Source organism: Diospyros lotus, chromosome 1 (genome assembly GCF_014633365.1).
Source record: "Diospyros lotus cultivar Yz01 chromosome 1, ASM1463336v1, whole genome shotgun sequence".
Classification (NCBI taxonomy): domain Eukaryota; kingdom Viridiplantae; phylum Streptophyta; class Magnoliopsida; order Ericales; family Ebenaceae; genus Diospyros; species Diospyros lotus.
This window is the reverse complement of record NC_068338.1, coordinates 36,058,099-36,130,187: the sequence shown is the minus strand read 5'-3', so window position 1 is coordinate 36,130,187 and position 72,089 is coordinate 36,058,099. Positions and strand designations below refer to the sequence as shown.

Genomic DNA, 72,089 nt, shown 5'->3' with positions numbered 1-72,089 from the left:
TTGAATTTAGCGGTGGTTCTAAAACCGCCGCTAAGTTCTTTTACACTAGCGACGATTTAAGAAATCGCCGCTAAATTCAATAGGTTTTAAATATTTAGCGGCAGTTTTGAAACCGCTACTAAAAATTATTAATCACCGAAAATAATATATTTTTGCGACGGTTTGTAAACCGCTGCAAAAAATATCACTTTGCAGCGGTTACTCCAGAGATTGCTGAAAACCGCCGCAAAAATCCTCTTGACGATCATATCAGTGGCGGTTTTTAAAACACTTTGCGGCGGTCAGAAATCGCCACAAAATTCAATTATAATCGCCGCTAAATTGCTTTTTTTTTGTAATGACAAAAGAACTTGATAATCAAGAAAATTTCTACTCGAAGGTATCAAAGAAATAGAAATGTTGTTCTCACAGGATCAGTGTGGAAAGCCATAGTCTTGTCCCCTTCGAGGTTGAACATTCAGAAAGAGCTTAAGTATTCCATCCAGAAAGTTGAAGATTGAAACGATAAATGACTATTGCACAACCCCACACACACTCTCTCTCTCTCAAACTATTACATTTTATGGTGCATGCATGTCCTAGAAGACAAGGACCATGGAAAAGTTACATTTTCCTAAAGTGTATCATGTCATGACCAGAACAAAACTTGCTTCAGGTTCTATATATTCTACATTCAAGATTCAGTTAGCTTATGGAAATTGAATATAAGCATAATTTACTGATGATGCTAGAATGCGCTTTGATCAATCATTGTGTACATGTTATGTATATGCAGATTGATGTTTAAATGCAAAAATGGATACCTAAATTGAATTGGACAAAAAGACTAAAGCAAACAATCAACGACTAAATTCTAGAGTTTATTATAATAAGAGACAAGACTAGTTCTATAATAAAATTATAACATATTTCCTACCAATTGATTATATTAAACAGATTTGGTCACTTGTTTATCAGATTTAAGAGACAGGACTAGTTCTTTCATCTTGATCATAAGCAATAAGCGCATACACAGATATGGAACTAATCCTACCAGCGCTGGTTCAATCCAATCACCAAGTCCAACAGATTGATAATTAAATGAACAGGATGAACTACGATGCTAATAACTCCAAAGCAGTTTTAGAAGTTAAGAGAAGGAGACAACTTGACACAAACAGCCCAAGAAAGTTGGCTACAACAGACGGAGAGAAAAGTTCTATTCTAGGAAAAAGAACAAGATTGTATGTTAAATTTTTCGGCCACCAAATTTTTAAATAGCCACAAAATTTACGAGATAGATATTTCAATAGAAGATTGGATATCCATTAAAATCAGTATGAATAATAGACAGTGTTTGTTACATGTTATTTTGGCTCAGTAAAGCACTTGAATTAAGAGAATCACTAATTTAAGAATCCACACGTTATTTTCAACAGTGTAAACAGAAAACACGCGCACACACACATACAGGATTCTAGGAATGTAACAACATAAAATAAAGTAGAGAAGAAGATTTACAGAAAATAGAAGAAGATTGCAAAATTGTAACAGCATACAATGAAGCAGAGAAGAAGATTTATAGAAAATAAGAGAAGATTGCAGAATTGTAACATCATACAATGAAGTAGAGAAGAAGATTTACGAAAAATAGAAGAAGATTGCAGAATTGTAACAGCATACAATGAAGTAGAGAAGAAGATTTATAGAAAATAAAAAAAGATTATGGCAGAGGCAACGATTAACAGCAAAGTTCTGTGGAAGCATGAAGATGAAAGGAAAATTAATAGTCTTCCTCTTCTACTTCTGTGGAAGGGTGAAGATGAATAATGAACAACAATTGAAAATAAAATAAAAGAAAATGAATGTGAAGAACGTTTCGGGGTAAGGTTTTATGCAAGGTTAGAATTGTAATTTAAGTTTATTTGTAAGATGTCAGATAAAATTATCTGTAAAAGCTAAGATAAGAGGTCACGTGATAGTTTTCTCAAAAATGGTCAGATAATTTTAGCAAACATGTTAGAAAGGACAAAAGCCATGAATGCTTCCCATATCTTGGCTTTTCGATCCTTTATCTTGGTTAACAAACGCCTTCTTAGTCAATTACTCGATCAGAATTGGGTAGGAGCCTCATCCACCAACCCAATTTTGAATATTTCTTTAAAAATAAAATATACAAATAATAGTAAAAGAGACTTTCTTAATTGTCACTAAATAATATAGTATATGGTTTATGTTTCTCCTTTTGGGTTTTGGGTTGGTTCCATCGGTGGGAATGATGAGAGGCGAGTTATCTTTGAATGACCTTGGGAATGGGTTGGAATTTCCAAGATTTCCCTCTTATTGGAGAAGTCAAACTTGAGAGAGTTGATTTTAATTATAAATTATTTTCTTTTATGAAAATGAACAATTTCATTACTCAGAAATAGAAAGAATTAACACAAAACAAGTTATGACATATCTCGAGCAAAACACACAAACAAAAACAAAAAACTAACATAAAGCTAACATCACTATAGGAAGCAACAAAAACTACTACCCAAACAATTTAAATATCTATCTTACAGACACAACCTACTGCTTCTTCTGCGCAAATATTAGGAAAGATTGATCTTCTTGTATTAGAGAATTGAACCTATTGGCTACTAGAGTATCATTCACCGTATCTTGGACATCACCAGAATTCAATGATTGGGCTCGAGGGGGAACACTCGATTGACCATGAGAAGGCTTCTCAAACAACTATTCGACAGGGGAGACTTATTCCTTGCATTCAACTTTAGAGGAACAGGAACTGAAGAGAAACTACCATTTACTAGCCCCTGGCTGGCAAGAGCAGCGTGGGACACAACTCTCTTGGGGATATTAACATGTTTAACTTTATTTGGTTAATTTATCAAAGAGTGACCAAAGACTTCACATTGCTTGCAAACAAACAAAAGCTATTGGTATTCAACCAAAAGTTTGGAGATTTTCGACTCTCTGAAAAGCATCAAGTCTTTGAATTAACTCAATATGACCTGGAAAGGAGAAAGAGATGTGAAACTTTATAAAAATTTTGGCAAAACCTAGTTGTAATCAATCTTCAATGATCGCATTTGCATGTATGTGGCAGCCAAGGGCACTCACAATGATAAATAAGCCGTTGCTAGTCCAACCTTCTAAAAGAATGCTATAAATTTTCACCCAAAAGGGAATAGATGAATGAGAATATTGATTAAGGAGCATACCTTGTACCCAAACCTTAAGAAATGGGAGGCATCCAGCAAATTACCAAGGAGCAGCTTCAAAGATATTTAACATCTGATCATGGGTCTCAAACCGAAAAAAATAGAAGCCTAAATGATTGCACATGACATCTTTAAAGCCATGTTGCTTTCAAATTTTCTTAACAATGTATTGAATAACATGAAAAGGAAGGCACGTTTAGATGAAATAACCAACTAAAGTACTAACCCAATATTGCTTACTTTTCTCAATAAGTGGCAGAAGGAAATTGATTAGCAAGTGGTATTTTATAACTATAAATTATTATAGTTATAATAATTACTAATAAATAAAAAAACAAAATAGTTAATAATCTAACTTGCCCACTAAATATAACATGACAAAACATTACTTTTCACCTAAGCACCTCAAGCTCCTAGTAGGAAAGAAAAAACCATCTATAAATAATAACAAGATTTGCCCAAAAATAGATAGGAAGACAAAGGAGAAAAGACGCTTTGATATTGTGTTTTTGTTATGTTGGGATGAGACGAAGCTCAACCCTAAACCAACCCTTTATAACGTAAATAAACAGATCGATTTCATACACGAATAAATGGACAGAATCATACACATAAACTTAAAACAAATCAAAAGCAAAGAACACAAACAATTTACCGTGGTTCACCCTTTAAAGAAGGTTATGTCCACATTGAGCTCCGGCAAAGAGAGTTCACTGCACTATAGAGGTAAAAACTGTTTACAGCCACCGATTACAAACAAAGAACACTCTCAGATCTCACTGTAATAAAAAACAATCTCTCAAAATTAAAACAGCCCCATAACCACAAGCTGAAGATCAGAGGCTTACACCTTAGAGAGAAAAACGAATAGAGCATCTATACAGGAAGAATAAATAGAGAGTGATCGAACAAACCCTAATTGATGCAGATAATTGGAAGCCGTCTCACTTACCATCCCGATGGGACTATAGTTGATATAAAGGATATTCAAGCCGTGCAGATTGTATCGTATAAAGGTGAAGCAGAGCATCGACAATCGAGGAAGAGGCAGGCTAAGAGACAAAGAGAAGCACGCCAAGAGAAACGACAAAGGCGATTGCCGTTTTGGCCCTCCACCCAGGGCCCAAAACACTTCCATTTTGGGCAGCCTTGGGGGTTGCCAAAAGACCCTCATGCCCTGCCAAAAATGCTGTCGTTTGAAGCTTCACTCAAATACAACAATCTCCACCTTGAAGCTTAATTTAATCATAAAGGGACAATCCTCTAACAGTGCAACAAGCTACAATCTATGCCATCATTACTCATGTTGGTTGTTCTTTCAACCAACTGTGACATGCAGTAAGCCCAAACAATGTTTGAACTTGACTGTAGTCACAATTTTTGTCCCCATATCAGCTGGGTTATTTTCTGTAGGGACCTTTTGAATAATTACATTTTCTTTGGCTACTTGGTCTCTTACAAAATGGTATTTAACATCTACGTGTTTGGTTCTTTTATGATATACAAGGTTCTTACACAAATGAATGGCACTCTGACTATTAGAAAATACTACAACTTTACCTTGTAACATATGAACTTCTTTCAGTAAACCCTAAAGCCAGATGGCTTCTTTGAAAGCATCAGTGACAGCCACATATTCTTCCTCAGTGGAAGACAGTGCAACCAAAGGCTGCAGCTGTGACTTCCAACTGATGCAATTACCTCCTAAGGTAAAGAAGAAAGCAGTTGTAGATTTTCGAGAGTCCCTGTCACCAGCAAAGTCAGAGTCCGCATATCCAACAAGATAAAAAACATCACATTTCCTTTTATAAATTAACCCAATATCAGTGAAGCCATTAATGTATCTTAACAAATACTTTAAAGCTTCCCAATGAATTTTACTAGGGTTAGACATAAATCTTCTGAGTAGAGAAATTGAAAATGCCAGATCAGGCCTGGTACTAATCATTGAGTACATAATGGTTCCAATGACATTAGCATATGCGATGTTTTCCATTTTAAGCATTTCAGAATCAAATATAGGACACTGTTTCTTTGATAAAATGAAGTGACCAGCTGTAATACCCCATGTTCGTATGAGAATGCCACGTAATTTTAATGAGTTTAGAATACCGAAAAATTGATTTTATAGCAATTTCAGGTACCGAATCAACTGCAGGGAATGCCTCGGAGTGAAATTGTCTAAAGAAAATTATATGGTCTCGACGAGCGTTCCGAGATAAGATTTATGGTATTAAAAGAAATCGGATCGGGAACAGTTTTCGGTACAGCTAAAATACAGTTGTCATTTAGGCTGTAAAACCGAATCGTTGTAGGAGGCTCCTGAAAAATCAACGGAACCCTAGGGGGGCTCCGGTTTTGCATAACGAACAACCCTTCAGTGGTTTGGAGATGAAACGATAGCCCGGTAAGGTCACTGGGGTAAGATCGTCCTTTTTAACTAAGAATTGGATTATTAATCTTGCGTTTTCAGTATTGTAACGCAAATAAATTCGATAATTTAGGGCATAGTTACAATTAGATAATTATTTAAGTGAAATAAAAATGAATTTTTAGAATTTTAAAATATAATTTTTATTATATATAAGATTATATATATGTATATAAACGTGTTGTGTGTGCTGTGCAACTGTAATGGCTTCGTGAAGCTTCTAAGCTTTAATGGCCAAGATTTTAGCCGTGAAATAAGGAGATTGTGGCAGCAAGAGTTAAGGATATCGCAGCAAGATTTGTGGAGATTTTCATATTAAATGATGTGCGTGGTGGGCAAGTTTGTAACAGTGATATTAAGGTGAAGCCACTGCCTATAAATTGGCAGTGATCGTGGCCGAGGGAGAAGCTGTGCGAGATCGAGAGTGGTAGAGAGCAAGGGAGAGATCGAGCTCGAGCTCGAGTTGGGCAATTCGAGAAAGAGAGAGAGATCTGGAAGAAGGTGGGTCGCGGCCATGGCAGCCGCGACAGTGAGCTGGTCGCGAAGTAGGGGAAGCTCGCGGTGGTGGCTCGGGGCAGCAACGACGGCTCGCGGCGGCGGGTGTGAAGCGGCCGATGGCGTCGGAGGTAACCGAAAACGGCCGAGAGGCGGTCGGAAGCGGCAACCCGCGGCCATGGCAGCCATGGCCGCGAGCTCACCAAGCTGGGCGCGAGGCAGAGAAGCTGCCGCGATGGCAGCTCGCGGTGGCAGGCGTCGGTGCGGCCGGTTCAGCGGCTAGGAGAGGCAGAAGCGGCTGGCGGCTGGCGACGAGGCTGGGATCGCGGCGGCGCGGCGACTGGCCGAGGCGCTGGTGCGCGCATGGCGGAAGGCTGTCTGTGCACAGGTGGGAAAAGCAAGAAGAAGAAGAAGAGAAGGAAGAAGAAGAAGAAGAAGAAGAAGAAGAAGAAAGGAGAAAAAAAAATAGAAGAGGGAGCAGGGGAGCGAGAGGTTGAAGAAGAAGGAAGGAAGAAATAAAAGAAAAAAAGGAAAAGAGAAAAAGAAAAGAAAAAGAAAAAGAAAAAGAAAGAAAAGGAAGAAAAAAAGAAAAGAAAATGGGAAAAATGTCAAAAAAAAATCCCAGAAAAATCTCAAAAGATAGGAAATTATATTTCGATAACATCCTAAAGATTTTGGCAAGAAAACGGCTCAGGCACGCTTTTCGAGATCAAGGCACACATACCGAGGAAGTCAGAGATGCTAAGTTAAGGTAAGTAAAATTTCCTAAAAATTCCAGAAATTTCAGAATATTATTTTATGAATTTTCGTAGTGAAAGATTCGAGGAAATATTTTAGAAATATTTAGTTTGGAATTATTGAGGAAAATTAGGAAGAAATAGAAAGAAAATTATAGAAAATGCCAGAAATTATGGAAAAATAAGTTTTAATGTTTATTTAAATAATTATGGTGATTAGGATACTTTGAGGCTTAAGTTGAAGAGACTCGTGTAAATTTTGAGGTTGGCACGCAAATCGAGGCAAGATACGAATATCGAGGTAGCCCGATAAGCTTGAGAAGGTAAGTGGTGCTTCCTCGAAAATGTTTTCATCATATTGACATGCCCTGATATGTATCCATCACGTAGACTGCATACATGACTATGAAATGCATAAATACACGTTGATATCATCGATCACACGCATATGAGGCCGTAGGGAGTACGAACTGGCGCCGCTGCCTTACCAAGGGTGCACCCATACACCCCGGCTTCGAAAGAGGTGGCCGCTAAAATGGTAGGTAGCATGAGGGGTGCAGTTGACACCTACGATGAAAGACATTGCATACACTCATAACATAGCATTATGTACCCTTACTTAGATGGTTCATCATCTAACTTGGGTTCGCCCCTGGAACATTCAACGTTCCAGTCGGGATTTGCAGAGATGATTTCGAGATTGGTGATATGTGGTGACGCGAGACGTCGAAAAGCGAGTAAATGTACCATGTTATGTTAGTAGTGTAACACCCGAGAATAATCTTGAGGATAAAAATGATATTTGATGAAGGGCATAATTGGAATTTTGGGAAAAATAAGACTATAGGGCACACTAACACAGCTTTGGACGACCGAATTAATCAGAGGGAGTACCTCGGACCCTAGATAGCCAAGGAAAATGGTATAGTATCGACGAGCAATTAAAATTATGATTTTTAGTGATGAAAAAAATGAGATCGGGAACAGTTTTTGGTACAGCAAAAATACAGCTGCCAATTAGGTCGTATTACCGAATTGCTGTAAACGACATCCAAAAAGTCAACGGAGAGTGTCAAGGACTAGTATTCGATGTATAGAACAACCCTTAAGTGATTTCAGGTTGAATCGAGTGGATTTGAGGTCAAATAAATCAATCGGGCCTAAGTGTAATTTTCTAAAAATGCCCGAGGGAGGTCAAAACGGTAAATTTTCAGAAATTTCAAGGGAGAAATGAGAAGTGCTAATCTTGAGGGTCTTATTGAGGATGTTAGAAAGATCAGGGGCTTGAGGATAAGGGCCAAAATGCAAAAGAGAAATTTCCAAGGACCAAAATGCAATTTTCAGAAAGTAGTACAAGCATGGCCGATTTGGCCATGGATTTGGCCGGAAAATCCGGCCGTTTGACAGCCTAGGATCGGCAGAGAGTGGCCTAGGCTAGTCTAGGAAGCGTGTGGGGAAAGATTTGGCCGAAAATTGGCCACGTAGGGGTCGAATTTTGGTTATAAATAGCCAAGGGTTTCGGCCGAATGTAAATCATCAAATCGCTCAAGTTTGAGAGCGAATCGAGGGAAACCAATAAGGGGCTTTCGATACTTGAGGGAAGAGGATCATTTCTGGAAATTTTGGGAATTTTTGGAGTGGTATAGGGGTGTTTTTGCATTTGGCCGAATGTATATATATATATATATCGAGTGAAGATGAAATCGGGTTGTAGAGTGATCGATCGAGCGATCTAATAAGGGGCTTTTGTTCGCAAGGTGATGGGTAAGTGATCTGGAAAGTTTCGTGCCAATCGGAGTTCGAATCGATGGTCAATTTGATTCGCCGGAGTTCGGTGGCGGGATAGCTTCGGCCGACTGTTTTTCGGCCAAATCGGAAGGCTTCCGGTGGTTTTTTCCGAGCAAGATTGGTACCATTGGGATCGACTAAGGGAGAGGAACAGCCTGGTGTCGTCGCTTCAATTTTCCGGTGTGCCGTCGCCGGAGAAGATGACCGGAGGTATTTTTCTGTTTTTTTTAATTCTGAAAATATATAAAATTCGATAAAAAATAGAATTAAAGGAATTAAAATTATGTAAAAATATCCAGAAATTCAAGAAAGATTAATAGTTTAATCTGGTGAATTTGTATCTTGGAAAGTTCTTCGGGAAATAATTATTTTTGATTTTTGAAAGAAAATGTAAATAGAAAATAAATAGGAGGAATTTTTAGAAAATTCTGAAAAAATTCCAGAAGTATAAGGAATTTATTTGATGAGTTTTGGTGATTTTTCTTGAAGTATATTCGAAGTAAATCGATGATAAATAAATTTTCTCAAGGAAAAGTAATTATGGAAATTTGAGAAAATAGGAGTAAAATGTGAAAAATTTCCAGAAAATCCCAGAGGCTTATAAATATTGTTTTATGAATTATTATGTAAAAATATTTGAGAAAATAGTCGTGTAGATATTTATTTTGGATTATTAGAAAAGAAAATGGGAGAAAAATAGGAAAATTGTGAGAAAAATTAAGGAAAATTATAATTGTTGGATAAATGTGATGATTAGGGTGCCTTGAGGGTTGAGACGAGGTGACTCATGCGAAGTTCGAAGAAGGCACGCAAATCGAGACAAGCACGCAAATCGAGGCAAACCGCGCTTTTCAAGAAGAATTCGAATTGCGCCCAAAGGTGAGTAGTTCTATCGAAAAACTCGTTTGTGGTTTATGAATGGTTATTGTGAGTGTTCGCCCCCAACTTTGTTTTGACTTGTGAGTGGTTTTACTCGAAAAGATTTTAAGCGGCATGTGAATGGTTTACTAGGAATGTTCATCCCTATGGCTTGGTTTGTTATGGTTGTCCAAACAATTATTTACACATGCATTGAATTTCGTACGGTAAATTGCATACATTGAGATGTTGATTTTATGCATGTTATGATTTTTCGGCATTGGCTTGTTTTGTGTCGTCCATGTGGGACGTGGGTTGGTAATTTGTGACGTAGCCCAGAGTGACGGCACTCGGGATGCGTACCTAGGATTAATGCTAGGTGACCCACTTGGGACGGGGCTGAGACGGACTTCACCCTACGGGACCCAAGTGGCGGGGCTGAGAGTGGACACCACCCCGGTTGTTGGCTCAAGTGGCGGGGCTGCGAGTGGACACCACCCCAGGTTCCTTTGAGCAATAGCATTAATGCCGAGGTGACGTCGATTCCGAGGATAGTGCTGATGTGGCACTCTTGGGGCTAGGGTTGCGTTGGGTTTTGGAATGCTTTTGAGTTGGAGCGTAAAACCTAACAATGACAACGGGGTGATTCCCGGGTTCATATGTCGAGGTTGTCTCTCTTAAGCATGATTGTTTTGCCAATGAGCCGAAGTGGTTGTGTCGCCTTTAGAGAGATTGCATTTTCCCCGATTAGGGTTAAGTGCTATGTGGGATTCTCTTAGGCTGGTGCATGTTGGGATTTACCGATTTTGTATATGATTTTTCATATCTGCATGAAAACGTTTTTGAACTCTCACTTAGATGATTCAGCATCTAATTTGGACTATGTCCCTGGAATATTCAAACGTTCCAGGTGGAAGCAGTGGCGCCAAGGGAAAGAATATCATCGAGATGTAGCGGCTATGTTTAGTTTTCGTAGGTTTTGTCCATGATTACGATGTTCAGAGGTTATGTAATATTTTGATATTTTCATGTGAAACATCGATCTGGTTATTGTAAAGGAATTGTCGGTTATATATCATTGAGGTTTCGATCTTGCTTCCGCTGATGTGATTGTTGATACCTGTCTTAGTTTATTATTAAATTTTGATATGCTAAGAAGGTACGATCGGGATTGACGAGAAATGATTGTGATGAAGGTATATGTATTGAGAGACTTATGTTGTGTGTTCGATGTTGAAAAAAAAAAAAAATATTCCCGAAATCTCGAGTTAACGCTCGTTGTGGGAAAACGGGGCGTTACAAGTAGTCTAAGAATTATGTACATTGTATTTATTGTCAGACGCTTATGAATTAACTTTGTAATGAGTGTCATGTCTAGTTATTATTATATGAGCAGGTTTGATTCAGCTTCCGCTTTGTATTTATTTCTAGTGTAGATATCTCGCACTAGATAAGGTCTTAGGGAATTTCGGGATAATGTAAAGATAAAAAAAAAAAAAAAACCAAATTTCCTAAGGCATAACACGCCCTGAAGAAGTGGGTTGTTACAGTTGGTATCAGAGCTTAAGATTTTTGGAAGCCCTAAGTGACTCTGATATAGTTGAAATCAGAGTTAAATCTTATTTGGAAATTAGGGAAGTGCAATTTGAAGACTTAAGAGGACCCGATATTGATAGAACCAGTTAGTAGGAACCCCAAGTGGAGGCTTAGGGAAAAGTGACAAGGGTTCGTAAGACGAAATTCCTATTTAGGAGATTCAGGGATTGTCGGTTAAAGGCTTAGAGGTTACTGAATTTCAGTGTTGAGTAGTGGAAGTGCAAGTTCTGGCTAAGGAAAGACTTGGTATTTAAGAGTGTCCATTTGTGACCCACCTCTCTTTCCTGGGAGCTTATCTGGTGTACTATTCACATACAAACACTATTCCAGTATACGATTGCTATTCTCGGTGAATAGTAAAAGCCTCATGGAAGCTAGTACAATGATCTAGCTATTGAAGTTAGAATCCGATAATATGATTCGGGTATAAGGTTGACTCGGTAATCATGATTATGGATCCGAGAGATTTAGAGACTGTTGATTTGAGGTCATTAGTCAAAATCATTATGAGAAATTATAGGATAACTGTGGTTATCGAATCATGGATGATTAGTCTGATGTGACATGGCCTAGCTAAAGAGTTAGGATCAAATGATAAATATTTTTCGAGGGTCATTTAGTGTCTTGGTAATGAGATGTAAAGATCAGAGATCCAACGGATTAGGAGGCCAAAGATGGTCAAATGATGGCGTATGAGTTGTGACAATTAATCAGTGATAGTGGTGCAACCGATGTGACTCGCAGAAAGGGGATAAGGAACTCTAGCAAGCGTAACGACACTATTGGTTCGATGTTCGTAGTGACAGATCTGGATCTAAGGACCCACGTGCAAATGGTTGAGGAATGGCTTGCGATAAGGTACGGGAAGCCCGTCGGTCGAAGCATCATGTCAGACTGCCTGGGAGACAATTAGATGATGAAAATCTAGGACAGCCCAGTAGGGTCTGTACCTTGTATGGAGTCTAAGTCCCAATGGTCTAGGATGCAATGTGTGCCACTAGCTATGATTAATCGAGGTCAGAAACCTAGGAAGTCAACCCGAAATAAAATTGAGTGTCATATTTAAAGAATTGTATCAGGGTTCGCAATCATCTTGGAAGTAAGTGACACAAAGAACAGTGCGAAGCTCAAGACGTAGAATACCTTGGTATCTAGTATGACAATAGGGTCATGAATGGTCGTGTGCCAGTAGTCAGCTGGATCTAAAGATCGAAATGTGAGAGTCAATGAAATTCTCAGTAAACGAGACTATGACCAGTTCAAGGCCTTGGCGATAAATAGTGAGATAGCAACATTGGTTCGAGTAAAGTTCGGGTATTAAAAAAAAAAATGAAAGAGTTTCTTAATAGGTCGTATCAACCGTAAAGGAATGATAAGGAGACCTGGTCATTAGAGGTTGTGATTACGGTTCGGTGTGCCAAGTGGGCTTAAGGATTCGAAAGTCTGTAAAAGAAGATTCGCAAATAAGTTATGCCTTGTGCATCAGTATGTGGACCTAAATCGTTATTTGAGCTTTAAAGTATCATTCGGTAAAGAGTTCTTGCAAGTTTAAGATTCAGTTGTTTTTAATTGGAACCAGGTAACGTGATCTGAATAGAGATCTTCAAAGATGAATCAATTTTAGATTTACAAGGAATTTCCTAAGGGATTGGAGTACCATGGGAGACATAGGTACTTACCCACTCCAGTTAGCGGGATGGTTATGAATAGATGTCTTTGAGAGTTTTGGCATACTTGAGAGAGACAAGTAATGGCAAATGTGCCAGGGTGTCAGATTACCGTATGAAATGTCGCGTTCTTAATAGATCAAAATTTATTGGAGATCTAGAATTTTTTATTATTGAAGAGTAAAGGTCTTGTTAGGATAGACGATTAGTCTAAGATAGCCCTGGTGGGCAAATCGAGGATGTGTAGTTGGGCGATGATTAAAATGATGTCAATGAGTAAAAAAAAAAAAAAAAATCCAGCGAAGATTGAAGTACCGTGGAAAACATAAGTACCCACCTGCTCTAGCTGACAGTATAGTTATGGATTGTCGTCTCGAAAATTGTGCAAAACTGAGATGTGGTTGAGAGAATCAAGTGATGGCAGATGTACCAGGATAATGGGTCACAGTAGGAAAAGTTACAGACCTAGATCGATTAGAAACCCGAGATTTTCAATTTTAGAAAATGAAACCCTCGTATGACTAATAAGTAGCCTGGTAGGCAAATTGAGAGATGTATAACTAGATAATCATTAAAGTGATGTTAGCAAGTTATGATTACAAGGAGCCTATTAATTTATTGTACAAGCACTTACTGTCAGTGAAAAGCCATAAGAAAAATGAAAAATACCATGAGATATTCTCGGAAGATTTAATAGGATTATTTCTTAATGATGAAATTGCCAATAAATAGCTTGAGGTTATTAGACACTTAGCTATAAGTGGCTTGATTGAGGACGTAAATTATCAAAGAAGTGATAATTAAGAGTCGATATCTTTACCTCAAATTTGATGAATTATAAAGAACTGCAAGAGGCTAGGATAATTACGATTGATGTGCGGTTGAGGAATGAGGCATTTCGAAAATCGGCAATAGAGTCATGATTAGATACCGTCTGCATTAAAGACGCTTTAGTGATTGTGTTTATCGAGGATATATTGGTGTACTCCTCAGATAGGGAAGACGCATGAGAAACATTGAGGATAATGTTAGGGAACGTCGCGATAGGTGAGACTTGCTTGCTAGGTCATAAGCCAATCGAGAAAGAAACGATGAGAGCACGAGGCTCTGTGAAGTCAAGGTCAAGGATTGAAAGTTCCAAAAAGTCAGATAACCCAGTAGGTTTTGAGAGATGAGCCAAATGTTTTGAGTAGAGGTTGGTTCAAGCAAAGGTCGGTAACTTGAGTATGTAGCTCTGAAAAAGGATCGAGCATGATTAAAGTTAGTTGACATAAAAAGAGTAATTTGAGGATTAAATGATTGATTTGATGATATAAAATGTTATTTGAGGATCACTTCGAAAAGTTCGAGGAGTTATTTAAGTTATGGGTATATGGATAAATAGGTATAAGTTTGGCGACCAAGTAACAAAGGAACAAGCATGCAAGGATATTAGTATTGCTAGACTTAAAAGACAACGTTAAATTTTGATCAAAGTTTTGGAGATAGATAGAATCTATTAACAAAGATTTCTTGAAGTTACATTACATGATTAGAAGATGATTGTAGTCAATTGTCAGAAACTTGAGGTTATATCAGGTGATGAATTCCTACGAGAATGAGAAAATAACAGTTATAAGAAATTTCGTATAAGGATCAAGCAATGATTAGGTTTGATATGACCTAAACTAAGGCATAACTAGTTTCAAGAATAGGTGATAATGTATAACTGTGATGTTTTTGGATCCAAGGGTTCGTGAAAACGTTTGATAACATAAAAAAAAAAAAAAAATTCTTTAAGGATCAGTGGATAAAAATTAAGATGTGTCGAGATCAGGGACTTTTGTACTAAGGTTGGGAAACTATCAAAGCATAATTGATTAGTATAAGAGAATTAATGTCGTGGAAAATCGGTAATTAGGAAAGTGTCGTGATATCGAATGGATGACTTAGTGAAAAGTAGATTGAAAATTGATGATATGAGAGTTGTAGGCTCATTATGATGATGTGAGTACCGACTTAGATAGGAGCTCGAGCGGAGATTCTTGGCCCAAGGACCGAGTTATGCGATTATGATTTTTGGAAAGTGAAATTCGAAAGGTATGCGTGGTTGCCAAGTGTACTGGTTGATGAGCATGGTTAGCACAAGGGTTTAGATTTTGATATGTGCATTGGCATTCACGAGTTTCGAGTAAGATTTTCTCTAGTTATTTGATCAGTCAAGTGTTGATTTTGATGATGAAATTTTGAGATTTAGAATATGTGGCAAATTTCGAGGACGAAATTTTTGTAAGGAGGGGAGAATGTAATACCCCATGTTCGTATGAGGATGCCACGTAATTTTGATGAGTTTAGAATACCGAAAAATTGATTTTATAGCAATTTCAGGTACCGAATCAACTGCAGGGAATGCCTCGGAGTGAAATTGTCTAAAGAAAATTATATGGTCTCGACGAGCGTTCCGAGATAAGATTTATGGTATTGAAAAAAATCAGATCGGGAACAGTTTTCGATACAGCTAAAATACAGTTGCCATTTAGGCTGTAAAACCGAATCGTTGTAGGAGGCTCCTGAAAAATCAACGAAACCCTAGGGGGGCTCCGGTTTTGCATAACGAACAACCCTTCAGTGGTTTGGGGATGAAACGACAGCCCGGTAAGGTCACTGGGGTAAAATCGTCCTTTTTAACTAAGAATTGGATTATTAATCTTGCGTTTTCAGTATTGTAATGCAAATAAATTCGATAATTTAGGGCATAGTTACAATTAGATAATTATTTAAGTGAAATGGAAATGAATTTTTAGAATTTTAAAATATAATTTTTATTATATATAAGATTATATTATATATAAGATTATATATATGTATATAAACGTGCTGTGTGTGCTGTGCAATTGTAATGGCTTTGCGAAGCTTCTAAGCTTTAATGGCCGAGATTTTAGCCTTGAAATAAGGAGATTGTGGCAGCAAGAGTTAAGGATATCGCAGCAAGATTTGTGGAGATTTTCATATTAAATGATGTGCGTGGTGGGCAAGTTTGTAACAGTGATATTAAGGTGAAGCCACTGCCTATAAATTGGCAGTGATCGTGGCCGAGGGAGAGGCTGTGCGAGATCGAGAGTGGTAGAGAGCAAGGGAGAGATCGAGCTCGAGCTCGAGTTGGGCAATTCGAGAGAGAAAGAGATCTAGAAGAAGGTGGGTCGCGGCCATGGCAGCCGCGACAGTGAGCTGGTCGCGAAGCAGGGGAAGCTCGCGGTGGTGGCTCGGGGCAGCAACGACGGCTCGCGGCGGCGGGTGTGAAGCGGCCGATGGCGTCGGAGGTAACCGACAACTGCCGAGAGGCGGTCGGAAGTGGCAACCCGCGGCCATGGCAGCCATGGCCGCGAGCTCACCAAGCTGGGCGCGAGGCAGAGAAGTTGCCGCGATGGCAGCTCGCGGTGGCAGGCGTCGGTGCGGCCGGTTCAGCGGCTGGGAGAGGCAGAAGCGGCTGGCGGCGAGGCTGGGATCGCGGCGGCGAGGCGACTGGCCGAGGCGCTGGTGCGCGCATGGCGGAAGGCAGTCTGTGCGCTGGTGGGAAGAGCAAGAAGAAGAAGAAGAAGAAGAAGAAGAGAAGGAAGAAGAAGAAGAAGAATAAGAAGAAGAAGAAGAAGAAAGGAGAAAAAAAAATAGAAGAGGGAGCGGTGCGCGGGAGCAGGGGAGCGAGAGGTTGAAGAAGAAGGAAGGAAGAAATAAAAGAAAAAAAGGAAAAGAGAAAAAGAAAAGAAAAAGAAAAAGAAAGAAAAGGAAGAAAAAAAGAAAAGAAAATGGGAAAAATGTCAAAAAAAAATCCCAGAAAAATCTCAAAAGATAGGAAATTATATTTCGATAACATCCTAAAGATTTTGGCGAGAAAACGGCTCAGGCACGCTTTTCGAGATTAAGGCACACATACTGAGGAAGTCAGAGATGCTAAGTTAAGGTAAGTAAAATTTCCTAGAAATTTCAGAATATTATTTTATGAATTTTTGTAGTGAAAGATTCGAGGAAATATTTTAGAAATATTTAGTTTGGAATTATTGAGGAAAATTAGGAAGAAATAGAAAGAAAATTATAGAAAATGCCAGAAATTATGGAAAAATAGGTTTTAATGTTTATTTAAATAATTATGGTGATTAGGATGCTTTGAGGCTGAAGTTGAAGAGACTCGTGCAAATTTTGAGGTTGGCACGCAAATTGAGGCAAGGTACGAATATCGAGGTAGCCCGATAAGCTTGAGAAGGTAAGTGGTACTTCCTCGAAAATGTTTTCATCATATTGACATGCCCTGATATGTATCCATCACGTAGACTACATACATGACTATGAAATGCATAAATACACGTTGATATCATCGATCACACGCATATGAAGCCGTAGGGAGTACGAACTGGCGCCGCTACCTTACCAAGGGTGCACCCATACACCCTAGCTTCGAAAGAGGTGGCCGCTAAAATGGTAGGTAGCATGAGAGGTGCAGTTGACACCTACGATGAAAGACATTGCATACACTCATAACATAGCATTATGTACCCTTACTTAGATAAGATGGTTCATCATCTAACTTGGGTTCGCCCCTGGAACATTCAACGCTCCAGTCGGGACTTGCAGAGATGATTCTGAGATTGGTGATATGTGGTGACGCGAGACGTCGAAAAGCGAGTAAATGTACCATGTTATGTTAGTAGTCTAAGAATTATGTACATTGTATTTATTGTCAGACGCTTATGAATTAACTTTGTAATGAGTGTCATGTCTAGTTATTATTATATAAGCAGGTTCGATTCAGCTTCCGCTTTGTATTTATTTATAGTGTAGATATCTCACACTAGATAAGGTCTTAGGGAATTTCGGGATAATGTAAAGATAAAAAAAAAAAAATAAACCAAATTTCCTAAGGCATAACACGCCCTGAAGAAGTGGGCTGTTACACCAGCCAAGGGAAAATTCACTGGTTTACAACCAGACATGCCAAACTTTTGTACAGATTTTAACAAATAGTCATGTTGATGAATTTTCAGACAAGAGTTACTCCTATCCCTTTCAATAATCATTCCTAAAATTTTCCTAGCAAGTTCTAAGTCTTTCCATATCAAAGTTGGTATTTAACAGAGATTTTAACTCACATATTTTAGACTTAGACTTGCTAATTAATAAAATGTCATCAACATATAGCAGCAAGTAAATAGGAGTATCAGATAACATGAAATAGAAACAATTATCATATTCACTTCTGACAAAACCAATCCCAGTTGCAAAGTTGTCAATTTTTTTATACCATTGACGTGGGGATTGTTTTAACCCATACAGAGACTTTTTTAACAAACAAACATGATTAGGATGTTTTTTGTTAACATAACCAACAGGCTGTTTGTAATACCCGAGAAATTTGGATTAATTAAAAGTAATCAATTTATTAGAGAAATGGGATTTTAGAGAAAATTGGTATCTGAATAGTCCTAAAAAATGACCAAATCGACTGCCGGGAGTGCCCTGGAGCCGAGATGCCAAAGGAAAATGATGTGGCATTAACAAGCACCCCAAGATAGGATTTATGGTTGTAATCCCCCATGTTCGTATGAGGTTACCACGTAATTTTAATAAGTTTAGAATACTGAAAAATGGATTTTATAGCAATTTCAGGTACCGAATCAACTATAGGGAATGCCTCGAAGTGAAATTGTCTAAAGAAAATTATATGGTCTCGATGAGCGTTCCGAGATAAGATTTATGGCATTGAAAGAAATCGAATCGAAAACAGTTTTCGGTACAGCTAAAATACAGCTGCCATTTAGGCTATAAAACCGAATCATTGTAGCAGACTCCCGAAAAATCAACGGAACCCTAGGGGGGCTCCGGTTTTGCATAACGAACAACCCTTCAGTGGTTTGGGGATGAAACGATATCCCGGTAAGGTCACTGGGGTAAAATCGTCCTTTTTAACTAAGAATTGGATTATTAATCTTGCGTTTTCAGTATTGTAATGCAAATAAATTCGATAATTAAGGGCATAGTTACAATTAGATAATTATTTAAGTGAAATGGAAATGAATTTTTAGAATTTTTAAATATAATTTTTATTATATAATATAGGATTATATATATGTATATAAACGTGCTATGTGTGCTCTGCAATTGTAATGGCTTCGCGAAGTTTCTAAGCTTTAATGGCCAAGATTGTGGCCACGAAATGGGGAGATTGTGGCAGCGAGATTTAAGGGATTAGCAATTAATGTGATTCACATATATATAGATACATTTCGTACAGCAACCCGCCTATAAATAGGATGCATTCAGCCAAGAGAAAGGCAGGGGAAGCTCGAGCTCGAGTGTAATACCCCGAGGGCCCAGAGAAGTTAGAATATATCGAGGATAGTGTAAGAAAGGAAACAACACCAGCTGGATACCTTTTGGGCTGAATGTTGGCAAAGAACTCCCAAGTTAAACGTGCTTAACCTGGGGCAATCCAATGATGGGTGACCCCCCTGGGAAGTTCGAGTAGGCCCATCAGGGTAAGTTGTTTCGGTTCTTCCTATCGCTCGAGCGGGATGTTACAGGTGGTATCAGAGCCGACCCTTGGCTAAGGCGGTCCGATGAGGGCGGGGAGTGGCGTCGGGGCTTGAAGGCCTGTACAAGGAGCGGCTTCTGGCAGGCTTCTAGGATGGCAGCCCCCAAGGGGAAAAGGTCTGGGACCAGTTGTAAGGTCGCATGACGAGGACGTCATGTGCTTAAGGGGGGGAGAATGTAATACCCCGAGGGCCCAAAGAAGTTAGAATATATCGAGGATAGTGTAAGAAAGGAAACAACACCAGCTGGATACCTTTTGGGCTGAATGTTGACAAAGAACTCTCAAGTTAAGCGTGCTTAACCTGGGGTAATCCAGGGATGGGTGACCCCCCTGGGAAGTTCGTGTAAGCCCATCAGGGTAAGTTGTTCCGGTTCTTCCTATCGCTCGAGCGGGATGTTACATCGAGAGAGATGAGAGAGATGGAAGAGGGTTCAGAGAGGTAGAGATAGAGAAAGAGATCAGAATGAGAGAGTGGGAGATGGCCGAATACGGCCATGGCCGAGAGCTCCATGAGCTGGCCAAGAGGAAATGAGGCCGAGAGAGAGCTAATGCAAGGGAGAAAGCTCGGCCGAGAGCTTCACCAAGAGAGTGGAAGCGATCGAGTGAGAGAAAGAGAGAGGTCGAGAGAGCTTGGAAGCTGCGGCCAGCAACGTTTCAGCGGCCATGGCAGCAACTTGAGCTGCCATAGCCGCAATGCAGGGGCCGCTGGCAGCAAGCACGCGAAGCAGAGGAAGCATGGCGGTGGCAGCGGGCAACTTTAAGCTGCTGATCGGCCGAGGGGGTGGCTCGCGGTGGCGCGAAGAGGCTCAAGGGGACGTTCAGCGGTGGCCGAAGAAGCCGAAACAGCCGATGGCAGCGGCCATGGCTGCGGACAGCAAGCAGCCGCTTGCAGCTACAAGCGCGGCAGCGGCCGTGATGGGAGCTGGCAAGGTCGGGCATGGTGGCGCGGCGGCCGGAGGATGCTGCGGAGGCTCGGGAAGCGACCGGAGGAAGCGGTCGGGCCATGGCAGCCATGGCCGCGAGCGGTGGCCAGCGGCGGCGCAATAGCCAGGGAAGACGGCAAAGACCGGCGACGGCGGTCGTGGTGGCCGGTGGACGCGAGACGGAGGGGCGGCGGAGCTGGCCGTGCGCGCGCATGGCGGAAGAAGAAGAAGCAGAGGAGGGAGGAAGAAGAAGGAGAGAAGGAAAAGAAGAAAAAAAGAAAAAGAAAAAGAAAAAGAAAAAGAAAAGAAAAGAAAAGAAAAGAAGAAAGAAAAATTAGGAAAAAATAGAGAAAATGTTAGAAAAATCCCAGAAAAATTCTAGAAAATAGGAAATTATGTTTTGGTGATATCCTAGAGATTTTGGTGAGAAAAATGGCCCGAGCACGCGTTTCGAGAATATGGCACGCATATCGAGGAAATTGGAGGTGCTGAGTTAAGGTAAGTAAAATTTTCTAGAAAATGTCAAAAATTCTAGAATATTATTTTATGAATTTTCGTAGTGAAATATTTGAGAAAATATTTTAGAAATATTTAATCTGGATTTATTGAGGAAAAAATAGGAAGAAATAGAGAGAAAATTATAGAAAATGCCAGAAATTATGGAAAAATAGATTTTAATGTTTATTTAATAATTATGGTGATTAGGATGCTTTGAGGCTGAAGTTGAAGAGACTCGTGCAAATTTTGAGGTTGGCACGCAAATTGAGGCAAGACACGGATATCGAGGTAGCCCGATAAGTTTGAGAAGGTAAGTGATACTTCCTCGAAAATATTTTCATCATATTGACATGCCCTGATATGTATCCATCACGTAGACTGCATACATGGCTATGAAATGCATAAATACACGTTGATATCATTGATCACATGCATATGAGGCCGTAGGGAGTACGAACTGGCACCGCTGCCTTACCAAGGGTGCACCCATACACTCCGGCTTCGAAAGAGGTGGCCTCTAAAATGGTAGGTAGCATGAGGGGTGCAGTTGACACTTACGATGAAAGACATTGCATACACTCATGACATAACATTATGTACCCTTACTTAGATGGTTCATCATCTAACTTGGGTTCGCCCCTGGAACATTCAACGTTCCAGTCGGGACTTGCAGAGATGATTCCGAGATTGGTGATATGTAGTGATGCGAGACGTCAAGAAGCGAGTAAATGTACCATGTTATGTTGTAATATGAGTAGTTTAAGAATTATGTACATTGTATTTATTGTCAGACGCTTATGAATCAACTTTGTAATGAATGTCATGTCTAGTTATTATTATATGAGCAGGTTTGATTCAGCTTCCGCTTTGTATTTATTTTCTAGTATAGATATCTCGCACTAGATAAGGTCTTAGGGAATTTCGGGATAATGTAAAGATAAAAAAAAAAAAAAAAATAGACCAAATTTCCTAAGGCATAACACGCCCTGAAGAAGTGGGCTATTACAATGGTGCCGAAAGAAATCGAATCGGGAATAGTTTTCAGTACAACAAAAATGCAACTGTCAATTAGGCTGCACTACCGAATTGTTGTAGACGACTTCTCAAAAATCAACGGAAGCTTGATGGGGCTTCATTTTTTCATAAGGAACAACCCTTCAGTGGTCTTAGGAAGAAACAAAGAGATTTAGGGCCAAAACGAAGATTCGGGCCTAGGTGCAGTTTTTGGAAATTGCTAGAGGGAGGCCGTGACTGCACTCTCACCCTGCAATTAAAACATAATAAGAACAAATCATAATAAAACTTTTATATTTGTTTTATTTTAGTGAGAGGTTTATACTCGCCAGTGTACGAGTGCAGTTGTAGTCCAAGTTTAAATTTATATTTTCTGGATGAATCCAGGTCGTCCACTGAGAGATTTATTTATGGCAAAAGAAAAAGAATGTCACACACACGCACACGCATTTGGACAAATTGGAAACAAGGTTTTTTTATGAGTTTTTTTTAGACAACAGATACTAGAAAATAAAGTAAGGCAGAAATTGAAATAAACATTAAACGTAAAAATATGAATTTGGATAGTGCTTGAGTTAAGACAATTTCAGTACCAACCCGTTGATTCCCAAATTTTAGCATAAAAAATTAGCAACATTAATTTAATTTCAGATATGAGGGTTTGTTATTAAATGCAATTAGAGATGATGATAGTTCTAGATTAAGCAATCCCCATACATGATATGCGAGATTCTAATTTAAGCAACCACCATAAATCCAATTGCAATTAATACACAAAACAACTAAATTAATCATCTGGGTTTAGGTATGATAGCGTTTCCAGTTCTAGTAACTCTCATACATGGCATGAAAGCTCTAAATTAGGCTTACGCTCCAATCCAAACCTAGTGATTTTTTTAATAATTAATACACACTCATACTGAAATTTAAATTAATGTTACTTATTTAAAGCGCAGCTTTCTTTGGGAATCATTGGCATTGGACACTGTCCTTGCCTTAACCCAAGATTAGATTTAACTACTCATTTTTATTTGAAAGTTAATTGACAAAAATTTAAATGACGTAATTTAAATAACAGAATTTAAATGACAAGAAATTTAAAAGTATAAACTAACCGGCCATTTAGGCGGTGGATAATTAAATGACAAGAATTAAAATTGCAGAAATTTAAAGGCATAAACTAACCGGCCATTTAGGCGGTGAATAATTAAATGACAAGAATTAAAATTACAGAAATTTAAAGGCACAAATTAACCGGCCATTTAGGCGGTGAATAATAAAGTAATAATAAATGACATAAGAATTTAAAAGAAGAAAGAAAAAAAAGTAAGATTATAAGAGAAAGTACTAAAAAAAATGAGAAAGAACAAGAACAATTCTCAAAGAGAGAATTATAAGGAAACAACTAAACTTTTATTCAAGAATAATAATCACACTTACAAATGCAATCAAGTGAGCTATTTATAGGCCACAAGATGCAATACAAACCACACAATTTCAATTATTCAATTAGACATAATTATATCTAATGGGCACTCACACACTTAAAGTTAAATGGATTTTAGCTATAATACACACCTAATATTAAATGGATTTTAGCTAAAATACATACCTAATAAAGCACTCATAAAGTTAAATGGATTTTAGCTATAATATCCACCTAATAGTTAAATGGATTTTAGCTAAAAAAACACACCTAATAAAGCTCTCACATAAAAAATAAAAATAGATTTCTATAAATTGGTTTTTAATCTTCATTAGGATTAAAAATAATCCTTGGGCCTTCTCCAAATAATATCTTCCATGGGTTGCTCAAATTGGGTCTTAATTCTTCATGGGCTTGAATTCTTCATGGACTTGAATTCTTCATGCCTAAAAAAAAAAAAATAATAATAATAATAATTTAATGTTATTAATAAATTATATATTATATATATGTATTACACATGGCACATATATATATTAGATTATATTATATATATATATATTACATGCATGCATATAATGATGTATATGTATTATATATAATTTTATATATTATTATTATTATTATTATTAAATTTTACTTTAAAATTTCATTTCATTCATTTTTCAATTTAAACTTGCATATAACCATAAAATATATATTAATATATAATTTAAACCATTTTTAAGATCAAAAGAAGGGTATAATTATAACAAAATTTTTACAAAATTAACCACTAATCAGGCCGAAACGATATTTTCTCAGAATCCTCAAGGGTCAAATGAAAGTTTTAGGACTTGAGGAACCTAAATGCAATTATGGAAAGTCAAGGGGCTAAGTGAAACGGGCCAAAATGAGAAAGACCAAAATTAAGGGGTCAAAATGTAATTTTCCAAAAGTTGGCCAATGACCAGCACATGGCCGGTCGGCCATGGCCGATTTTGTCCATCTGAAGCATTGGGCTAGCACGAGGGTGGTTGTGGGACCAACTTTGGTAAAGGGCTTGGCCCATAACGACCACGAGGGTGGCTGGAAAAAGGAGAAAACCGATCGAAAGTTGGTCGGTTGGTCGCGCGCCTACAAATGGCTTTCGTGGTCGGCAAGGGTCGATTTTGGGTCAATCTAAGGGAGGTTGAGACTCCTTAGAGGGTGCATTAAGCGGCCAAAGGGGATTGAATGCTCCGGTTTTGCTATAAATAGCAATGGAATGGCTGAGAATTTCAGAAGGTAGAAGCTTCAAATCGAGGGTTGTATTGAACAAATTGGAGCTCCAAATTAAGGGGCTTTTGTTGCCCATAGTGAAAGGAGCATTTTTGGTAAGTTTGAAGCATTTTGGAGTGGGTTTGATGGCGATCCAAGGCTTCGCCGGAGAAGGAGGCGGACGGCCAAGCCGAGGCTTTGGCCGTCCGATTGAGGACTTTCCAGTGGTCCATTGGGGCATCCAAGCATGCGATCTTGATCAACTTGATGAGAGGAAGAGAATGGCATCAAAAACCAGCATCGCCGGCATGGCCGGCACTGGAGAAAAAGGCCAGCGCGTGGCCTTCACGCACTGCCTTCACGCGTAGAGCCACGCTCCAGCGCGTGGGGGCGCGTGCATGGGTATAAAAATCTGAGAAAAAATCCTAGAAATTCTGGAAAATTATTTTATGGAGGTTCATGCAAAAAGATTGGGATTTTAGATTCCCAATGTCTTGGTTTTCGCACCAAAAAACCTCGTTTTGTGTGAAAACACAACATTCGGGTAAGTTCGGTATTTTTCCCTTGAAGTTCATAGCCTATAATGAATTATTGTAAAATTAGATTTGACAAAATAGTCCCGAGGCATTTATTGGGATTTTTGGAAAGGAAAAATGAGAGAAAATGAAGGAAAAATGAAACAAATGGAATATTGAGGCTATTTAGTGATTAAATATTATTTTATGATTGAGGTGAGCGAGTTGATGTGATTGGTGCAACTTTTGAGAGTTGGCACCAGAATCGAGGTCGGGCACGCATACCGAGGCGATGCGCATTTTTCGAGGTATCTTGGTCTTTAGGGCAAAGGTAAGTTTTCCTATCCTACATGATATGATTGTTTATTATACATGATATTTATGAAAGATATGATTGCTTATATATGCATAATATTTACGAAAAATATGATTCATTTTGTCATATTGCATGGAAAGTCTTGATAATTTCATGACACGATATTATTATCACGTTGATATTTGTGCATGAAAATGGGATGTCGCCCCCAGAGTGTAGCCGTAATTCCCCAAGGGCGTTGAGGGAATAACGTTAGGCTTATCCTGTAGAGGTTCGGGATTTGTCTAGGATTCCTAGCCGGGCTTGCGGGCCAGGGAAGTTACACTAAGGGTAAATGTTATTCATGTTATTACATCATGCATTCGCATATATGTTTTGGACTCTCACTAGAAGTTTCATCTTCTAATGGGTTATGCCCCTAGAACATTCAACGTTCCAGTTTAGACTTGCAGTTCAGGCAAGTAGCAGCTTGAGATATGACGGCACGTAATGGCGTGGCCGATGGATTCAACGAGCTGACTCGGTTATGTTTTAGCTGATGCTTTATTGATGTTTAGCCTTGTTAGAATATTATGGAATCTCCATGTATTTATGTATTTTAATATTGAGGATATGATGTTAATTATGGTACGAATTCTTATGTTATAAATAAAGTGATTTGATTATGTACCATATCAGGTTTCGATTATCGTTTCCGCATTTTTAATGATTTGCTGGGGCTTTTGTTTGGGATTCGGTACTTAAGGTTAAGTTATGTACCAAGAAAGAATGAAAAAAAAATAATTTATGTATAATTTGGGCCCCAGCATAGTGACACGCTCGGTAAGAGAAAAGCGGGGTGTTACACTGTTCCATATAAATTAGTTCTTCTAAATCTCCATGCAAGAAGCTAGTTTTAACATCCAGCTATTCTAATTCTAAATCATACTGAACAACTATTGCAAGCATCATTTGAATAGTTTTAAATTTGACAACAGGAGAAAATATTTCAGTATAATCAATGCCTTCCCTCTAAGTAAACCCTTTAGCTACTAATCTAGTTTTAAACTTTAAGGGATCAGTGGGTAACATACCTTCTTTGACTTTGAACAGCCACTTACACTTTACCAGTTTTTGCTTCTGAGGTCTTGGGACCAATTCCCAAGTGTTGTTGGTTATCAAAGAGTTTATCTCTTCGTCCATAGTTTGCTGCCATTTTAAACAGTCATGGGAGCTAACAGCCTCCTCATAGAAGGTAAGCTCACTATTCCTTATCTCCATACCTGCCACTAAGGCAAAGTAAACTAAATCTGAGTAGGAATATCTTGCAAGAGGCCTTATAGTCCTCATATTTCTATCCCTTGCCAGTTGATAGTCCCTTAGGTTCTGTTGAGAAGAGTCATATTGCTTTTCCTCACCTTCAGGGGCTACGGATGGCTCCTCATGATCACTTTCATGATCAGATGGTAAGTCAACTTCGGGGTTAGAAACATCTGAGGAGGAAGTAGCCGGCAGATCAGGAACTACTGTCGGTTGCTCCACCTCATTTTGGGTATTACTAGTTATAGGGAAATTATCTAGGGTGCTAGGTGTGGGGTTGTCTTTCAAATTTTCTGATTTACAGGGAAAAATGGATTCATTGAATATGACATCTCTATTTATTATTATCTTAACTCCACCTGAACTCCTATCCCACAACCTATATCCTTTGGTACCATCTTGGTACCCCACAAAAACACATTTGATGGATCTAGGATCCAACTTTCCCACTGATTGGTGGGCATATGCCTCACAACCAAAAACTTTGAGGTAATTAAAATTTAGTTTTCTGCCTATCCATTTTTCTTCAGGACACTTTAGGTTTAACATAGTGGAAGGGCTACGGTTTATTGACTGGGCAGCAGTGGAAAGGGCTTCTCCCCAAAAAGTTTTTGGTAGGCCAACTGTAAACAGAAGACACCTAACCTTTTCTAACAAGGTCATGCTCATTCTCTCAGCCACCCCATTTTGTTGGGGTGTGTTTCTCATGGTTTTATGCCTAACAATGCCATGAGAGTCACAAAACTCATCAAAGTTTCTATTACAGAATTATAATCTATTGTCAATTCTTAGAGTTTTAACCCTCTTATCAGATTGGTTTTCTACTAAGGCTTTCCATGTTTTAAATTTGTCTAAAGTTTGATCCTTAGTTCTAAGAGGAAAAACTCATATCTTCCTTGTAAAGTCATCCACAATGGATAAAAAATATATGTTCCCACCAAGAGTAGGCTTTTGAGAGGGACCCCACAAATCAGCATGCACATATTCTAAGCATACCTTCGCCAGGTGAGTTTCTTTATGGTAACTTATCATGTGTTGCTTGCTTAGAATGCATGACTCACAAAAATTCAAAGGGTCTGTAGGCACTAGACCAAGGTAGCCTTGGTTTGATAGAGCCTTCAGACCTTTCTGGCTCATGTGACAAGTCTCAAGTACCAGAGATCTGTCTTATCAGCTTTAGCCATTCATGTAGTTGAAACATTAACAGGGGACAATGAATAACCATTTAAAACATATAGACCATGCTTTTTAGTACCAGTGAGAATTAGGTGTTTGTCCTTAAAGACATGCATATTCTCATTTTCAACTTTATATGAATAACCTAATTCATCTAAGGTACCAAGAGATATGAGATTTCTTTTTAATCCAAGCACGTATCTAACATTGGTGAGTATTTTAATTCTGTTGTCATGCACTTTAAAAGATATATCACCTATGCCTTGAACACAACAAGTTTGATTGTTACCCATATAAACAGTTCATGTTTCTTTATTACTAAAATTTTGAAACCACTCAATGTTTGGGCACATATGAAATGAACAACCAAAGTTCATGATCCATTCATTAGCAACTGTTGAACTATAAATAGTAAGAACTTCAGCTAGGCTATTAACGCTACTTGCAGCTATCGATGCATCCCCCCTTTGTTTTTGTTTCTTTAACAAGTTATAACAATATTTCTTTATGTGACCCTCTTACTCACAATGATAGTATTTTCATTTAGGCTTTTGCTTACCCTTTTTACATTTACCCTTAAATCCTGAACCCACAGTTTGGTTACTATTCCCTATGTTATTTCTCTTATCAGGTTTACCTTTAACAAACAGGTTGTTAGCTGATTTCTTAGAGGAATTTAATTCTAACTCTCTTGCCTTAATTCCAGAAATAACAAGGTCTAGACTAAGCATAATACCAGTATATTATAAAGCATGTTTAACCATATTATATTCATCAGGCAATGAGTTTAAAAGGATCATAGCCTCACTAGTATCACCAAGGGCTTGATCTGTTCCTCTTAACAATAAACTAAGTTTGGTAAACTCATCTATGTTTTCATCCATAGATTTAGAAACATTCATCTTAAAGTTAAATAGCATACCCTTTAAATAAACTAAATTTGGAGCAGACAAAGCAGATTATAATGAGTTAAGCTTATTCCATAGTTCAATAGGGGTATTCATGCCATCTACCTTACGTATAACACTACCACCAAGATGTAGAAAAATAAGATTGAATGCTTCTTCCCTTACCTCAGCAGCTCTTGCGAGCTGTTCTGCTGTCCATTTTTCTTCGTTGGTTTCAAGTGCAATAAGCACTTTATGATGAGAGAGCATGACTCTTATCTTCTTTTTTCAACTACCAAAATCACTTTTACCATCGAATGTACCGATTTCAAATCGGGTTGATGTCATCTTCGCCTTACACGAAGGTACCCTAGGAAACCCTAGACATTGACCAAGACTCACTCAGCAAAAATAATAGACCGACGAGAGACTTTCAGTAATACCCTAGGAACCCAAGAAAAATGACACCACAGTAGTAAACCCTAATTGAGATAAAACTCAGTCGTAGATACTGCAAGTATAAAGGCTCTGATACCACTGTTGGGATGAGACGAAGCTCAACCCTAAACCGACCCTTTATAACGTAAATAAACAGATCGATTTTATACACGAATAAATAGACAGAATTATACACATAAACTTAAAACAAATCAAAAAGCGAAGAACACAAACAATTTACCGTGGTTCACTCGTTAAAGATGGTTACGTCCATGTTAAACTTCGGCAAAGGGAGTTCATTGCACTATAGAGGTAAAAACTGTTTACAGCCACCAATTACAAACAAAGAACACTCTTAGATCTTACTGTACAAAAAATAATCTCTCAAAATTAAAACAGCCCCATAACCACAAACTGAAGATCAGATGCTTACACCTTAGAGAGAAAAACGAACAGAGCATCTATACAGGAAGAATAAACAGAGAATGATAAAACAAGCCCTAATTAATGCAAATAATCGGAGGTCGTCTCACTTATCATCCCGAGGCGATTGTAGCTGATATAAAGGAGATTTAAGCGATGCAGATTGCATCGTATAAAGGTGAAACAGAGCATCGATGATTAGGAAAGAGGTAGGCTAAAAGACAAAGAGAAGCACGCCAAGAGAAACGGCAAAGGCGGTTGCCGTTTTGGCCCTCCACCCAGGGCCCAAAACGCTGTCATTTTGGGCAACCTTGGGGGTTGCCAAAAGACCCTCCTGCCCTACCAAAAACGCTATCGTTTGAAGCTTCACTCAAATACAACATGTTATTTTTATGTTATTTCATATGTAATGAGTTTTGAAAATTAGTATTTATAATATTAAAGTTATTTTGACATTTATATAAATTTGTAAGATTTTCTTTTTTCACGATATGTCTCACACACAAAACATATAATGGGGTGATTAATAACATTAAAAATAAGAAGTAACCGGCTACCAACTCCTCCACACCATGACATATATGTAAATAAGTATAAATATAAATATAAACATAAATATCAATTTACTAGGCTATTAAAAATCACACATTTGTTTATTTAGACTTTTTAGGTAATGTTTCGGCTATCACACCCTAAAGATCTAAGTTAAAAGACGAAAAATATATATATAAAAAAGAAGTTTTACTCTTTTGATTGGTTTTGACAATAAAAAACAATAATTGGTTTTGAATCCTAAGTGAAACAAAAATCAATTTAGCATACAATGGAAAAATTGTTTCATATATTTTGTCATCATGATCAATCAAACTATATTCTTATACATAGAGATTTGCACAAACAAGTGTTATGATGAAAGCTCCCAAATTATTTTTAAAAATTAGTTTTGAATCATTGGTCAAAATGAACCTAAAGTTTTTCAAAAGCAAAAGACCATTTATCGATCGATTTTAGGAACTTGTCGACTGACAGAATGTATGTTCTTGATAGATTGATGATTTTGTCTTTCATATAATTTTGATGATAAAAATTAATTTTCATTTTGATGATGAAATTATTTTATCAATGATTATTATATTGGTGCTCCAAATTACTTTTATATGATCTATTAAACACCAAAATTAAAATCAATTTTATCATGCATTCCAATGTTAAAAATTGTGTGATAAATTTCTTGATGACATTTGGAATATTATGTTTAATTTTGGAGTGGAGAAAAAGTTTCAAATTAATTTTTTGACAATTGCTATAGTAATTTCCAGTTGCTACAGTATTTTTTAATTGCTACAGTGCTATAGTATTGTCGACAGATTGCTTCCCATTTGTCGACAGATTGAAGCTCTAACACCTCTAACGGCTAGTTTCTCCACTATTCCAACTCGCTCCTTTCACCACCAACGGCTATATTCTTGAAAGAGCTTGTGAAGTATTATAAATAGAGATTAAATTAAATGGATGAATCAAGACAATCCAATAGGATTGATTTCAAGCTTTCAAGTGTTCATTCTTTTAATAGCTTAATTGTTTTATTTATTCTTCATTTTTGTTTCCAAGGCTTTGTTCTCATCTTTGTAAATTTACTTTCAAGCCTTGTTTCTTTATTAAGAGAACTTGTAACTAAGAGTGTCTACTTTTAGATCTCTCTTTTGTATTATTTTTTGTTTTTCTAGCAAGATTGCTAAAGGGCCTACATTGATTGTAAGAGTTTTTATTTCATAGTTTGTTGCTAGAGGATTTACATGTTTAAACAAGAGGTTTGTAAATCCCTAGCTTGTTGCTAAAGGGGCTATCCGGAGAGATATGAGGATTATAGTGGATTGATTAAAAAAATTCTTAATGAGTAGTTAAATGAGTGGATTAGGCTTGGTTAAGCTGAACTACTATAAATTGGTTGTGTCCATTTTTTTTTATTTTGTTCTTGTTTTATTTCTTGTGCCAAGCAATTCCATCAGTTGCATTAAAATCTTATTTTTCATAAAAATGAATTCAAGTTTTCAAACAAAATTTTTAAATAACCCAATTTACCCCTCTCTTGGATATTGGTGCCATTGTTATACAAGCCTAACAAAAATTTCATATGGTTGACTGCAATAATGTAAAAGAAATGATGATATTTTTGAATAAGTTTCCTTTTTCTTGTTTTGTTCCCTTTTATTTTTTAATATATAAACATATTCATATGCATATAATGATAATAAAAGCAAGATTTTAACATTTTTTATTAGTCATGATAATAAAAAGGTGTATATATATATATATATTTATAAAAGCATATACACCTTGTTAGTAATACATATTCCAAAATTATTTCTTAGCATTTCTTCTTAATATGATTTACTAGGCCAAAATAAAGTAATCATAAGTTTTGAGCTTTCTTCTTTACCATACACAACAAGATATTATCGAGACTATTTTTTCCTGAAAGACCTACTCGTTTGACCCATCGCAACTTGAAAAACCTAATTTAAAAAAAAAAAACTAAAATAGATACGAGAAGGCTCCATTTTCAAAATTTTTAGGTCATGACATATATGTTCGTGCTAATTAATCTAATCTTGAAAGGTTTTCAACTACATTAAAACTAACTATAACAAGATAAAGACTAGAGATATCATACCACGATATCCCTTAATCATCTAGACTTACCCTTGCTTACTTTAAACAAAAAATACATAGTGTTTCTTCAAGATTTGATTTTTTATACTTTTTTAACCTAAATGGATAATAATTTGGTTAGTTATTGTGTTACACTAAAAGAATAACTTGATGTAAAGAGTTTTCTGATACAAAATGACTAGAATAAGTTTTCTCCCAATATATATAACAAGCGATCACAAACTTCGGAGTGAGGGTAAGGCAATGCTTGCCTTTCTGTTTAGGTGACAAGACATGCCTTTTAAATACAACATATTAAACCTTCATCATCCCTTATAAATTTTGTGCCTACCTTTTAAAAACATTCAAATAAGATATCTTGATTCGGTTCATTTTGTCTAAAAGATCAAAGCCATGGGCTTAAGATTCATTAATTCTTCATCAGATGTTTTTAAAGGTCTCTCTCTCTCCCTTACTTAAAATCGTACTATTTTTATGTTATTCTGATAATACTTTTTATTTTTTTACAAAATGATAAATCTAAAAATTAAGGACATAATCTTTTGAAACCCATAAAAATTCAGTATCATATACATATATAACATACATTTTGAGCCCTAGTGCAGATGACCATTGTAATTAGCATTTAATTTTTACCCTTAATCTCAGCAAGAGAGACTCCGCCAACGCACTACCTTCTCAAAATTCAATCATTCAACACACTTTTGAGATCTTCATTGGAGAAATATAGTTCAGACAAATTCGAAGCAGGAGACTACAAATGGTATTTAATTTCATCCATCCATGAATTTTGTACCAATTAATTACTTACTCATATATAAATAAATAACTTGATGTTGATCTTAATTAATAATCATCATATATAGGAGATTAACAATATACCCAAGTGGGAACAAGGATAGAGGCGGGCAGGGCCACATTTCGATATTTTTAACATTGGCGGACACAAGTTCGCTCCCTGTCGGATGGGAGCTCCATGCCATCTTTAACTTCTTCGTGTATGATCAGCTTCGCGACAAGTACTTCTCGCTCATGGGTATATAAATGTGGCATGGTTTTGTTACAAAAAGTAAACTTCGCATATACATCAACTTTATCCATTCAATCTAATTATATACATGCACCAACTTGTTGCAGACAACCAACTAAGGCGTTTCCACGCGATGAAGACGGAATGGGGCGAGGTCAAATTCATGGAGCTTCAAGTCTTTGGTGACGCTTCCAATGGGTACTTGATCAATGATGCCTGCGTGTTCGGTGCCGAAGTCTTCATTCTGAAGCAAACTCGAAAAGCTGAGTGCTTGTTGACTTTTGGAAAACCCAACGTCGGCAGCTACACTTGGACGGTCAATCGCTTTTCTACTTTCACCTTGGATTGTTACGAATCGCCGCGGTTCGTCGCTGGAGGCCACAGATGGTACATCATTTCTTTTGTGGCATGACAGTCAGTGATGTTAACTAGAAGTTTAAAATTTAAAATATAACTTCTCTTTGTTACGCAGGAGGATTCTGATGTATCCTCACGGGAGGGACGACGGGAAGGGCAACAGCGTTTCGATGTTCCTGTTGGTGGACGAGTCCTCGCTTCCAACGGACACTCGACTCGTTGTGAGATGTATTATCCGCATGCTTGATCAAAATGTATCCAAAGCAGACCCATTTGAATTTACAGGTGAGATGATTACAATTACACCTGAATTTAATATCTTACCTGACAACAAAATCTTTATGATTAATTAATTTTGCGGGATCCAATTGCAGGTGACAACCATTTTGGAGCGTCTAACTTGGTGTGGGGTGCTCCAAAGTTCATGCCATTGGCTATGCTCAGTGACCCAAACCAGACCTACTTGGTGGGAGACACTTGCATAATAGAAGCTGATGTTACTTTGTTCGGAACAATTTCCACTACTTTTTAACAATTGAGATTATTTTAATAACTGTATCTAATGCGATTAACAAAAGTTGATGTGTAATAAATAAATTTCGAGATATTTATACATTTTCTTGTTTTTAACCGAAAGTACATTGTGTACTCTTGATAGAATTTAGAACATATATAAAATTACTTTAGAAGAATGAATCGAGTCGAATAAAGATTTATTTCCAACAAAATTAGGGGCTGTTTTTTTGAATTCTCTTCTAGCTTAAATTGACTAATAGTAGAAATTGGAATATAGTAAATCTTATTTGTTCCCCTGTATATCCAGAGTGGTATAATTTTGTTTTAAAAAAAATGAAGTTGCCCATCGTTGGAAACTGGACAAGGAAAAGAGAGGACAACGTTTTCTAGCTTTCGTGTTTGTCTTCTAACTCTTTGCATGTTGTAAATTTTTAGTGAATTTATGATCCCATGCTCCAATGCAAATTTTCTTTTGTAAAAAAATAGCATTTTATTCAATACATCTAATAGATTATAATTATAAATTAGAAATCTAAGTTGCATTATTGATTGATTTGTAAAAATCTATATCCAATGAAATGAATCCAATGGAAAGCGAAGATAATGATTTTGACAATTGAAATGGATGGATGGATGTTTAATATTATATTTAATTTAGTATTTTTTCCAATTTTCTATTGCCATGGCTGATCATCTATCTCACTTTCATTGGGGGGGTTGGCATCCGCCAAGACTAAATTAAACATCACTCATGCGTTTCCCTACTTAACTTATTAAGCCTCACTTTGGCTCTATCATCACATTTTAACTCGCCTTTTTTAAATTATATAATCAAGGCCTATCACATTTTAAACATTTTTTTATGTAATCAAGGCCTATCAATTTTATAGACGATAGATACTACACATCCATTTTATGTATTTATTAATATGCATATAAATTATGAATTATGATTCAAACTCAATAAATTTAATTAAATAATAATGTATGATTGAATAGACTATCAATAATGATTAGTGAAAAAGATATATATATATCTAGCTGCAGTATTTTATATTGCATGAAAAACTTACTTGGGTTGGGACCCCATGAGGACAAGACAAGAGAAACTAGAAAATTAATTATAAACATGTAATGTCTACTTTCGATTATGAATTGTTGATTTGGGGAAAGAGTGTCCATATGTTTGTTTCCTTTTGGTTCAATTAAAATAACAAATTAATCATTCCAGGGCATAGGACTATAAATGAGCCAAGTCACTTATAAGCTATTCGAAACTCGACTCGATAAAAACTCGTTTAATAAATGAGTCAAGTCTAAGTTAAGCAAAGCTCAACTCGATAAAGCTCATGAATTGCTCAATTATAAGTTCGTGATTTAGCTAATATAAAAATTCATGAATAATTTAATATATATTTTGAATTTTTCATATATTTATTTATAATATTTACAAAATCATATATTTTAAGTAATTTTATTAAAAAATATGTATAGAAAAGTTATAATACTTCATGAATTTATATAATTATATACTAAATATTGAAATTCTTGAATAAATTTATCATTAATTTAATTTATTATTTATTTTATTAAATAAAATTGAAACTCGATAAGGCTTGTGAACTTAATGCGAGCCATAAGATAGTCGAATCGATCATAAATAAATAAGGTCGTTTATAAATGAGTCAAGCATGAACTTTCCAAAGCTCAGTCTAACTTGGTTTGATTAGAGCCCTACTAGAGCATAGGTTAAATAACGTGTAAGTGATACGTTAGAGTTAATATCAGTAGATCACAAGTTCGATATTCAATTTAGGTAAGAATCAAAAGATTGCTTACAATTTATTTTTTTGTCAAAATTAAAAACACGAGTAACGAGATACCGAACAATGACATAATCCCAAAATAATAAATGGGTCCATCCATGTTCCAAAGCGGAGGCACTCAACCTTTTTGCCTATCTCACCTTCACTAGTATGTTCTGCCCGTCATCACATCACTTCCCAGGGATGGGATGGTAACAAGGATATATGTACTATTTATAAAAAAAAAAAACAAGGATATATGTACAATAGAGTAAATAAATAATCTACTTTTGAAATAAAATATTCCAACATGAAAAGTACTTTCTAATGCAAAATATTTTTCATTGGAACAAATAACGCTTAACTCAGGGCGGAGCCAAAAATTTTAATTAGAGTGAAGAAAAATTAAATAGCATAAAAAAATTTAAAATAATATAATATTAAAAAATTTAAAATAATATAATATCTCATTCATAATTTCACTTTTGATCCCAAACAATATTACTTTCCACTCAAACATAATTTTCTCATCGAACAACATTAGTTTCACTTTGATCACTAATAACATTAAATTCCTTTCTATCAATATTTTACTTAACAAATTAACATTGTTTCTAATTGACAAATCTATAATCGAAAATGGATATTAGATATTCATATCCAGCTCGAGAAGTGACTTCCACAAAAAGCCAATGCAAGTCTAGGTCCTTCCCTCCTGTAATCGAGATCCTACAATAAGCATATATCCAAAAAGTAATCGACAAAAATGGTTGACAAAAGGAGTGGCAATGCAGCAGCAAGGAAAGACGTAAAAATAGTTGATGAAAAAAATTATATGCTAGAAAGCATACAAGTTAATCCAGCTTTGATGCCAAAGATGTTACTGATTAGCAACCAAATAGATGGGTGAGTATTGCATTGTCATCCAAGGATTCTTATTTAGAATTGTATATAGGTAACATCTATTAAAAATTCTAATTTTAGAACTGTAATATGCAATCAGGGATTTAGGAACAAATCAACCATGGTTATACCAGGTAGAGTAGTTAGGAAGAAGAATAAGGAATGGTTAAACCATATGCAGGACATTCTTGAATCCCAAAATTAATATAAGTAGTCTTTAGAAATCAAGTTTAAACTCTCTTTCACCATGTACAAGTTCCAAAAGCATATCAGGTAGACATTTTATGAATAGCTCATATCAATAGTGTAACATAGTTTCAAATAGTTTCATACCATTGTGGCTGATGGTTTCCGGCAATCCAAAGTAATCACCTGACACTCTTATTCAAATCGATCAACATACTCAAATACCAGCAAAATTCAATAACCGAATCTTCGTAAATCTAAGCTTAAATCTTCGGTCAAACCCAACGCGCATAATCGCATTAGCAGTCGCCACCGACTACTGTGGTCAGTGGTTTCCGATGATCAGAGGCAACCACCCGACATCCTATCTCAATCGACCAACATACCCAAAAATCAGTAAAATTCAATGGCCGAATCTTCGTAGACCTAAGCTTAAACTTCCGACCAAAAGTAATACATGCGTAAAAGCACTAGCAATTGCCACCATAGCCGGTGGTTTCCGGTGATCAAAGGTAACCATCCAACACCATTATCCCCATCGATCAACATACTCAAAAATCAACAAAATCCAACGACCAAATATTCGTAGATCTAAACTTAAACTTTCAGCCAAACCCAACATGTGCGTATATACATATATATCATGGATCTGTGCATCAAATTATAATTGTTGATTTAACTAAAAGACTTACCTACTTGTAGATTAGGGGTACTTTGACTATGAAAAAATGGTTGGATCGAAGATCGGACATCGATTTTTGGGTTGGTGGATTCTTAGTGGAGGAGACGTGGTGGAAAGAGAGAGAGTAGATAAGGTGGAGGAGACGCCGGCACCCGACGATAATGAAGGTGTCCAACTGTCCGAGATGTGAGACTGTGAAAGTGAAAGTGAGAGAGAGAGAGAGAGAGAGATAATATGAAAGTTGGATGAGGTGGGTTATGTGGATATTTAAAAAAAATAAAAAATATATTAAACTGTACAATAACATTATCTAAAAATTCAAGATGGGCAACTACCCACCCTTAATTGTGTGAGAGCCCACAATTGAGAGGGGCACAAATTTTTTTAAGCTATGTGAATATGTGTATAAAAAATAAAAATAAAAAATAACAAAAAAAACCTTGTCAAAAAGAAAATTTTATTGCTATTTTTATTTTGTAGATACATGTGATGATTGTTTTTGTTTAGATTAATTATGGAGGATAAAAGTAGGGATGTCAATGGTTCGAATTGGTCTGGTTCTATAACAATCCATTAATCGAACCATTTTTAACAGTTGTAAAAAAATAAGAATTATAACCGAACCATTACATATATAAAACCAAATCATCACCAATTCGTCACACCAGATTGGTTTCGATTACATCCAATTAATATTTATCTTCTAAACATTTTCGTAAAATATGAAATTACAAACAAATTTATTAATTAAAATAAATCCATAACTTCATTAATGCTTCAAGTCTTGAAATAAAAGTAGAACAAAATAATTCATAAACTATCTCATCAAATGAGATTACATTGACCATTTATTATAGCAATAGCTCATAAAAGCCTAGAAATAAAAGAGTTCATGAATCTCGCTAGTTTCTTAAGAAGTGATATTATTTATGCATATGTATATATATATATACCAAAAAATTATAATATATATAAGTATAATTTCGATTCTGATTCGGTTCGAACCACGGTTTGAAAAAAAAAATCAGTAATCAAACCAAATATATCGATTCTTAATTTTTTAGAATCATAACCTAACCATTGAATCATAGAACCAATCCAAAAGGCATGGTTCGGTTCGATTTGGTCTGGTTCACCGGTTTTCGAATATTTTTGACACCCCTAGATGAAAGGAAGATTGATCAAATCAAGAAATGTTTATGGAGATTCGGGAGAAAGCATATAGACTGAAATATGTAGTTTTTATTTTTTAATGCAATGTTTACAATGCAAGGTACTCTTTTTTCTTGGTTTGTGATTTTGTCCCATTGAGTTTTTCTCAAACAAGGTTTTAATGAGCTCACAAATTATTTTTTCTTATCTTTTATAAATTCTTATAATTTTAATGAAATTAATTAATTAATAATTTTTATTTAATTTATATAAAGGGCCCACTTAAAAAAAATTTGCCCGGGCCCTAAAACACCCAGGACCGGCTCTGGTGTGGCTCCGCCCTTAGCCTTAACTAAACCCAATTTCCCGATATAATTTCTAGTTTTAGTAAATTTTATGTTGAATATTTGTTTATATATTAATTAAACACAATATTCTATAGAAATGTAAAAGCGGGGTTAATCTCATCTGGGCCTCCTTCAAAAATGTAAAAGGTGGCCCAGTTCTCAGTTTATCAATCCTCAATTAAGAATGCTGCTAAGGCCCAACTATATTGATCTAGATTCTAGACTAGGCCTCAAACAATCAAAGCCCAACTTGCCGATCACACGGTGCTTGAACGGAACAATAGTTTCCAATGATGGGCAACTTCAATTTTTTTTAAACAAAATTATACCACTCTAAATATATAGGGGAACAATTAAGATTTAATATATTCCAACTTGTACTATTAGTCAATTTAAGTTAGAAAAAAAATCCCAAATAAACCGCCCCTAATTTTGCTGGAAATAAATCTCTACTCGACTCATTCTTCTAACGTAATTTTATATATATTTGTTCTAAATTTCATCAAGAGTGCACAATGTATTTACTGTTAAAAACAAGAAAAATTACAACATCTCGAAATTTATTTATTACTCATCAACTTTTGTTAATCGCATTAGATAGAGATATTAAAATCATCTCTATTGTTAAGAAGCCGTGGAGACTGTTCCGAACAAAGTAACGTCAGCTTCCACTACGCAATTGTCTTCCACCAAGTAGGGCTGCTTTGGGTCATTGAGCTTAGCCAATGGCATGAACATTTGAACTCCCCACGCCAAGCACGATGCTCCAAAATGGTTGTCACCTGCAATTGGATCCCACAAAATTAATTAATCCTAAAGATTTTGTTGTCAAGTATGATATTAAATACAGCTTTAATTGTTATCGTCTCACGTGTAACTTCAAACGAGTCCGCTTTGGGTTCATTTTGATCAAGCACGCGGATGGTAAATCTCACAACGAGTCGAGTGTCCAATGGAAGTGAGGACTCGTCCAGAGATAGGAACGCCGAAACACTGTTGCCTTTCCCGTCGCCGATCCCGCGAGGATAGATCCGAATCCTCCTGCAAAACAAAGATATATAAGTTGTATTTTAAATTTTAAAATTTTAGTTTAACATCACATAACTGTCATATGACAAAAGAAATGATGTACCATATGTAGCCTCCAATGACGAACCCCTCTGAGTCGTAACGATCCAATGTGAGAGAAGAAAAAGACTTGATCGGCCAGGTGTAGCAGCCGGTGTTGGGTTTTTCCAAAGCCGACAACCACTCGGCTTTGCGAGTCTGCTTCAAAACGAAGACTTCGACACCGAATACGCAGGCATCGTTGATCAAGTACCCATTTGAAGAGTCATTAAAGACTTGAAGCTCCACGAATTTGGCCTCGCCCCATTCCGTCTTCATCGTGTGGAAACGCCTTAGTTGGTTGTCTGCAACAAGTTGGTGCATGTGTATATAATTAGATTGAGTAGATGAAGTCGATCGATGTATATGTAAAGTTAAATTTTTGTAACAAACCATGCCACATTCAAATACCTGTGAGCGAGAAGTACTTGTCGCGAAGCTGATCATACACAAAGAAGTTAAAGACGGCATGGAGCTCCCATCCGACAGGGAGCGAACTCGTGTTCACCAACGTCAAGAATGTCGAAATATGGTCCTGCCCGCCTCTGTCCTTGTTCCCACTTGGGTATATCGTTAATCTCCTATATATTATGATACTTAATTAAGATTAAGATCAAGTTATTTATATATAAATAAGTAATTAATTGGCACAAAATTAATGGATGGATGAAATTAAATACCATTTGTAGTCTCCTACATCGAACTTATCTGAACTATATTTCTCCAATGAAGATCTTGAAAGTGAGCTGAATGATTGAATTTTGAGAAGGTAATGTGCTGGCGGAGTCTTTCTTGCTGAGATTTAGCATCAAAATTAAATGCTAATTACAACTGTCATTCGCTCTAAGGCTCAAAATATACGTTAGATATTTATATGATAAAGAATTTTTATGGGATTCAAAAGATTATTATTAAAATAACATGAAAACAACACGATTTTAAGTGAGGGAGAGAGAGAGACCTTTAAACACATCTGATGTAGAATTAGTGAATCTTAAGCCCATGGTTTTGATCTTTGGGACAAAATGAAATGAGTCGAAAAATCTTATTTGAATGCTTGTTAAAAGGTAGACACGAAATTTATAATTAAGGGATAGTGAAGGTTTAATATATTGTCTTTAAGAAGAATGGCTTGTCAACTAAACAGGAAGAGAGGCATCGTCTTACCCTCACTCTAAAGTTTGTGATCTCTTTTTAGGTATATTAGGAGAAAACTTGTTCTAGTCATTTTGCATCAAGCAACTCTTTACATCAAGTTATTCTTTCAGTGTAACACAACAACTAAACAAATTATTATCTGTTTAGGATAAAAAAAGTAAAAAAAAAAAAAAATCAAATCCTGAATAAACATTATGTATTTTTTTTGTCTAAAGAAAGCAAGAATAAGTCTAGACGGTTATATGATATATCTAGTCTTTATCCAAGTTTTTGTCTGATTATAGCTAGTTTTACTGTAGCCAAAACCTTTCAAGATTAGATTAATTAAAACGGATATATATATATATATATATGTTATGACTTGAGAATTTTGAAAATGGAGTCTCCTCGTATTTATTTTACTTTTTGTTTTAAAAAAAAAAAATAGATTCTTCAAGTTGTGATGGGTTAAACGAGTAGGTATTTCAAGAAAAAATGGTCTCGGTAATATCTTGTGGTGTATGGTAAAGAAGAAAGTTCAAAATTTATGATTACTTTATTTTGGCCTAAAAATCATAATAAGAAATGTTAAGAAATAATTATTTTGGAATATACATTACTAACAAGGTGTATATGCTTATATATATATAGATATATACTTTTTTATTATCATGACTCATAAAAAAATGTTAAAATCTTGCTTTTATTATCATTATATATGCATATGGGTATATTTATATGTATATTTATATATTACAAAATAAAAGGGAACAAAACAAGAAAAAAGAACCTTATTCTTAAATACCATCCTTTCTTTTACATTATCGCAGTCAACCATATGAATTTATATATATATATATATATATATATATATTAACTTAGATCTTTAAGGTGTGATGGCGGGAACATTGCCTAAAATGTCTTAAGTAAACAAATGTGTGATTTTTAGTAGCCCAATAAATTGATATTTGTATTTATATTTATACTTATTTACATATATGTCATGGTGTGGAGGAGTTGGTAGCACACATTACATCTTATTTTTAATGTTATTATTCACTTCATTATATGTTTTGTATGCGAGACATACCGTCACCAAGGAAAATCTTACAAATTTACATAAATGTCAAAGTAACTTGAATGTTATAAATACTAATTGTCAAAAATCATCTTATATGAAATAACACATAAATAAAAAATACAATATCAAAGCATATTTTCTCCTTCTTCCTCCTATCTGTTTTTAGGCAAATCTTGTTATTAATTTATAGATGGTTTGCTTTCCTTCTAGGAGCTTGAGGTGCTTAGGTGAAAAATAATGTTTTCTCATGTTATATTTAGTGGACAAGTTAGAGTATTAACTATTTCGCTATTTTTATTTATTAGTAAATAAAATTTATTATAATAATTTATAGTTATAAAATACCACTTGCTAATCAATTTCCTTCTACCACTCTTGAGAAAAGTAAGCAATATTTCATCGAAAAGTGCCTTCCTCTACCTACTGTCAAATACTTTGCTAAGAAAATTTGAAAGCAACATGGCCTTAAAGATGTCATGTGCAATTATTTGGGCTTCTATTTTTTTTGGTTTGAGACTCATGATCAGATGATGAATATCTTCGAAGCTAAGCCTTGACAATTTGTTGATCGCCCCCTGTTTCTTAAGGTTTGGGAACCAGGTATACTCCTTAATATATATTCTCATTCGTCTATTCGCCTTTGGCGGGTGAAAATTTATGACCTCATTTTAGAAAGTTGGACTAGTAGTGGCTTATCTATTATTGTGACTGCCCTTGGTCGCCCCATACATGGAAATGCAATCACTGAAGATCGATTGCAATTGGGTTATGCCAAAATTTGTATAAAGTTTCACATCTCTTCCTCCTTTCCAAGTCATATTGAGTTAATTCAAGGAGCTGATGCTTTTCTAAGAACCGAAAATCTCTAAACTTCCGGTTGAATACCAATAGCTTCTGTCCATTTGCAAGCAATGTGAAGTCTTTCGTCACTTTTTGGTGAATTGACCAAAGAAAGTTAAAACAGATTTATCTTCTTAAGCAGGTTGTGTCCCACGCTACTCTTGCTAGCCAGGGGCCATTGAATGGTGGTTTCCCTCCAGTTCCTGTTCCAGCGGGGTGTTCCCCCCGAGCCCAATCATTGAGTTATGGTGATGTCCCATGATACGATAAATGATACTCTAGTGGCCAACATGTTCTGTTCTCTAATATGGGAAAATCAATCTTTCCCATGAGTGAGTGGCTCAGACCCCCAAGATGGTCCATTTGGGGATAATGATTTAGAAGATTCAATGAACATGATGTTCGACTCCGATGATATATCATGCTTGCGTTCCATGGATCCCAATGCAAAAGGGAATGTCAAAAGAAGAAGAAGCAAGAGGCTGAGTCTGCAGGATAGTTAGATCTTTAGATTGTCTGTGTAGTAGTTTTTGTTGCTTCCTATAGTGATGTTAGCTATTTGCTTTTGTTTATGTATTTTACTCGACATATGCACTAACTTGTTCTGTTCTAGTTCTTCCTATTTTTGTGTAATGAAATTGTTCATGTACAGAAAAAAAAAAAATAATTTGTAATATAAAGTCAACTTTCTAAAGTTTGATTTCTCCAATAAGAAGGAAAATCTTGGAAATTCCCACCCATTCCCAAGCTCATTCAAAGTTAACTCTCCGCTCATCGTTCCCCCCCATTTTGCCAGAGTTGGCAAGGCCAGAGGGAAACTCAGGTTTTCTTACATGTTTGGAGCAGTTTATGAGAACGAAGCATATGTTAACTACACCCACCCGATGCAATATTCGCCGAAGATATACCCACCACCGCTTGTGGCCAGACCTTACTCGTAGCCACCTCAGCCGCACATCGTGCCCACTACTTACCCGCCACCTTAGCTGGTGGAATACCCTCCTCTGTCAATGGAGGCTATGCATATCCCGCATATAGCGGGCACTTGCCGCCGAATCAGTCGTCGCCGAGGTCCTCACCGATGATTTCCATTATAGAAAAGCAAGGATGCGTTAGATGATGCTTGTGAAAGGATAATGAACCATAAAGAGGTGCCAGGGGGGACGAGGGGGTGGTTGTTAGCACGCAAAGGCAAATTAGGCGGGACAAGACTAGTCGTCAGCAATAAGGAAGGGCCATGGCAGTGGTGGATGGGAAGCGATGAATTAGTGTTGGTGCTGAAAGATGAGTGCGATTTTGTTCACCCTCTTTAACGGGGTGAACAGCAATCAATTAAATCAGGATGGAGACTCTTACAAGTCCAAGAAAGGAAGGGAGGTTGTCGATTGACTGGGATAAAGACCCATGTGACACTTAACAAACATCTATAAAGAAACCCTAGGAAAATACGGCGAAGTGACTTTTTTTTTTTTTTTTTTTTCTGGCAAAGAGAAGAATGTGGCTTCCTTATTAGGCCTCGAAGAGATGCTTAAGGTGAACAAAATTAAGCATGCAAATAAAAAAAAAATTATTGGGAGATATTTATAAGGAGAACTAACAAATTAAAATTTATATAAATATTCAATTTAAACGAATATCTCATTAAACTTAAGTTGACCGTTCTTTAATAGTTAAGAAATGTGTAATTTGGGCATACATATAGTGAATGGTAAATGGATTCCTTTAGCTCTAGTAGTCTGATTGTAGATGTTAGTTAAGCATGTAGACATCTTAGTTTAAGGCGTGTGTTGTGTTTCTCAAATAATATATTTATCTAAAAAAAGAAACAAGAGATCTTGTATTTTTGCTTGGCAATTACCCTTTTGTCACTATAAAAAATCAACGTTTTAGCAGCAAAAAATTTCATCGTTAAAACATCAAAATCTATAACTAAATCTCAACGACGTGTACAACGGGGGTTGTACCTGTACCCCATTGCTGAATTCAATAACGGAAACAATTCCATTGCTAAATTTAGCGTATGCCCTAAAATTCAAATCATGCCAGCCCCCCCCCCTCCCCTCATCCACGCTAGCGTTGAGATATTATTTCCAGCTATTATTTTAAACTCTCTATCGGATTCAAACCCCTAATCTCTCATGACCAAATTTCGCGCACGAGCATGTCGATCTGGAAACCTCCTTGTACATTGATATGTATAAAGTATATTTTAGTAACTATTTTAAACTTTTCAGAATTATATTTATATTCCAAAATTTCTCAAATCTATTTAATGATATTAATTTTAATATTAATGTTAGTAGAGAGAAATGAATATTAATTTTAAAAATTATGTTCTTATTTTTATTTTAATGTGTAATATGTTTAAAAAAATTATTAGTTTAATTTTTACTAATATTAATGTTAGAAAAAATTATTATAATATGCTTAAATGTAATTTTTAGTTATTTTAGAGTATCATAAAATTAATATTTATATTTGTTAAAATAATTTCAAATTTCAAATTTCTTAAATAATTTTAATTTTATTTAAATTTCTTTATTTTTTAGCAAAGGATGTGACCCCATTGCTAAATTTTAATTTTTTATTTAATTTTTTTATATTTTAGCGACCCCGTCTCTAAATTTTACATTTTTATTTTTTTATTTTTTATTTTTTCGTGACGAGTATGACCTCGTCACTAAATTTTATTTATTTATTTATTTTTTTTACTTTTTCGCTACAAGTATGACTCCATCGGTAAATTTTAACTTTTTATTTTACATTTTTTATTTTTTAGCGACAAGTAACGGGTACCCGTCGCTAAATTTTAATTTTTAATTTTTTTACAACGGGTATGACCCCATCGCTAAATTTTAACTTTTTATTTTATTTTTTTTATTTTTTAGCAACGGGGTTTATCCCATCGCTAAATTTTTTATTTTTTATTTTTTATTTTTTTATTTTTTTATTTTTTTATTTTTTTATTTTAAGTTTTTCTTTATATATTTTTTTACTTTTTTGCGACCGGTGTGACCCCGTCGCTAAATTTTAACTTTTTGTTTAATTTTTTTTTATTTTTTTAGTGACGAATGTGGCCCATTGCTAAATTTTAATTTTTTATTTATTATTTTTTTTATTTTTTAGCTACGAGAGTATGACCCCATCGCTAAATTTTAATTTTTTATTCAATTTTTTTATTTTTTAGCTATGAGATTTCCGTCACTAAATTTAGTGATGAGTTTTCCATCGCTAATTCAGTCGCTAAATTAAAAAAATATTTAAAAATATCAGCGACGAAATTTCCGTCGCCATCTGTCACTAAATTCCTTCGCTAAAAATAATTTTTCTTGTAGTGTGTATTACATTAAGGGTGTGTTTGATTGCACGCATTTTCTATGAAAAATGGCCAATTTTCACACAAATTCTAGCTTTGGAAGTGTTTGATTGGCTAAATTTTCAAAGTAAATTAATTTCCCACTTTGAGATGCACATTTCCCACATTTGCTAGAAAAGATTTTCCCAGGAAAACTAGAATAGATTTTTCAGAGAAATGGAAAATCAACCCAAGTCGTCCCCCTCTATAAATCATTCGAAGCCTCGATCTAGCAAAGGAGAAGAAGAGTGGCTGACGATCGCGAGGAAGAGGAGAAGTGCGGTCGGCGATCGCAAGGATGAAGGGAAGCTCGACCGACAATTTAGGCGAGAGAGATAGGGTGATCGACCAAGAGAGCGAGCGAGAGAGAGATAGGGTGATCGACCGAGAGAGCGAGCGAGAGGCAACGACCGAGGGGTGAATGGCGATGGCAATAGAGGAAGCTCGACAGCGGCGGCCCTTCCCCTTCGTCTTCATACCATCTCTGTCGAATCTAAGCTCTAATTCGACCTTATTTTGATTCCCCTTCAATTTGTACTCACACAGCATCACCCTCGCTAAAGTCACCATCTTTGACTTCTTCCTCATCACCGTCAACATCAAACCACCATTTGACTTGCAGTCATATTTATATATATATGTATATATGTATCTATATGTATGAAAATCAAACACCAAAATTGGAAAAATATAATAATTTCTAGGTAGAAATTTAAGTCAATCAAATACCTTCAATTGACATTTTCCCTGAAATTTAATTTTAAGTAATTCAATTGTTTAGAAAATATTTTCTTTCCACCCAAATTCCATGCTTGCAATCAAATGCACCCTAATTATAACTTAAAATCATCGTGTGTTAGGCATATGCTGTAACACCTCGCTTTCCCGGACGCGTTATAACTTGGGACAATTCTGGGATAATAAATTTTTTCTTTCAAACTAATGTTAAACCACATCATTCCTCGAATCTGTCCCAGAATTTCCATTCATTTATCTTGAAAGAGAATCATTATACACACATCATATGCGGAAGCAAGGATCGAACCTGATATCTCAACATTAATCGAAATTCAGATCATCGTTCCTCAACATAACTTAATACATAGCTTAAGTTCTCAACTAATATTAACCCTAAATAAAATTATACATCATCATTCCTTAAAACATTCAGAATTCAAAGTAGCAGAATTTAAATGCACGGGCTACATAACATACATGTCATTCCTCATGCACTCTGCTAAGTGTCATTCCATGCCTCATTCATCCTCGTATCTACTACAATCTCCATCTAGAACGTTTGAATATTCTAGGGGAAAGGCCAAGTTAGATGATGAATCATCTAAGTAAGGGTACAGAAAATATATTTCGTGCATGAATACAATATCTTACTTCATCGTGAAGGTCAATTGCACCCTTCATACTACTCACAATTTTTGGGGCCACTTCTTTCGAAGTCGGGATGTATGAAGGCATCCTTGGTAAAATAGCAGTGCCAATTCGTACTCTTTACGGCCACAATGCGCGTGATCAATGATATCAACGTGTACATATGCATTTCATAGCATGTCATGTATGCAGTCTACATGATGCATACATATCAGAGCATGTCAATATGATGAAAGCATTCTCGATTATTAAGTTTTTATACATAAATTATACTTACGAACCAAGCATTTTTCATAAAACTAAATTTAGTTGGGAAATACCACTTACCTTCTCAAACTTATCGAGCTACCTCGATATTCGTGCATTGCCTCAAAATATGTGCATCGCCTCGATTTGTGTGCCAACCTCAAAATTTGCACCAATCACTTCAACTTAAGCCTCAAAGCATCATAATCACCATAAGTATTTAAATAAGCATTAAAACCTATTTTTTCATAATTTCTTGTATTTTTTTTATTTTTCTCTCTATTTCTGCATATTTTTCCTCAATAAATCCAAACTAAATATTTCTTAAATATTTTCTCAAATATTTCACTATGACAATTCAAATATAATATTCTCGAATTTTTGAAATTTTCTAAGAAATTTTACTTACCTTAACTTGGCTTCTCTGGCTTCCTTGATATGCGTGTCATATTCTTGAAATACGTGCCCGAACCATTTCCTCACCCAAAATATCCAGAATATTAATAAATCATCAAATCCTATTTTTTTAGGATTTTTCAAGAATTTTCTCTATTTTTTCTTTTTTTTTTCTTTTCTTTTCTTTTCCTCCCTTCTTCTTCCTCCTTCCTCCTTGCTCTTGCACGAACAGCCCCTGTGCCATGCCCAGCCGCCACCTCGAGCCATTGTCTAGCCTCTGTTACCCGCCACCGGCCTCCCACTGGCCACCTTGGCCTTGCCGAACCGTCACACTAGCCCCCGCCGCGAGCCACCGCAACCATCCTCGCTGCATGCTGCAACTTCGCAGTGGGCTGCCATGGCTGTCGCTATTGTGCAGCGGACTTTAGCGGCATTCGGCCACTCCAGACGATGCTCCAGCCTCTAACGAGCCCATCCGACACCATCATACCTTGCTGGAAGCTCCTCCGCGTTGCCGTCGCATCACCCAGCCGCTAGAGCTCGCAGTCGTGCTGCAATCGCTAACCTTCAGCGCATCCAGCAGCTTCGTTATGGGTGCCTTCGACCATCGACGTGAGCTCCCAGCTCTTCCTCGCCTCTCAACCATTGCTCACCCATGCTTGCTCTTCATCTTGCTTTCCATCTTGTTGCACGGTTCTTTCTTCTCCCATTTTCCTTCCCTTCTCCTTTCCAAAGCTTCCTATTTATAGCTAATTCCACCCCTTTCCTCGCTGCTTTTTCCCATACTTCTTGGCGTGCAAAATCTTCCAAATGCTGCAGGGTATTGGTTGCAAGGACTGGGTGAAAGTTGCAGGGCATGTTCAACAAATGGCCTGATGCACGCCTATATATATATATACTATATATCACATTAATAGATATAAAAAATTGCACATTAATTCTTAATTTTCTCATAATATCACTTGGGATTCTTTTATTGCAATTATGCCTTTAAATCTCAAATTAATTTGTATTACAATACCGAAAACACAAAATTAATAACTTCAAAGTTACTCGATAATGATGATTTTGCCCCAGTGTCCTCATCCGGCTGTCGTTTCATCCCGAAACCACTGAAGGGTTGTTCATTACACAAAAACGGAGTCCCCCTAGGGTTCCATTAATTTTTTGGGAGTCCCCTATGACAATTTGATTTTGCAGCCTAAATAACAGTTGTATTTTAGCTGTACCGAAAATCATTCCCAATCTGATTTCTTTTGATACCATAAATCCTATCTCGGGATGCTTATCATCGCCGTATCATTTTTCTTAGACAATTTTACTCTGAGACACTCCTTGCAGACGATTTGGTACTTATAACTGCTATTAAGCCAATTTTTTAGTATTCTAAACTTATCGAAATTACGTGGCAACCTTATGCCGAAACGGGGTCTTACATATGCACTCGTCAACATCATCTCAAAAGTACACATATATGAGTAATGTTATTCGACCACCCTCAATGCCACGTTCAGTGCTACCCAATACACAATTACAAATTTATCCACTAGTGTAATTACAAATATACCCTCAATTCATCTTTCTCTCTTGCACTCTTCGGCTCATCTTTCTTACCCCTCTTTTCTCTCGCTCGTGCAATCACTGTCGGCCGGAGTCCCTTAAACACAGTCTCCATTGGCCTCGATGTACAATGAGGTAAGTCTTTTAATTAGTTTTATCAGCAATGATATACATATATATGCGAGTATTGGGTTTGCTGAAAGTTTAAGGTTATATCTATGGAGATTCGATCGGTGGATCTTACTGGTTTTTTGGTATGTTGGCCGATGGGGATAAGGGTATTGGGTGGTTGCCTCTAATCGTCGGAAATTGCCAGTTATGATTGCCAGTTGCAACTGATAGTGAGTTTTTTAGTTGTGGCCAAAAATTAAAAATTAGATCTACAAAATTCAACTATTAAATCTGACCCACTTTTGTGTATGGTAACCCCTTGACTTGGTTATTCTAATTTGATCTTGGGAATCTCGAGTCGGCAATGGTTGTCGGCGATCGCTGGTGGCGGTGGTTATGGCTGGTTAGGCTATTTTTGCATGTACATACATACATATATATTTATATATTCCCCTTTCTTGTGCTTTAGTTTTTTTTGTTTGCTTATGTTGATTTTTGATAGTGATAACGAAGATGATTTGGTTGTTGAAATTAAAATTAAAGAACATGTTTTATTTTCATATTGTGTTGTGTGTATCCAGATGTTAAGAAGGGAGTTTGGGGATTCGTATGCGGAGGAGAGAGAGAATCGAGTCTATGTAACAAGGCTGATGAACGAAATTCACCATCTGAATAATGTCATGGTTCAAGGGCTAAAGACGATGCCGAGGGAGATAGATTACAAGATAGTGTTAAGAGAGACATGATTTGTTTATTATATTTTTGTGTTGATTTTTTATGTTATGTTTTAATTTATTTAAAAATAAAAATTTAATGCATCATTTGGTAATTTTAGTTTGTTTGATTTTATTTATTTATTTTATATATATTAAAAATAAATTAAACATGATTTTACTCGTATTATCTTTTCATTCCTAATAAGCATTAACATGATTTTTAATTTACCATCAATTAATTTCAATAAATTAAAGAAGATCGTTGTCATTATTAGCAAAGAGGCGAGAATGAATAATGAATTGAAGATTGTTTATGTGAAAATGATGTGAAATAATATCTTATTATTTTAGATCTGAATATAAAATAAAAAAAAATTGTATTATAATAAATTCATAAATTTACTTGTCTTCTTTTTTTTATAAAAGTTTTTTAATTAAAAATAATAGATATATATTATTTTTAAACCTAAAATATATATTATCAAAAAGAATTAATACAGTAAAATTGAGTTATTAAAAAAATTATTTTAAAGACTGAAGATTAGATTCTTGAAGATTGACCATAAGTATAAGAAAGTCAAAAAGATAGAAGTGAAGACTCTTGAAGACTAATTTGGAGAACGGATGTTGTATTCTATTCTCCGATTGTTGAATTTATCCACTATTTGATACTTTGTTTATTCTAAACTTTCATTTGAACTAATGTGAAAGAAACAAACAACGGATAAAGCAAGCATTTTCACTTAGAATTATATGGTTGCTTTTAAATTCGTATATTGAGTGATTTTGATTTGGGTTGTTGAAATGAAAATTAATGAATATGATTTGTTTCGGATTGCAAAAAAACATAATTTATTCTTTATTGTGTTGTGTATGCATCCAAATATAGTTAACTTTATTTGACTGATTAGGCTAAATTAAAATTATTAAAATTTCATTTTAAAGATTGAGTTAATAATTTTTTTATTTTATTTAATATGAATTTAAAATATATATACACATTAATAAATACCTAAATTTAAATAAAATTAACAATAACTATTTACCATTCAATTCTTAGTTAAACCTAATAATTTAATTTCAAAAGTCCACAAAACAAATCCAAACCAATTCAATTTTTTGGCATTCAAATTTCAACCAATTATTTCATTTTAATCTTCATAATATTCAAAGGATCACATATCCAATACTCGACATTCAACTTCAACATCTGCAATATAAACCCATAATTAAATATCACATTCAACATCAACATCCATATAATAGGAATTAAAATAATTACAAAGTAATATTTAAACACTGATTTGCATCTCTCTCAGCACCGTCTACAACCTTTTCCTCCACTGCATTCGCCTGAGGGTGAATTTCATCCGCCAGCCCCATCATATAGGCCTAATTCTCCCTCTTCGTCATGAACGAGACCCCAACTCCTTCTTAACAACTAGATGCACACAAACACAATTAAAAAAAACAAATCATGTTTTTTAATTTCTATTTCAACAAACAAACCAAATCATCATCATCATCACCACCAAAAAAACAACATAAGCAAACAAGAAAAACTAATGCAGGAGAAAGGGGAATATATAAATATATATGTATGTATGTATGTACATGTAACACCTGATGTTACCGGTGTTAAGAGAATGAAAAAAGAAGTGAGAAAATTTCTAAAAATGCCCTTGTTAATGTGAAAGATTTTGAAAATGATGGTGTCCTATGAGAGGGGTATTTTGATAATTTGGATAGTGAAGTCCAATAAAAGGGGTATTTTGATAAATTAGAAATAATTCCTATGTGGAGTTAGGGATGTAAGTGAATTAAATCTCAATTTAGTAATTATGTGAAGATATATGGGATTAATAATTCACAAAGGGTATTTGGTAATTTGGAGTGATTCCATAAAGGAATTTAATTATTGAAAATAGGGAAAATGGTGGATATGCAATTATTTGAGAAAATAATTAATTTTTTCTAAAATGGTGAATTAATGTGGTAATACCACATGGAGAGATGAGATTAGAACTTGGAAGCTAAGGTTAGTGTCTTGTTGTGACACTTGGCATTAATTTTGTGATCCAAGTTAAATGGAGAGATTAAATTAAATGCAAAAGAAATTCAAATTAGTCTTTCAAGCATTTAATGAGAGGCATTATGGTGTTGGATTAAAAGAAAATCCAAAAAAAAATTAAATTAGTCATGCATTAATATTTTGGAAATTATGAGATTTATTTAAATACATAAGAAAGTATTTATGTCTCTCAAATGTGATGGGGTGAAAATAGTCCTATTAATTTAAATGGGAAAGAAATGAAAAATTAGAAGGATGAGATTGATTATTGGAATTGGAAATGATCTAAGGGCCACCATTTAGTGTTGAAAGTTGGCAAGGATTGCCAAAATATTAATGATTTAATTTAAAGACTAATTTTGGATGGCTAAGATTAATTCTTTGAAAGGCACATGGATTGTGTTTCCATTTAAGGGTGGAGATTAAGTCTTGTAAAGGCAAAATAATCCAATGGTTGAAATTTAAAAAGAGGAAATGGCATGGATTGTGTTTCCTTGTGTGGTTGGGATTTTCTCTCAAAAAGCAAATAGAAATCAAGGGTTAAGATGAAGTCTTGAAAGTGAGATTTCAAGACAAGAGTAGTATAAAAGGGAATAGAGTGCTTTAGTCTCAAATTTTTGCCATTTGAAGAGTCTTGAAGGAAGAAAGAAGAGAGATAGGAAAAAGTCTCTCATGGAAGAAATAAATGAAGAAGGAAGGAAAGAATGGAAATGAAAGGAAGAATGCAAAAGTAAGATTTCTACCTTATACTATTAGAGAAAAATCCTTTTATCATTCTTGTTTGGTGGCTTAGCTACCTTATTTTTTTAAGAGGTTTCTTGAGAAAGAGCAAAGGTTGAAGGCAATGAAGCAAGGAGATTCTTGAAGCTTCAAAGAAATGAGTGAGGTAAGGGATGGCCCCATGGGATGATGGCCTTACAATAGGTTGTAAGTATGTTTCATAAATGTATATGTTGCATTAATTTGGCATGTTCTTTTATGTTCATGAGACTCATGGCCATAATTTAGTTTGGAAACATGGTTGAAATGGTAGGTTGATGCCTTTAACCTTGGAGGATTGTGAAGGCAAAGAAACCTAGCCACACTTGCATGCATTTGGCATCATATAATCTTGTTATGTTCATATTTATTTTGCATTGCACCCTTATTGAGCTTAATAGCTCATGAGGTTTTTACCCTCACATATAGGTTGTGGAAGCATGGGAAGAATCAAGTCAAGGTGGAATGACAAGTGAAAGAATGGAAATGATGATTCAAGTGTATTGTATGGCTTAGGGAAGCCTAACTTGTTATGTTTGATTTATGAGATGTAATTTCATTTGGTTGATAATGGCTTGTTAAAGCCCAAGATCATGTGTGTATTTTATATTTTGGAATGTATGTTTCCATTTAGAAAGTGAGGTATTGGCTTATGGCTTATGGCTTATGGCATGTTGAAGCCTAAGTTTTGGTGAAGTCTTATTTTTGGAATGTTATGGAAGCATCAAGAGTTTGGTTTAAGCCTTAATTATGGAGTGATATAGGCCAAATTTGAAGGAAAGTGAAGTATATTTATTTAGTTTATTTTCTAGAAAGTTTGGGTTAGGAAGGCCCAAAGAAAAAAAAAAAAAAAAAAGGATTTTGGAAGTAGCAGCAGCAGCCCCGCGCGCGCAGGCAGGGCCACGTGGGTGGCCCCGTGAGCGCGGGGGCGCGTGGCATGCGGGGCCCCACGCTGGCCCGGTGCGCCAACAGGCCCCGTCTCCAATGTTTTTTTTAAATTTGGATTTTGGGGAGGGAAAATGGGGCATTTCTTAATTGTTTTTGGGCCCCGGAGGAATTTTCAAATTATCGGGATTTTTCGGGCATTTTGAAGAATAATGCAGAAATTTTAGAAAATTGAAAATTATAAGTTTTTCCTCCTAAATTGGTAATCAATCAATTGATTGATTTAAATAGTGATTTTTATGGAACCCGGTAAAATTCTTGGTCAGAAAAAGAATTTAAAATAATTGAGAAAATGGCGGTTGGGCATCTTCATAAGTTTTCTTTTCAACCAAATGTGATGTAGTTGAAGCTCAATTTTGCTAGGGAATCCTAGAGTTTGAGGGAAGGGAATGACGAGCCTAGTTCCCACCTAGGGCGTTTCGTCTTGAAACATGGTCCACCCTTCACCTAAGGCCGGGCAGGTGGACAATTCGGTTAATTGTTCACGCGTAACACCCGTAAGTGGGAGCGGGGCGTTACAGTACATATGCGCAAAAACAACCTAACCAGCCACAACCGTCATGAACATCGATAACCACTGTCGGCCGGAGATTCTCATGATCAGAGCTTACCATTAGAAACACTAAGTTAAAGGGGTTAACATATACAAAAGTAGGTCAAATTTGATACTTGGATTTTTGTAGATCTGAATTTTAATTTTCAGCCACAATTGAAAAATACATTGTCAGTCGCCACTAACCACCATGGGCGATGATTTCCAGCTATTTGAGGCAACCACCCAACACCCTTATCCCCATCGACCAATATACCAAAAAACCAGCAAGATCCAACGGCCGAGTCTCCATAGATCTAAACTTAAACTTTCGACCAAACCCAATACTTGCATATATATATATATATATTTGCTAAAAATCATTACTAATAAAACTAAAGACTTATCACATCGTAAATCGGGGCCAAAACGAACCCAAGGGATGCTGGAGATGCTATCACATAGGCTGGAGAGAGAGAGATGGCTGAAACGAGCCAAATGGACTCTGGAGGCTTGGTCCGACATGCGAGAGAGAGAGAGAGAGAGAGAAAGAGATGGCCAAAATGAGAGGAATGGGGGAACGAGCTGAAGGAGAGAGAGAGAGAGATTTGAAATTTGAAATTACTACTACCCTTATTTCATAGGATATATTACAATATCATTCGAGATATCACGATATCTCTTGGGTGGTATTAAGAGTGGCCGAATAGCATTACTCTACATATACTTCATAAGAAGAGGAACAAAATGCACTTAGCCATTTTTTTTTTCTTTAAAAATGCAACAAAATTACACCAAAATAATATCCAATATCAACAATCTTTATATATATAAAAGTAGGATAGTCTACAAAAAAAAAAATTCTCTCCAAAACTTGTATTAATAATTTGTATTTAGTAATTTGCATTAATAATTTAAAATTTTCAATTGCTTTGAAATAATAAATACTAATTACTGTAAAATTAATAATTAATTTTAAATACATGAGTTTTTCATGCTAATAATATGGGTTTTTCAATACATTATTATGTGAATATTAAATATTTAATTAATTCATCAATTAATCAAAAATAAATATTATTTATGAAGAATATGAATAAACACTTGTCTTAATTAAGTCACAGAAAATTTTTCATTAAATAAAATCTTATCTTTATATAATACTAGTGATCAACCCGTGTGATACACGAGAGAGTTTAATTTAAAAATAAAAAAATAAAATTATTATTTTAAATAATTTTAGCAGAATTAATAATTAGAATTTTTTTTAATCTTTAATCATTTATCAAAATTTAAGTTTACTTAATTATTCGCTATCCAATATGTTAATGGAAAATACTTTTAATTCAATATACTGTCATTCAATGTATTAAAGAATAATTAACACATTAAGTAGGTTATTTGACAAAATACTTATAATTTTTTTATTTATTATATTATATTTTTATAAATAAATATTATAAAATCTATAATATATCCACTCAAAAACGTTCATTATTTTCTATTTATTATATTATAATTATAAATATAAATTAAAACTCTTAAATATGAGTAAGAATCAATTTTTTCAATAATAACAAGATTTTAAAAATATGAATTTTGATTTCTTCCATAGTCTTAAAAATGTGATATCTTAAATATTAATTAGTATTGAAAAACCCTAACATTTGACAACCTTAAATATTTTTTTTATGAATTTGTTAAGATATCATATTTTCAAGACTATAATATAATTATTAAAATAATTAATAATTAATTAATCACTACATTTAATTTAATACAAGTTTTTGAGGAAAAAAATTTACGATGATTGACACTTGGCAAAATACTTTGTTTGACTATCATATTTTAATATTATATAAATATAAATAGAATAAAGATATAAAGATAATATTTTAAATAAATGGACAATTTTTTATGACTTAATTAATAGTTTAAGTTATCTATTAATATTTCTCATAAAACTCATGCAAATTTAATACAATTTTATATGCAAAAAACAGTTTGGTAGATTTTTGGAGGGAATAAAAATTTGCAAACTATTCTACTTTAATATAATATATTATATATTATTATATTATACAAAGATAAGATTTTATTTAATAGATAATTTTCTATGACTTAGTTAATACTTTATGTAAGGCCCGCTTTCGAATACTTGAAAAAAGGTCCTTACATAGATGATATAGAACAAAATTAAATTCAACTCATTTTATTTCTAGCAACGAAAATTTAATAAGATTTAATTACATTCCCAATATCTCATAACTCTAGACTCGCTGGCCATACAAAATAATAAGAGGCTTAAATACCCATAACATAATAAATTATCACTATTACAACCTCACCAAATCACTAGCTATGATCTTTAAAGATAGGACGCGTCTCCGTACACCACTATCCCTTGGCTGCAGTCCTATTGGACTCGCCCCCAATAACCGTCTTTCCTTTACCTAGAATGGCAAAGAAGATCAAGTGAGCCACAAGGCTCAGCAAGTTCGAGAAACAAGGAACAATATATATGATCTAAGAACACGATGACACTAAGAAGAGTAATCAAGGACTCCACAATTATATACAAGATTCGTAATTCATGAATTATCAATTCAACTCAATATATCATGTCACCATGTATCCCTATGCAAATGTGCATAAAATTTCAATGTCATTATTAATTCTCACAGGCTCACAAGCCATCAATCAATACATGCAAGAGTGTATCATTTCATTATCAATATCAATTTCCCCGGCTCTCAAGCCATAAATCAATGCATGCAAAAGTGCATAAGTTTCATAGATCCTCACAAATAAATATGGAGCCAACCTGTCGGGCTATGGCCACCTCGTCCCGTGCTAAGTGCTCGAGAGTACCCTTTCTCCCTCTGCGTAAAATAATAGGTGCGCAAAACATATATATATGAAACCTGTACATGTATGCATCATGCATGCATTTTCCAGCCACATGTATTTAATTCTTGATTCTACGATATTCATGCTGCTAACATCACTTACCCATACCGGGTATTTTTCCATCATCAGATAAATTCAACATATCTTACTTCATAATGTTTACCACATTCAAGATGTAATTTATGACACAAAAATGCTTAATGTAATTTACAACACAATGATACTTCTTTGAGAGATGCTATTTAATATTAAATCTCGATTCACCAGCTGAGGAGTATTATAAATTTAATAACTATTCTTCCCATCATATGATTGTTGTGATTTCATTTAACTAGTGATAGTATGCATTTACTTGCATTCATGCTCATAACTCAAATTCATTATTAATCCCCATGCAATCAAATGACCACACCACGCGAAATTGCTAACCAAACATAAACTTGAAATTTTTCTAAGGCAATGGACCAAATAGAACATATTTTGAAAATGTCTTCATTTTGAAAAACTAACTCCCGGTAATTTGTTTATTAGCATTCATTGTTGTGAAAATGATTTTCAATGAAATTTTCAAGAAACGGAAACTATGTATTTCTATGGTGGTAAAATTGCAAATTCGTGGATTTGTACTAAAACCAAAATTCTAACTTTTTATTTTTATGGATTTTGATTTTTTTGATATTTTTATTGAATCCAAATGGGGGGTACTTTCTTATTTACATTTATATATTGAAGTAAATGAAAGTAAAATATAAATTAAGGAAAATGCAAACATTTACTTAAGTTAAGGAAAGGTAAATAAATAGAGTGAGAGCTGATAGCTCCCATTCAAAGGCATGTGGGATGAGCTCGGGACCAGCTCGACGTCATGAGCTCGCAGCTTATGGAGAGAGCTCAGGAGGGCTCGCAGGAAGGACAATCGAACGAGCTCGAGGTCATGAGGTGAGCATCAGTTCGCTGAACGAGCTTGCGGTCAAGGAGTTGAGCAAGAGCTCGCTGGACGAGCTTGAGGTCAGGCGCGCGGCAAGAGCTCGCGGCCAAGAGCTTAAGAGATGAGCTCGCGAGGACGAGCTCGTGATTAAGCTTATGGTCAGGGAGCATATAGGTGTGAGCTCACGGCAAAGAGCTAGAACGATCTCGTTAGAACATCAATGAAGCTGAACGTGAATATATATATATATATAACTGGATTTCTCGAACAGAACAAAACAGGGGCATTCGAATGATTGTTTAAGCATGAATATATGGTGGATTAGCTAGGCAGGGCATGCTCTAATAAGCTTTACAAATCTCTGAGGGGTATCAGCTTGTTACGCATGTTGTATATATGCATTTACAAGTGGGTCTCATATATGGGTGAACAACATATATATGTATTTTCAGTTCAGCTTTTGCTATTTGATGCAAGATCTTCGAAAACCTCAATAAAATCATTCGAATGAGTGGCAGATGACTTAGCATTTTACATTCCGAAATAGCACATACAACTATAAGATGCATTTGGAACAGCTACCTCATTCAGATGTGATATACACGTAAATATATATATATATATATATATACAGTTAACTCTATTTCTTCGGATGGAGAACGAGCAGAGGTTCTCATCCTTACCTAGCTATATAAAATGCCATTCACAAAGAAATCTTGGGGTGAAAACAAACCCCATTTCGAGATCGCAAGAAGACCCACAAAGAGATACAAAAGCAAAAGGTTGAACACAATGAGATAAAATGAACATAATGAGCTACATGAGCTAAAATGGACACAGTAAGCCAACATGTACGCATTAATCATATTGGCAGAAGGAGATATATGAAGGAACTTGCACTGAAAATCAAAGGGGAGTGCAAGAAGAACTTGCTTGATAACTTTGCTATGCAAAAAAATCCTCCTTTCCTGAACCTGCTATCAACCCAAACGAAAATACCAGCAACTAGGAGGGAAAATGGAAGATAAGGAGAAGAAGTCTGAGATAGGAAGGGAGAGTACGCACAAGAGAAAAGGTCTCCACTACAGATGAAACATGAAGAAGGCAATGCACAGACTACACCTGCAACTTTGTCCAAATGACCTGATTGCCCTTCACCTTTACAATGGTCAAATGGAAGACCAAGGGCACTATTGACATTTGATGGCTAATTTATTTTATTATGATTTTCTTTCAAAAATTTCAAATCTCATTTCCCAATTGGGCTCAGCCCATACCATGGGTCATTCCATGGCCCAACTCATTAATCCAAATAAATTATCATAATCCAAGCCAATTCATAATATAATTAAAAATTTTGAACACATCACAATGACCCAATTTATTTGGACTTTTCCCACATTATTGGATCCCAATTAAATAGGCTACAAAATTCTTATTTCCACTTACTCTTTATTCTAATAAACAAGGGAGAATATTTTAAATCCTCAATTAATTAAAGCAAAAATTTTTGAACCCAAAAACGTCTAGATCTCCTAACGGGTCGTTACACTTTAAGTTTCTATTCATATTTCTCATAAATAGTATTTATTTTTGATTGATTGACGGATTAATTGATGAGAAGATCTAACAGAAAATATTTATTTTTGATTAATTAATAGCACTGAAAAATTCATGCAAGTTTAATACAAATTTTAGATGTAAAAAATAGTTTGGCAAATTTTTGGGGGGAAGAAATATTTGCATACTATTCTACTGTATATTATATATAATATATAATATTTATATTATACTATATAAAGATAAAATTTTATATAAAAGAACAATTTTCTCTAACTTAATTAATAGTTTAAGTGTCTATTCATATTACTCATAAATAGTATTTATTTTTGATTGATTGATGAATTAATTAAAAATTTAATATTCACATAATAATGTATTGAAAAACCTATGATTAGCATTGAAAAACTCATGTATTTAAAATCTATTATTAATTTTACAGTAATTAGTACATATTATTTCAAAACAATTGAAGGATTTAAATTATTAATTTAAATTAAAAAATGTAAATTATTAATGTAATAAGTACTAAATGCAAGTTTTTGGAAAAAAATTTATTACTACTTATTATTTCAAAGCAATTGAAAGATTTAAATTATTAATGTAAATTACAAAATATAAATTATTAATGCAATAAGTATTAATTGAAAATCATTAATGCAAGTTTTGGAGAAAATTTTCTTTTTTCAAGACTATCCTACTTTTATATATATAAAGATAATATAATAATATATAATATAATATCTTTATATATATAAATAGGATAGTCTGAAAAAAAAATTTCCCCCCAAAATTTGCATTAATAATTTGCATTTAGTACTTATTTCATTAATAATTTAAAATTTTCAATTGCTTTAAAATAATAACTACTAATTACTGTAAAATTAATAATAAATTTTATATACATGAGTTTTTCAATATTAATCATAGGTTTTCTAATACATTATTATGTGAATATTAAATATTTAATTAATCCGTTAAGCAATCAAAAATAAATAATATTTATGAGAAATATGAATAGACACTTAAAGTATTAATTAAGTCACATAAAATCGTCAATTAAATAAAATCTTATATTTATATAATATAATAATATATAATATTGTTATATATATAAAAGTAGGATAGTCTAAAAAAAAATTTCCCCCCAAAACTTGCATTAATAATTTGCATTTAGTATTTATTGCATTAATAATTTAAAATTTTCAATTACTTTGAAATAATATGTAATACCCCGAGAGCCCAGAGAGGTTAGTATATATCGAGAATAGTGTAAGAAAGGAAACAACACCAATTGAATACTTTTTGGGCTGAATGTTGGCAAAGAACTCCTAAGTTAAGCGTGCTTGACCTGGGGTAATCCAAGAATAGGTGACCCCCCTAGGAAGTTTGCATAGGTCTATCAGAGTAAGTTGTTCCGATCCTTCTTATCACTCGATACGAGATGTTACATAATAAGAATTAATTACTGTAAAATTAATAATGAATTTTAATTACATGAGTTTTTCAATTCTAATTGCTAGTTTTCCAATACATTATTATGTAAATATTAAATATTTAATTAATTCGTCAATCAATCAAAAATAAAAATACTATTCATGAAGAATATAAATAGATACTTAAAGTATTAATTAAGTAACAAAAAACTGTCCATTAAATAAAATTTTATCTTTATATAATATAATAATATATAATATCTTTATATATATTGTTGTTACACGATTACAACAATAAAATTTATAAAATGGGAAACCACCGATGGATGACCCTCGTATGGCGTATCTGAGCGATGAGTGAGTCTCCCGGGGTAATGTGGCAGCGATGGGTGAGTCTCGTAGGGCGTTTCTGAGCGATGGATGAGTCTCCGGAGGTGTTTCCGAGCAATGGATGACCTATTAGAGAAAGAATCGGTTAGGAGCGCGGGCGAAAGTCCCCGCGCGGACCCTCCGATGCTTAAGTTAGATCACCGTAGAAATTGAGTATTCGAAAGTAAGAGAGTAAATGCGAGAACCAGAGATTGCATACCGAATGAGGGAAAGTGACCTCCTATTTATAGCAACAAGAGGGGCATCCATGTGTCGCGTGTTCCGAGTTTTGTGGCAAGAATCTCGGAGAGGCTTTGACCAAGTCTCGCGAGAATAGTCTTAGGCCGAGTTTCTTGGAGGCGGTGGTGCAAGGATAGGGGGCATGTGGCACGTGGCTGTCAGTGCGGCGCCTTGGGTGACCCTCACCCGGGGGTTTGCACGAGTGTAGGCAAGGAGAGCACGAGGGGTCGTGCGCGCAAGTGCACGGGACCGGGTGTGAAAGGGAGGCGTGCGCGGGAGGTTGTGCGAGTGAGCGGCTGCGTGAGCGGGCGGCCGCGAGCAGGGTGTGCGCGGCCGCCCGCCGGCAAGGGCGCGCGGGGCCGCCTGTGCGCATGGGGGGTGCACTCGGGGTATCTCACCCCCGAGTGACCCTCTCTCGGGGGGGAGGACCGCGCGCAGATGCGCGCGGCCGCCCTTGTGCAGGGGCGCGCGCGGTTGCGCGGGCGGCCGTGCGCACGCCCAGCTGCGCCCGCGCATCTGGGCGCCCCCGGGTGGGGGCACTCAGGGATACCTCACCCCCGAGTGACCCTCTCTTGGGGGGGGGAGGACCGCGCGCAAATGCGCGCGGCCGTGCGCACGCCCAGCTGCGCCCGCGCAGCTGGGCGCCCCCGGGCGGGGGCACTCGGGGGTACCTCACCCCCGAGTGACCCTCTCTCGGGGGAGGACCGCGCGCAAATGCGCGCGGTCGTCTTTGTGCAGGGGCGCGCGCGCAGCTGCGCGCCCGCAGCCGTGCGGACGCCCAGCCGCGCGCTGCTTGGCCGGGCGAGCGCGGGGTTGCGCAAGCGCGGAGGGCAGCGCTAGGGGCGCCCGCGCCCCTGGGTGGCCTTCTTTGGTTCCTCAGGCCGCCACGTGGCGCTTCCTCAGGCCGCCACGTGGCGCTTCCTCAAGCCGCCACGTGGCATTTTTTTCAGGCTGCCATGCTTGCATTGCTCTTCAGTATCTTCACGCATAACATATATAAAAGTAGGATAGTTTGAAAAAAAAAAATTCCCCTCAAAACTTGCATTAATAATTTATATTTTGTAATTTACATTAATAATTTAATTTTTCCAATTGCTTCAAAATAATAAGTACTAATTACTGTAAAATTAATAATAAATTTTAAATACATGAATTTTTCAATGCTAATCATGGATTTTTCAATACATTATTATGTGAATATTAAATTTTTAATTAATTCGTCCATTAATCAAAAATAAATACTATTTATGAGGAATATGATAAGCACTTAAAATATTAATTAAGTTACAGAAAATTATTCATTAAATAAAATTTTATTTTTATATAATATAATAATATCTTTATCTTTATATATATAAATGTAGGATAGTCTGAAAAAAAAAATTCTTCCAAAACTTGCATTAATAATTTGCATTTAGTACTAATTCATTAATAATTTGTATTTTGTAATTTGCATTAATAATTTAAAATTTTCAATTGTTTTGAAATAATAAGCACTAATTACTATAAAATTAATAATAAATTTTAAATACATGAGTTTTTCAATGTTAATCATGGGTTTTTCAATACATAATTATCTGAATATTAAATATTTAATTAATTCGCCAATCAATCAAAAATGAATACTATTTATGAGGAATATGAATAGACACTTAAAAGTATTAATAAGGTCAGAAAATTATTCATTAAATAAAATCTTATCTTTATATAATATAATAATATAATATAATATATTATATTATATTAAAATAGAATAGGTTGCAATTTTTTTTTTCCTCCAAAAATTTGTCAAGTTGTTTTTTGCCTCTAAAATTTGTATTAAATTTACATGAATTTTCTGAAAGATATTAATAGATAACTTGAATTATTAATTAAGTCATAGAAAATTATTTATTTATTTAAAATCTTATCTTTATATAACATTAAAATAAGATGGCCAAGTGTATATGGTGAATTTTTTCTCTCAAAAACTTGCATTAAATCAAATGTAGTGATTAATTAATTATTAATTTTACTTTAATAATTATATTATAGTCTTGAAAATGTGATATCTTAACAAATTCATAAAAGATTATTTAAGGTTGTCAAATGTTTGGATTTTTCAATACTAATTAATATTTAAGGTATCATATTTTTAAGACTACGAAAGAAATCAAAATTCATATTTTTAAAATTCTGTTATTATTGACAAACTTATTCTTACTCATATTTAAGAGTTTTAATTTATATTTATAATATAATAAATAAAAAATAATGAACGTCTTTGTGGATATATTATAAATTTTATAATATTTATTTATAAATAAATATAATATAAGAAATAAAAAAATTTATAAGTATTTTATTAGGCGACCTACTTATTGTGTTAATTATTCTTTAGCACATTAAATGACGGTATATTGGATAAAGAGTGTTTTCCATAAACATATTAAATAGCGAATAATTAATTAAACTTAAATTTTGATAAAATACTAAGTATTAAAAAATTATAATTATCAATTCTATTAGAATTATTTAAAATAATAAATTTAATCTTTTATTTTTAAATTAAACTTTCCCGGGTTTACCACTAGTTATTTATCAAAATATTGGCCTCCTAGCACACACGCGCACCCATATATTTAATTACCTTAATTAACTATTTTCTCCTTATATTCTAACAGTTCTTCGGATCATACTCGCTTTGATCCTTTCCCATTTAATCAAAGCTCGTAAGCCATCCCTTCCATGAGCAGTCGCTTGCGAGGAATATCAAACATCTCATCAGTCTGCCTCAAATTCCAGAACCTGTATCCGTAATCTATCATACAAAACCTTCTTCCCCAATCCGGCCCCTTTTCCAGCAACCACCTCGCTCTCCCCCACCAAGTGAATATAATTTATGGTGGATGCTGTCGGTGAAGGTGGAGACGTAGATATAGAGCGGCAACATGCCGATGTCGCCGTAGATGATGCCGATGCTCTAGAATGCCAGCTATAATAACACCGACCATTTCGCCACCCCTTTCGAGGAGCCATGGCCACGCCGCCATGCCAGTCGGCGGGAACCTTGCGGGATTCGATGTCCAAGGAGTCGTATCTCCTCAGCTTCTGCCATGAAATCTTTTGTCCCTTAAGCTGCTTCTCTTCTTGTTCATGCTGATCTTGATCGACAGCCTCATCCTCCTTTTCCTCCCCCCAAACTTTGGCCGTGTCTCCTATTCCATCATTGTTACTTAGACATTTCTTTAAAAGGTTGATGAGTTCGAACAAGGTTACTATATATATATGTACATAAACCTTGATAAAAATAACAAAATTAAAAAAGAAAAGAAAAGAAATTAACTAACAGCATCTACAAGAGTTATCTACAAATGTGAAAATACATAACAAACAGATTTAAATAAATTATTGTCAGGGATGTTGAGACATTTGTGCTGGTTTGATGAGATAAGTTGCATTTTAAATTTTAAAATAATGGAGTATATATATATATGTCGTTTCCGCGAGGATAGATCTGAATCCTCCGAAACAATGATAACGTTGTATTTGTTCTAAATCCCATCAACTTTTGTTAATCGCGTTAGATACAGATATTAAAATCATCCTGATTGTTAAGAAGTTATGGAGACTATTCCGAACAAGGTAACTTCAGCTTCTATTACGCAAGTGTCTCCCACCAAGTAGAATTGTTTTGGGTCGTTGAGATTAGCCAATGACACGAACTTCTGAGTTCCCCATACCAAGCACGACGCTCCAAAATAGTTGTCATCTGCAGTTGGATCCCATAGAATTAATTAATCCTAAAGATTTTGTTGTCAAGTATGTTATTAAATTCACCTTTAATTGTTATCATCTCACTTGTAAATTCAAATGGGTCAGCTTTGAGTTCATTCTGATCAAGCATGCGGATGGTAAATCTCACAACCAGTCGAGTGTCTGGTGGAAGCGTGGACTCATCCAGAGACAAGAACGTCGAAACACTGTTGCCCTTCCCGGTGCCATTCCCGCGAGGATAGATCAGAATCTTCCTGCGAAACAAAGAAAAGTTCTATTTTAAATTTTGAACTTTTAGTTAACATCACTGATTGTTATACCACAAAAGAAATTATGTACCATCTGTGGCCTCCCGCGACGAACCACTGCGACTCGTGACGATCCAAGGCGACAGCAGAAAAGGGCTTGATCGTCCAGGTGTAGCTGCCCGCGTTGGGTTTTTCCAAGGCTGACAAGCACTCGGCTTTGCGAGTCATCTTCAGAATGTAGACTTCGGCACCGAACACACAGGCGTCGTCGATCAAGTACCCATTGGAAGAGTCATTAAAGACTTGAAGCTCCACGAATTTGGCCTCGCCCCATTCCGTCTTCATCACATGGAAACGCCTTAGTTGGTTGTCTGCAACAAGTTGGTGCATTTTTATAATTAGATTGAATAGATGAAGTCAGAGTATATGCGAAGTAAACTTTTTGTAACAAACCATGCCACATTTAAATACCCGGAAGCGAGAAATACTTGTCACGAAGTTGATCATACACGAAGAAGTTGAACATGGCATGGAGCTCCCATCCGACCGGGAGTGAACTCGTGTTCGCCAATGTCAAGAACATCGAAATATGGCCTTGCCCGCCTCCGTCCTTGTTCCCACTTGGGTATATTGTTAATCTCCTATATATGATTATCATTAACTAAGACTAAGATCAAGTTATTTATATATGAATAAGTAATTTATAAGCTCAAAATTCATGAATGGATGAAATTAAATACCATTTGTAGTCTCCTACTTCAAACTTATCTGAACTATATTTCTCCAATGAAGATCTCGAAAGTGAGCTGAATGATTGAATTCTGAGAAGGTAGTGCACTGGCGGAGCCTTTCTTCCTAAGATTAAGCGTCAAAATTAAATACTAATTACAATGGTCACTCACTCTAGAGCTCACAATGTATTTTTACATATGTATATGATATTGAATTTTTATGGCTTTCAAAAAACTATGTCCTTAATTTTTTGATTTATCATTTCGTAAAAAATAAAAAAGTATTATTATAATAACATAAAAGCAGTACAATTTTAAGAGAGAGAGAGACCTTTAAACACATCTGACGAAGAATTAGTAAATCTTGAGCCCATGGCTTTGATCTTTGAGACAAAATGAACCGGGCCAAGAGATCATATTTGAATGTTCATTAAAAGGTAGGGCACAAATTTATACGGGATGGTGAAGGTTTAATACATTATCTTTAAGAAGCATGGCTTATCACTTGAACAGGAAGGCAGGCATTGCCTTACCCTCACTCTAACGTTTGTGATCTCCTTCTATATATATTATGAAAAAACTTGTTCTAGTCATTTTGCATCAAACAACTCTTTAAGTCAAGTTATTCTTTCAACATAACACAATAACTAAACAAATTATTATCCATCCAGGATTAAAAAAAGTTTAAAAAAAATCAAATTTGAAGAAACACTATGTATTTTTGTCTAAGGTAAATGAGGATAAGTCTAAATGGTTAAGGGCACCGTGTTATGATATCTCTAGTCTTTATCCAAGTCCTTATCTTGTTACATTAGTTTTAATGCAGTCGAAAACCTTTCAAGATTAAATTAATTAGCACAGACATATATTTCATGACCTGAAAATTTTTAAAAAGGAGCTTTCTCTTATCTATTTTACATTTTTTAAAAAAATTAAGTTCTTCAAGTTGCGATGGATCAAACGAGTAAGTCTTTCAAGAAAAAAGTAGTCTCAATAATATTATGTAGTGTATGGTAAAGAAGAAAGCTCAAAGTTCATATTAAGAAATGTTATGAAATAATTTTGGAATATGCATTACGTACTAACAAGGTGTATATGCTTATATATATATATATATATACATACTTTTATTATCATGATTGATAAAAAAATGCCAAAATCTTGCTTTCATTATCATTATATACACATGAATATATTTATATTTATATTTATATTTATATATTACAATATAAAAGGGAACAAAACAAGAAAAAATAAGTTTATTCTAAAATATCATCCTTTCTTTTACATTATTGTAGTCAACCATAACAAATTTTATATTTTTTTTTGTCTTTTTAACTTAAGTCAGAATATTATCTAAAAAGTCTAGATAGACAAATGTGTGATTTTTAATAGGCTAATAAATTAATATTTGTATTTATATTTATACTTATGGTAGAAGCTAAGAGGATATCTGTGACGCCCCGTCTCCACTACCGGGTGTCACCATAACGTCAGTAGGTCCCACTCTGGAGGCCGGCTATGCCCTAGCAACAGGAGGATAAAAAAATGACGCAGGCGTCTTGGGTGGGGTCCAGGCTTCGCCGCCTCTGGCTATCGAGAACTCGAGGTCTAGAACTTATTTGCAGCGAAAGGACACTCGAGTCTCGAATCTGACCTGCCTTATGAGTAAATAAATAGCAATTAAGGTATAACATAATTTACTCACTCAAGGTATTCATTAAAAGTAACAAGTCCAACTGCGAAATACAAACAACATTCAACACAACCTCAAAAAAATTATATGACAGACACGAGTTACTAGATCATATTCCTATCATGGGTTGTTATTCCCATCATTCAGCTGGTCTTCGGCGTACACCGCCTTCCCTTTATCGGACCCCGAACTATCTGTGTGGTTAGAGGGAATGAAAGGGTGAGTCATAGGACTCAGTAAAGGTAATATGCAATGCAGTAAATTATTTAGCATGACATCATAGATAAATATGAAGTGCAACATGCATGCAAGCGTGTCCACCGCACCTATCTCAGGCTCTAAGTGGCCCCTAGTGGTTTCAGCTATGACCCTGTCCTAGGACCCTCATGGGCAACAATCCATTGCCCCATGCCTAGTCACTTCCTTAATATCTTATACAAGTCATGACAAAAGAAATTTACGCACAAAGCATATTAAACCCTTACCTCGAGATATGTGCCGCCTGATAACTCGTACCGTTGACGCACTTAATTTCCTTAAAAAAAATATTTTCAAAGCAAGGTCAACCCACAATTAAATTTATTAACTATTGAATCCATAAAGTTATTAACTAATTAACTAACTTAAACATTATTCCTTACTAATTAATTTAACTAACTAATAATTAAATTAACTAATTAGAATACACTACATCACTAATCAAATCATCAATTAACTAATAGCACAATAAATTTAAATTGAGCATACCTTACTGCTCTGCTTCTTCTCAATTCACGTTCATTCCCTGCCTTCAATTTGTTCTCCAAACTTCTCTCTTTCTTAATTTATATTATTTCATGACATAATGCGGCAGTCCACTATTTGGACAATATCATTCATATTCTTCCCAAGTTCTAAGGCATTTGCAATATATATTATATTATATAATATTCCTTAAGTGAACCCACTGGATTCACCCACACAATTGGCCATGCATACATATACATATTATAAAGTGTTTACATATTATAAAGTTTACTTGCACACCATATATCTCACTGCACACGTGCACATCTAATTTATTATATAATAAAAGTTGCATATAAATTTATAAATTATATTCATACTCTCACTTCAACATTTCACATTACAATTACATCCTCAATATTAATTTTATTTAGATTAAAATATCAAAATTTCAAGATTAATAATTCAAGGTTTACTCGAAAAAAGTCGATTTCGTTCGTACGCCTACACGGGATCTTTATTCCACCCAAAAATACTCCAGGATTGCCTCACTGGCAAAACTGAACCACTCCTAGGGTCCCCTCAGCTTCCCGAAGACCCCCCCTACGATTATTCGGTACCAACATTCATTCGGGCTTATACACAAAATTATTTATTTCCAGTTTGACTGTTTCCAGTATCATTAGCCTCATCTCGAGATGCTTATCAATCTCATTCCCTTTTTCCTGAACATCCAAGTCCCAAGGCATTTCTTACCGTCGATTCAACAATTTATTAATTTCCTCAAAATCGCACATAACTCAATAAATCACCTTAAAAATCTATAAACTAATTATTTCCAAAATCAGGGAAGTTAGAAGATCTAACTCCCTAACATCAATGTTTTAAAAATCAGATCGGACTAGCCGGTCGGACAGGTTTAACCGGGAACCGGTGGCCTATCCAGTCCGGTTTAACTTAAAAATTTAAATGTCTTTTAACCCGATCAAAATTCGGTCGGATCGGTGAACCGGGAACCGGGTTGACCCGATTTTTTCACCTCCTCACTCACTTTAAATTTTTAATTAATTTTATAATAACATATATAACAATTATATATAAAATATTAGTTATACATTAGTTAATAATAGCATTTTTCATAATAATATATAGAATATTAGTATTTCAAATATATATTAAAATATATATTTAATATATATATTATTTAATTATAATATATATATATATATGACATCATCCGGTCAGACCACTCTAGTCTAACCAGTCGGATCAACTGACCTGTGACCCAATTAATAGACCGGTTCACTGTTCGGTCCAATTTTTAAAACATTGCCTGACATTAAACCTTGCAAGGTTCCTGCTAAAGGCTTCAAGAAACGAAATGCAGTGAAAAATTAAAAAAATTTCGATCAATCAAACTCTTTGACCAATCATGAAACCCAAAAATACCGGATCTAGTTTCTAAATATATAATCTTTTCATTTGAAATAAAAAATCAAAAATAAAATCAAAACCTTTTTGATTATCCAACGCGAGAAAAGGTTGAATCTTTGTACCGTGAGATGTCACTTGCCCTGTATAGTGATCCACACCAAAGAAAAACTTTATGAATGTCAACGAGCACGCTTCTTAGATCTTTTTGCATTAAACTTGCAAGATCTAACCCAATTTTTCACAAAAATTGTAATATCCCAAAATTTGAAAATAAAAAATAATTATTCAAATCGGTATTTGAGGACATTATTGAATATTTGAGAATTTAAGAGGAAGAATTTATTTATGAGGTTTGAGGAAAATAAGGAATTAAAGGTAATTAATTAAAGTATTTGAAAATGGTTGATAATTATTAATTATTGTATTTATGGTGATTATTGAATATTTGTGGGTTAAAAGAAAATATTAATTTATTTGGGTATTTGGAGATTTAAGAAAAATATTTATTTATGTAATTTTGAAAAAATAATTGTTTATTTGGGAGTATTTAAGAAAATAAGAAAATAAATTAATTTAGTGGATTTTTTTGGAAGTTATAGGGTGAAAGTGTAAAAATAGGAAATGGAAGTTTGGGCGTATGTGCAATTAATGAAAGTTCTGGGTGC

At 35.2% G+C, this 72,089-nt stretch overlaps 4 protein-coding genes and 1 long non-coding RNA gene across 5 annotated transcripts; 2 read left to right on the top strand and 3 right to left on the bottom strand.

Annotated features, from left to right (window-relative positions):
• Positions 1–4,800: 4,800 nt before the first annotated feature.
• On the bottom strand, positions 4,801–5,205 carry LOC127791783 (secreted RxLR effector protein 161-like). Its single transcript, XM_052321872.1, has one exon. The coding sequence runs from the start codon at positions 5,203–5,205 to the stop codon at positions 4,801–4,803; it is 405 nt and encodes a 134-aa protein (XP_052177832.1).
• Positions 5,206–8,738: 3,533 nt separating this feature from the next.
• Positions 8,739–10,580, top strand: LOC127795160 (uncharacterized). The gene is made up of 3 exons (XR_008021748.1): positions 8,739–8,870; positions 9,418–9,539; positions 10,429–10,580. It is a non-coding gene; the product is annotated as an uncharacterized LOC127795160 (long non-coding RNA).
• Positions 10,581–32,499: 21,919 nt separating this feature from the next.
• Positions 32,500–34,262, top strand: LOC127797044 (uncharacterized). Its single transcript, XM_052329530.1, has 6 exons — positions 32,500–32,606; positions 32,819–32,933; positions 33,037–33,206; positions 33,308–33,587; positions 33,673–33,842; positions 33,932–34,262. The coding sequence occupies exons 1-6, from the start codon at positions 32,564–32,566 to the stop codon at positions 34,087–34,089; spliced, it is 936 nt and encodes a 311-aa protein (XP_052185490.1). The 5' UTR covers positions 32,500–32,563; the 3' UTR covers positions 34,090–34,262.
• Positions 34,263–39,651: 5,389 nt separating this feature from the next.
• Positions 39,652–41,320, bottom strand: LOC127797039 (ubiquitin C-terminal hydrolase 12-like). Its single transcript, XM_052329517.1, has 6 exons — positions 41,217–41,320; positions 40,936–41,050; positions 40,667–40,836; positions 40,281–40,560; positions 40,020–40,189; positions 39,652–39,930 (listed from the first exon to the last, which is right to left on the bottom strand). Exons 1-6 carry the CDS (start codon positions 41,257–41,259, stop codon positions 39,773–39,775), a joined length of 936 nt encoding a protein of 311 aa, XP_052185477.1. The 5' UTR covers positions 41,260–41,320; the 3' UTR covers positions 39,652–39,772.
• A 24,839-nt stretch (positions 41,321–66,159) lies between these two features.
• LOC127797036 (uncharacterized) lies at positions 66,160–68,009 on the bottom strand. Its single transcript, XM_052329503.1, has 6 exons — positions 67,900–68,009; positions 67,578–67,692; positions 67,309–67,478; positions 66,929–67,208; positions 66,674–66,843; positions 66,160–66,584 (listed from the first exon to the last, which is right to left on the bottom strand). The coding sequence occupies exons 1-6, from the start codon at positions 67,940–67,942 to the stop codon at positions 66,427–66,429; spliced, it is 936 nt and encodes a 311-aa protein (XP_052185463.1). The 5' UTR covers positions 67,943–68,009; the 3' UTR covers positions 66,160–66,426.
• Between the last annotated feature and the right edge of the window lie 4,080 nt (positions 68,010–72,089).

Bases quoted from the DNA above. Each gene is read 5' to 3' on its own strand.
- LOC127791783 (XM_052321872.1), bottom strand. From the start codon at position 5,205: ATGGAAAACATCGCATATGCTAATGTCATTGGAACCATTATGTACTCA.
- LOC127797039 (XM_052329517.1), bottom strand. From the start codon at position 41,259: ATGGGCTTAAGATTCACTAATTCTACATCAGATGTGTTTAAAG. The intron at 41,051-41,216 runs GTCTCTCTCTCT...GCTAAATCTCAG, and splicing joins TACATCAGATGTGTTTAAAG to CAAGAAAGACTCCGCCAGCA. The intron at 40,190-40,280 runs GTACATCATTTC...TTTGTTTTGCAG, and splicing joins GTCATTGGAGGCTACATATG to GAGGATTCGGATCTATCCTC.
- LOC127797044 (XM_052329530.1), top strand. From the start codon at position 32,564: ATGGGCTTAAGATTCATTAATTCTTCATCAGATGTTTTTAAAG. The intron at 32,934-33,036 runs GTATTTAATTTC...CATCATATATAG, and splicing joins GAAGCAGGAGACTACAAATG to GAGATTAACAATATACCCAA. The intron at 33,207-33,307 runs GTATATAAATGT...AACTTGTTGCAG, and splicing joins CAAGTACTTCTCGCTCATGG to ACAACCAACTAAGGCGTTTC.
- LOC127797036 (XM_052329503.1), bottom strand. From the start codon at position 67,942: ATGGGCTCAAGATTTACTAATTCTTCGTCAGATGTGTTTAAAG. The intron at 67,693-67,899 runs GTCTCTCTCTCT...GCTTAATCTTAG, and splicing joins TTCGTCAGATGTGTTTAAAG to GAAGAAAGGCTCCGCCAGTG. The intron at 66,844-66,928 runs GTACATAATTTC...TTTGTTTCGCAG, and splicing joins GTCGCGGGAGGCCACAGATG to GAAGATTCTGATCTATCCTC.